At 39.4% G+C, this 72089-nt stretch overlaps 2 protein-coding genes across 4 annotated transcripts; one reads left to right on the forward strand and one right to left on the reverse strand.

Moving 5' to 3' along the window:
• Window positions 1–3404: 3404 nt before the first annotated feature.
• LOC107816858 (PTI1-like tyrosine-protein kinase 3) lies at window positions 3405–14487 on the forward strand. 2 transcript variants are annotated; one of them, XM_075231305.1, is made up of 8 exons: window positions 3405–3738; window positions 4920–5097; window positions 11377–11630; window positions 11714–11840; window positions 11934–12207; window positions 13599–13731; window positions 13856–13939; window positions 14120–14487. In XM_075231305.1, exons 2-8 carry the CDS (start codon window positions 5004–5006, stop codon window positions 14240–14242), a joined length of 1089 nt encoding a protein of 362 aa, XP_075087406.1. In that variant the 5' UTR covers window positions 3405–3738; window positions 4920–5003; the 3' UTR covers window positions 14243–14487. The 2 variants fall into 2 exon arrangements, with proteins under 2 accessions (XP_075087406.1, XP_075087405.1); XM_075231304.1 differs by lacking the exon at window positions 3405–3738 and adding an exon at window positions 3770–4078.
• Window positions 14488–27026: 12539 nt separating this feature from the next.
• Window positions 27027–51731, reverse strand: LOC107827682 (uncharacterized). Of its 2 annotated transcripts, none has more exons than XM_075231306.1 (17): window positions 51126–51731; window positions 49654–49748; window positions 42621–42740; window positions 41967–42056; window positions 41777–41892; window positions 41458–41557; window positions 39079–39150; window positions 38955–39002; window positions 38802–38879; window positions 38470–38589; window positions 36613–36718; window positions 33631–33794; window positions 33290–33424; window positions 29129–29259; window positions 28784–28846; window positions 28596–28674; window positions 27027–27458 (listed from the first exon to the last, which is right to left on the reverse strand). In XM_075231306.1, the coding sequence occupies exons 1-17, from the start codon at window positions 51436–51438 to the stop codon at window positions 27408–27410; spliced, it is 1881 nt and encodes a 626-aa protein (XP_075087407.1). In that variant the 5' UTR covers window positions 51439–51731; the 3' UTR covers window positions 27027–27407. The 2 variants fall into 2 exon arrangements, with proteins under 2 accessions (XP_075087407.1, XP_075087409.1); XM_075231308.1 differs by having other exon boundaries at window positions 51150–51685.
• Between the last annotated feature and the right edge of the window lie 20358 nt (window positions 51732–72089).

A 72089-nucleotide genomic window follows, 5' to 3' on the forward strand; every position in this document is an offset into this window, starting at 1 on the left:
ATGTCTTCTGAGGCCTTAGTGAGACTGGATAAGTTTACTAAGCTCTTTCTAGTTCACTTCAGTGGTACACCTTCTGAGGACCCACAGGACTATCTTGAACGCTGCCATGAGGTACTGCGGAACATGGGTATAGTTGAGACCAATGGGATTGATTTTGCTGTATTTCATATGATGAGTTCCGCCAAGAGGTGGTGGAGAGATTATACATTGACCAGACCAGTTGGATTGCCTGCATTGACCTGGGAAAAGTTCTCACGGCTATTTCTAGAGAAGTTTCTCCCTATCACATTGAGAGAGGATTACCGCAGGCAATTTGAGCGTCTACAGTAGGGCAATATGACTATTACTCAGTATGAATCCCGTTTTGTGGATTTAGCCTATCATGCTATCCTTTTACTACCTACTGAGGGAGAGAGAGTGAGGAGGTTTATTGAGGGACTCACTCACCCTATCAGGCTTCAGATGGCCAAGGAGGCCGGAAGTGAGATTTACTTTCAGGCGGCTGCTAATGTCACGAGGAGGATCGAGATAGTTCTTGCACAAGAGAGAGGGCAGAGGTCTGATAAGAGGCCTCGTCAGTTCGGTGGTTTCAGTGGTGCCTCGTCTGGAAGCAGGGGTAATTTTGGTAGGGGTCATCCTCCCAAACCATTTCATTCAGCACTTCAGGCATCTCCTGGTGCTTCAGGGAGTCACGGTCCTTTTATGCCTTACTCTGGGCAGCCAACATTTAATGCACATTCAGCTCCTATCAGTGCACCACCACTCCAGAGTCATTACAATGGTTATTCAGCTCGTTCGGGTCAGCAGTCACAACAGCCAAGGTCCTGTTATACTTGTGGTGATCCGAGGCACATTGCTAGATTCTGCCCCATGTCTCAGGGCAGCATGCAGCAGCAGGGTTCTCATGCTATGGTTCCAGCACCGGTTGCTTCACCGCCTACTCAGCCAGCTAAAGGCGGAGGTCAGACCGTTAGAGGTGGAGGCCAGCCAGTTAGAGGCTGCCCCAGGGATGTAGTTCAGAGTGGTGGGGCCCAACCCCGATTTTATGCTTTTCCAGCTAGGCCTGAGGTCGAATCATCCGATGTCGTGATTACAAGTATTGTTCCAGTTTTCCATAGAGATGCTTCAGTTCTATTTGATCCAGGATCTACTTATTCCTACATGTCCTCTTATTTTTGTTTCAAGTTACCTCTTGTACCTTATTCATTTTGAACTATTAATGGTTTCTAGTAAAAAAAAAAATTTAAAGCTACTCATTCTGAGCTTTTCACTTTAACAGTCAAAGCCATATTTTCTTGTTGGTCTTTTAATAAGATCGATATAAGTAATAAGCAGGGGTGATTCGTCCATAAAACAGGTAAAGCAATTACTTTAGGCCCACATTTGTGGAGGTTCCATTTTTTTTTTTACACCTAATAGGTTATATATAAATTTTAAAAAAAAGTTATGTGGTGAAAAAGTTTGATTTCTTTATTTAACAAATATAAAGATGAAGGATTTGCAACTGCTTTGATTTCTGCAAAGAAAATTGCATTTGAAATTAATATCGAACCTGAATTTCATAAGAAACTTGTAATATATAGGAAGAAACAATTTGAGGAGAATGTTAATAGTGAAATCTCAAAATCTCTCGAAAAGTCCTTTAGAGTTGATTACTTTTTATACATACTCCCTCTGGTCCATAATAAATTACTTTTTAACCTTTGTTGTGCCCCTTAAAAAATATTGACTCATAGAACAAAAATATATTTTGACTAAATTATCCTTAATTAAAATTTATATGTTGTTAACTTGACACATAGAGATATGTAAATAAGGGCAAAATTTGAAAAAATAAAGTTAATTCCTTCTCGATTATATAAAAGTACACTTATTTTGAACCAAAATGAAAGCCAAAAAAGTCATTTATTATGGATTGGAGAGAGTAGTAGACAAGGTTATTTTTTCACTTTAAAATAGATTTGAACAATTAGAGGCATATGAAAATATTTTTGGTTTTCTATTTAGCGGTAAAAACTGAAATTACTAGATGATGAAAATTTGAAGATAAATAGTACAATTAGAAGATAACAGTTTAATTGATATACTCAATCAAATAAAAAGATTTGATTATTTTTCAAATGTCTATATTACTTATAGAATAATGTTAATAACTCCTATTATTGTTGCTTCAGCGGAAAAAAGTGTTTCAAAATTAAAATTGATAAAACCTTACCTAAGATCAACAATGTCTTAAATATATTAAATGAATCAACTATATTGTTAATTGAGAAAGGTTTATTAGGAGAAATTAATTACAAAAATTAATAATAATTTTGCATCTAAAAAAGTTAGAAAAATAGAATTCAAATAAAAATAAAATATTTTTTATTAATAAAAAAGTTAAGGCCCTCATAAAATTTTGCTTTAGGCCACAAAATTGGTCGGGCCGCCCTGTTAATAAGATTCAAACTCAGTAAACTTTGAAGGCAAAGTGTCGTAGTGCATCTGTTAGCAAACAAGCAGACTAAAACCAATAACTTTTTTCAATGAAGTATTGTACTAATTCCACATACTGATTAATTCTTATTGCAAAACTACTGCTCAGGTAAACAAATATGATTACATGATGTTTATTCATTACTTATTACGAATAGACAAAAATAAAAATTAAATTATTCAATTATTTTTGACCACGGATCCATCATCAATTAAGTGGTATATTTTTCCATCAGGGTGCTCTAAGTGGGTGATGTCAAATTCATTGTCATACATAAAATTAGTTTTAGAGAATTTATTCTTTAGAGATGCTTGATAAAGCTCAACCAAATGTCTTGGTGTATGACAAATATTTGCCCAATGCACTTTTCCACCGCAACGATAACATTCAGTTTCTGATCATTTGCCTTTGGCTTCTCATCTTTTCCTTTCCACTTTTGATGGTTATTTTTTTTGGGGGGATGATTAACACCATGAAAATTTCTTCCTTGTCCACGACCACGACCACCAATAGGGCCACGATCTTTTCCACGCTTAGCATAATGGGAATACACCTCATCCACTTCAGGCAATGGTGTAGACCCAGTAGGTCGATTTTCGTGATTTCTCATGAGCAAGTCGTTGTTTCGCTCAGGCACAAGGAGAAGAGAAATCAACTAAGAGTACTTCTTAAACTTTTCTCTCGGTACTGCTGTTGCAAGACCATATTGGAGACATGAAACGTTGTGAACGTTTTTCAAGCATATCATAGTTAGTGATACTATCTCCACAGAGTTTCAATTTAGAAGTAATTCTGAACATCGCAGAATTGTATTCAGAAACAGACTTAAAGTCTTGGAGTCTCAGATGTACTGGGGGAAATGATATTGCCACGAAATAACAAAATCTCTAAAACATAAACATACTTACAATTCTATTCCTAGCAAAAATAATGATCTAAGAGTCATCTTCACGACAGCTAAATATACACAGATATTTCCTATATTCTCAATCATAACCCTCGGCCCCCTCGAACTCCCTTTCCTCGATCCTCATTCTCAACGCAACAAAACAGACAACAGACTAAAACAAATCATAACCTTCTCTCTCTCTCTCTCTCTCTCTCTCTCTCTCCCCTTGTTCTCTGTCATTACCTGTCTGCTTAACTGTTTCTTCACTTTATTTCCTCATTACCCCAAAAGAAAAAAGAAAAAAAAAGAATCCCACAAACCCCAGAAGAAGAAAGAGGCGGAAGAATTATTTTTCTTTATTATTTATCAGGTAAATGGAAAAAATAAAAATAACCCCTTTAATTTCGGTTGGTTTGTATGGCTATAATTATTCCTAATGAGTTGTTGTGTACCTCACCCTTTTGCCCTCTTTTCAATTCTCAGGGTTTTATTTTTTGTTTTTTTGAGGGATCAATTTGAATTTGACTAAATTTCATTTTATTTTTCCTCTCATTTTCAACTTTCCCAATTCATTTTTGGACCCTCTGGATCTAACCCTTGTCTGAGAAATTTTCAAGATTTGATTCTTTTTGTTCATTTGGTATTGTGAATTGTAATATTTGTTTAATTTGATTGCTATGGATGATAATTTTCACAGGCAAGGGCTAGTGGTAAGATTATATAAATTCCCTTTTTGGGTTTCTTGAAAATATGTGTTTATCTAATTTAATAAAGCTTCATGCTACAAAAGAGGAAATTTTTATTTTGTATTGGGATCGAGGCGATGTTGATTGATTGTGTGGTTGATCTCTGGCTATGTGTGAGTTTGCCTTGAAATGTGGATTGTATGTTTGGTTTGATGGAAATGGAATTAATTTCAAGATTCTATTTTTAGCGCTTTGATTTAATGATGGTTTTCTCTAGTTTTTTATTTTGTTCCCTTTTGCCCAATATGGAGGAATGTACTATTTAAGGGGATTCCTTAGAAGAATATGAAATTGGAATCATTAAATTGTGACGTATATTGTAGTCTTGCATCGATATCTTGTATCTTTTGATATTAACTTCTGTATCTTTTGCTATTAATTTCATAGTTTATTGGTGGAGAGAGGTAGTATTTCTGGTTTCTCTGCTTTTAGCTTGTTTTCCTTTTTTCGAATAGGAGCTTTTTAAGATATTCTTTGTTGGCAAGTCTAGACATTTTCCCTTTTTTTGCTTTTTGATAAATATCAATGGAGCTCCTCGTGCTTTATTTCGTTGAAATTGATTTTTGGTTCTGGAATCTCTGAGGGATGCACTCTTAGAGGCATCCAGCAGATTGTGTTATTGACGGGTTCAGTTGTCTAATATAATTTTTGTCATTTGGATTTCAAAAGTATTGCAAGTACCTTGTAAATTACCCTTCGAGCAAGGAGAGAGCTGTATGCTATTTCAATCAAATTATTTAGGAAATAAAGTGGTAGTATGTGTATAATGAAGTATGTTTATTCTTACATTTGAGTTACTGAACAGGCACATGCTCCTCCTCCTGGTCACTTTTCACGGTTGGAAAACAGACGGGCTGAAGACGATCTTTATTTGAGAAAGAGAGTGAGGATGAGAAGGTGGCTGTGCTGCACCTGTCAAGTAGAGGAGTCCTATCCATCAAATGAAACCGAGCACCTTAAAAACCCTGCAACTCATGCTGATGGTACATGCATTTTGTGCTTAAGCTATCTTTAATGAAAAACCAAATTGCTTATCTCCTTTGATTGTCTGAAGATGAGTCTTTGCCTCATCTGTGCCGTTTGATTTAGCTGATTGATGTGATCATTCGTCATTGCATCCCCGTCACACACTAGAGTACATATTTAGGATACTTTGGAAATTTAAAGAAGAAATTGAACTTCTCATGGTGATATCTGATTGGGCTCTCCCTTTACAAATCTTTTCCGAGGCATTATGTACCACCACACGTTTGCCTATTATATAAAAGGGTCGAAATCAATCTTAGTTCGGCTTCCAGAATTTTTGTATGCATTCATATTGAGTGAGTGGAGCTAATGAGCATCCTCTTAAATTCAAATTCAACTATGCTAGCGTAAAGGGTTCTGTGGATCATTGCTTCATTATTACTTAACTACTGCATATATAAAATATTCAACACCGCTTTCTATATTCATAAGTTTTGTCCCATGAGAGGAGTACAAAACTAATTGAGATTTGTTGAAATCAAGATCTACTCAAATTTTAATGAAAAAGGAATTGCAGAAGATTCTGACTACAGCTAAAATCCCAATGTTTCCTAGCAAGATTTAAAATTAGATCAGACCAGTGTTATCAAAGGCGAAAAGCGCAAAAAATCTCTAAGGTCCGTTGGGGCTTTAAGCGCAAAGCTCAAATAAAGTGTGGGCTTTAATGAAGAAAGGCGCAACGGGAGAAAAAGTAAAAATATGCATGTAGTCCAAGACTAATCATTATAAGCATGAATAACAAATATATGGACAAAGAAATTGAAAATAAAAATCACGATAAAGTGAAATATCAATTGTTTAAGGTTGCCTTTTCAGGATTACACATTGGCAAGGAAAAGTGTGCCTTAGAGCTTTGATGCGACACTAAAGCGCACACTTTAGGAGAAGCGCTAAACGTGTTTTGAGCCTCACTTCAGGGCTTAAGCGCGCTTTAAGCGCGCCTTTGACAACACTGGATCAGACCAGCTTTGATCCAACAACTCTTGTACAACAACAACAACAACCACCCAGTATAATCTCACAAGTGGGGTATGAGGAGGATATGATGTACGCAGCCTTACCCCTACCCTAGCAGGGCAGAAAGACTGTTTCCGATAGATCCTCGGCTAAAGAACATGAAATAAGCCCTGATAGCAAGTAATAGCAAGACAAATAATTATAAAACTAAATCGAAGATAGCAACAGAGAATATGAAAGAGGTACCGATAACAAGTAATAGCAAGACAATATATTTAGAAAACTAAATCCAAGGCAGCAAACGAGAATATGAACGAAGTACTGCCAACAAACTACGGAATTACTGATGACAAGTAATAACATAACAAGACATGCAAATATAGCACACTAAGGAAAAAAGGGTACCGTACTAGCATTAATACTATCGAACTATAGAAGTCAAAGAGAAACGCACGACTACCTACTAATCTTCTACCCTAATCTTCAACCTCCACACCCTTCTATCTAGGGTCATGTTCTCGGTTAGCTCAAGCTGCGCCATGTCCCACCTGATTACCTCTCCCCAAGACTTCTTTGGCCTACCTCTCCCCCTCATCTTACCTCCCAAGGCCAACCTCTCACATCTCCTGACTGGGGCATCTGTGCTTCTCCTCTTAACATGCCCGAAACATCTCAAACTCGCCTCACGCATCTTAGCCTCCACAGGGGTCACTCCCACCTTGTCCCGAATAACTTCGTTCCTAATTCTTTCCAACCTAGTATGCACACACATCTATCTCAACATCCCCATCTCAGCTACTTTCATATGCTGGACATGGGAGATTTTGGCTGGCCAACACTCTGCCCTATACAACATAGTCGGTCTAACCACTACCTTGTAGAGCTTATCCTTAAGTCTCAACATCACATTCTTATCACACAAGACACCGGAAGCGAGCCTCCACTTCATTCACCCTGCTCCGATACGGTGTGTGACATCCTCATCTATCTTCTCATCCTTCTGAATTATAGACCCCAGATACTTGAAACTCTCTCTTCTGGGAATGACTTGCGTATCGAGGCTCGCATCCCCGTTAGCCTCCTAGGTAACACCCATGAACTTGCACTCCAAGTATTTTGTCTTGGTCTTGCTCAACTTGAAACCCTTAGACTCCAGAGTATGTCTCCAGACCTCTAGCCTCTCGTTAACGCCACCTCGCGTCTTATCAATCAGGACTATGTCGTCCGCAAATAACAAGCACCAATGCACCTCCCCTTGAATGTGTCGTGTCAATGAATCCATCGCCAGGGAAAACAAAAACGGGCTAAGTGCTGATCCCTGATGCAACCCCATCACAACCGGAAAATATTCAGAGTCTCCTCCTGCTGTCCTAACCCGTGTCTTAGCTCCATCATACATGTCCTGAATCACTCTAATATACGCTACAGGCACTCCTTTAGCCTCCAAACATCTTCATAGAACCTCTCTCGGGACTTTGTCATAGGCTTTCTTCAGGTCAATGAACACCATATGCAAATCCTTCTTCATCGCCCTATTCTGCTCCACCAATCTTCTCACAATGTGAATGGCCTCAGTAGTCGACCGTCCCGGCATGAAACCAAACTAGTTCTCGGAAATGGACACACTCCTCCTCAACCTCCCTTCAATCACCATCTCCCACACTTTCATCATGTGGCTTAACAACTTGATACCCCTATAGTTGTTGCAGTTTTGGACATCCCCTTGTTCTTGTACAACGAAATCATCGTACTCTGCCTCCACTCTTCGGGGATTTCTTCGTCCTAAAAATGATGTTAAACAACCTAGCAAGCCATTCCATGCCCTCCTTACCCACGCTCTTCCAGAATTTCACCGGGATCTCGTCCGGCCCAGTCGCTCTACCCTTACTCATCCTGCGCATAGCCCTTACAACCTCCCCATTCGTATGCGTCTACAGTACCCAAAATCGCGATGTCGCTCCGAGTACTCTAACTCCCCCAGGCCCCAGCACAATGCTCATATCTCCCTCTACTAGCTTCAAATATGCCGCCTTCTTAGCTTTCACTTTCCCTTGAACCTCTTCGTTCCACCACCAGCCCCCTTTATGGCCACCAGAAAAACCCTTCGAAACCCCTAACACCTCTTTCGCCGCCTCCCTAATACAATTTGCTGTCATAGCCCACATACAACTCGCGTCCCCGCTACTCCTCCAAGCCCCCATAGCCAACAACTTCTCCCCCAACTCCTGGGCCTTGTCTTTGGTCAATGCACCCCACCTGACCCTAGGAAGCCAGACATAGCCCTCTTCTTCTTCGTCCACCTGAGCTCTAAGTCCATAACCAAAAGCATATGCTGGGTCGTAAGATTCTCGCTCGGGATGACCTTGCAATCCGTGCATAAACCTCTATCACATTTCCGGAGAAGTAGATAATCAATCTGGGTTTCGGCCACTGTACTCCGAAAAGTTATCAGGTGCTCTGCCTTCTTCGGGTAACACGAGTTAGCGATCACCAGCTCAAAAGCTTTAGCATACTCCAGCAGCGAAGTACCTCCTCCGCTTCTATCTCCAAAACCGAAGCCACCATGCACACCGTCATATCCCCCAGGCAACCTCCCAATGTGGCCGTTAAAATCACCTCCTATAATAAGCTTCTCGGTGGACGGTTAATGGTAGCCCGTGTGGTTTCTTTGGCAGCTCCAGGGGTCTCAGGCAAGGTGACCCCCTATTCCCCATGTTATTCATTCTAGTGATGGATGCTCTGAGCAAAATGATGGATCGTGCGGCGGGCGGAGGTTTCTTGAGAGGATTCTCAGCTCCGATTGGGGTGCTCAGTGCCCGAAGAGTCTCACATTTGCTTTTTGCGGATGACACACTGGTTTTCTGTGATGCCGATATGGATCAGTTGACCTACCTGAAGCAGGTCCTGCAGTGGTTTCAGTTAGTATCAGGACTCAAAATCAACATCGGCAAGTGTGAGATTTTCCCGGTAGGTGAGGTTACTAATATTGATGCCTTGTCTGGTGTTCTCGGATGCAAGGTGGGCTCCCTTCCCACTACTTACCTGGGCCTCCCTTTGGGCGCTTCATATAAGGATACTACGGTTTGGAATCCAGTGATCGAGCGGGTTGAAAAAAGATTAGCAGGGTGGCAGAAACGGTATTTGTCAAAAGGAGGTAAGGAAGTGCTTATCAAAAGCACTTTATCAAGTATGCCCACCTATTACTTATTGCTGTTGCAAGCACCGGTGAGCATCACAGAAAAACTGGAGCGACTTCAAAGGAACTTTCTGTGGGATGCGGCGGATGGAACTAGAAAGTTTCATCTAGTGAATTGGCAGACAGTCACTTCCCCAAAGAAGTGGGGTGGACTTGGAGTGAAAGATCTTAGGATATTTAACAGAGCTTTAATGGGAAAGTGGCTGTGGAGATTCGGGGTAGAAGAGCATGCTCTATGGAGGGAGGTCATAGTAGAAAAGTACGATTCAACGGGAGGGGGTTGGAGGACCAAGGCGATCACAACACCTTTCGGGTGTGGCATGTGGAGGAGTATCATGAAGAATTGGGAAGCATTCAGTGGCAACATCACTTACAGGGTGGGAGATGGAAGGAGAATCAGCTTTTGGAATCATAGGTGGTGTGGAGAGGATACTCTGAGGGTCTTCTTCCCCCACGTCTTCAGAGTTTCAAACCAGAAGGAACTGATGGTCCAACAGATTCGCAAGGAGCATGAAGGGGGTAGTATGGGACCTTTCATTCAGGAGGAACATGCAAGATTGGGAGATTGCGGAGCTTCAAGTCTTGTTGGCACTGCTATACGGGCAAGACATGCTCCAGCCATCCTGCGACTATTGGAGATGGGGCTTGCGTGGCGATGGTTTGTTCACCGTAAAGTCCTTTTACCAGAGTATGTTGGTGAGAGAGGAGACCACTTTTCCATACTCCTCGATCTGGATTCCTAGGGCGCCCACGAAGGTGTGCTTTTTTGCATGGCTAGCGGCAAGGGGAGTGATCTTGACTGCTGAAAATCTCCGAAAGAGGGGAATTACACTTGTTAGTTGGTGCTACATGTGTAAAAGCTCTGGGGAAGAAGTTGATCACCTTATGTTGCATTGCCCTGTGTCCTCGGCATTGTGGAGGTCAATCCTGAATCTTTTTGGTGTTCAATGGGTGATGCCAAGCACTGTAAAGGAAATGTTATATAGCTGGGGCGGTTTTCGTAGAAGAAGAAAGCAAAAGGCGTGGAAATTCGCCCCGTTAGCTCTCATGTGGGTAGTATGGGGGGAGAGAAATAGGAGAGCTTTTGAGGAGATTGAGTCTCCTTTTTCACATCTTAAGAATAGTCTTTTATCTTTGATCGCTTTTTGGTGCACTCATTTAGCCCCTACTTGTATAGAAGATTGGGCGTCTTTTGTAGAGAATCATGTTCTGATGTAAATTCTCTACGTCTTTGGTATACTTCGTGTACACGGGAGTTCTCTCCCTTTTGATTAATACAATTTACCTTATCAAAAAAAAAAGCTTCTCGGTGGATGGTATACCCCGCTTTGATCCAACTCTTGTAATTTCTCCAAAGTATAACCTTGTTAATTTATTTTATTGATATTCCAAATTGTGGCATCAGAACATTTGTTTGAGAATTGTTTAAAGTGGATATCAGTGGTAGGCCTCTTGATTTGCCTTTGTTAATCCCAGTCTCTCAGGAAGTCAGAGGGGATATGTTCGTAATGTAGAAGGAAGATTTCATCGCTTTCCTAAAAGATTTAATTTTTAAAAAAAATAAAATCTAAAGGACCTAGTGTCGACTTCAAATATGAAATTCGATTCTATGTGCGCGTCTGTTTTGAATTCTTTTGGTTATAAATGATAACCTTGAAAAGTGCTTCAAGCAAATCCATCTGCCAACTGTTCTATTTTAACTTTCTAGTTTATGGGTGACACAGAGTCCCAGATGAAACTTGTGATCATGAAAAGTAAAGTAAAGTAAAAAGCTCAATGAATATTCCTATTTTTGCTATATAACTAACTCGAAGTTTTTCTTTCACTTCTAATCTTTTGTAATGGACTATCAGATATTCAGTTAGAACAATCAAAAATAAGAGAAGTATGGCATATCTGCTTAAGTTGAGTACATATATGTTCATGCCACATTGAATCTATGTATCTGAATCATTTTTAGGACAGTATTACTTATGTCATGTTTGACAGTGCTAACTTTCTAGTGCTTCTTAGATAAGTCTTAGTTTTCCAATGAGCGAGATAGTTTTGGTTTTAATTAGTTTCCTTTGGTATCTGGTGCCAGGATATCAGAACGGGTCAAGAGTACCAGGTCCTGCCAAGGCTGAAGCAGAAAAAGCAATACCAACTATAGAGGTCCCAGCATTGTCTTTGGATGAACTGAAAGAAGAAACTGACAATTTTGGATCGAAAGCATTAATTGGTGAAGGTTCTTACGGGAGAGTATACTATGCTAATCTAAGCAATGAAAAAGCTGTTGCCGTGAAAAAGCTTGATGTTTCATCCGAGCCTGAGACTAATGTTGACTTCTTGACTCAGGTAAAGTGTATTTTCTTATGCAATTCTTTTTGACTGTGATACATGTAAATGCCTCTGATATCTTTTTCCTCTTTCACCTTAAGCTTGCTAGAGTTTCAAGATTGAAGCATGACAATCTTGTTGAGTTGCTTGGTTACTGTGTTGAAGGAAACATTCGTGTATTAGCGTATGAATTCGCAACGATGGGGTCCTTGCATGATATTTTGCACGGTATGAAAAAACTTCATGTCTTTGAATGCGAGAGAATTTATTAGTTTGATAGATAATATATTCTCTCTGTATTATGTATGTGCTTGCTTACAGGAAGGAAAGGAGTACAAGGGGCGCAGCCGGGGCCAACACTTGATTGGATGCAGCGGGTAAAGATTGCTGTTGATGCCGCAAGGGGACTCGAGTATTTGCATGAGAAGGTCCAACCTTCAATAATACACAGGGATATAAGATCAAGCAATGTACTCCTCTTCGAAGACTACAAAGCAAAGATTGCAGATTTTAACCTGTCAAATCAGGCTCCTGATATGGCTGCTCGCCTTCATTCTACTCGAGTTTTAGGAACATTTGGCTATCATGCACCGGAGTAATGTCTCCCACCTTTCTCTTCTTTGACTAACCTTTTATATTTGTTCTATCAGTACTCTGTTTCTTCTTTAAATGTTGTACACATGTTTTGTGCTTTTGAGTTTTTCTGAACTCCTCGCTTCCGGTAACGTATTGCTGAATCTTATTTTCTATCTAGCCACTAGATTAACTTCCTTTTTGGTTTGATACATTTCGAACTAGGAATATACAACTTAAGTGTAAAAGTGGGGAAATTGAAGCTACTAGGAATAGGTGTGATCTGCGGTAAAAGTTGGCAATAGGTTATGTAAAATGATTATATAGTAACATTGAATCTCTGATGCATCTAACTGATGTTAAAGCATATTTGGCAGAAATTATTGATGAGATTTAATGCTGTTGAAAGTTTTCTAGAATAAGGGCCTGATGAGACAAAGCATCAGTAAGAAAAAGTAAGTTTTAGCCACTGAAATAATATTTGTAGTTGCTAAATGACGCATATACCACGCCTCAACAGGCATAGGAAAATGGTAATGCAGCAGATTTTCCGGGTTTCTCCACTTTATGTGACCAAAGAGTCTACTGGGGGCTAAGCAAAGATTTAAATAAGTAAGGTGCTTCTTCCCTTCTGGGGTAAAAAGCTAAATACAACTCAAAAAGGCCAAAGATACTTTGAAACTAAGTTTTGAATATTACGGTGTAAAAGACAAAGAGGCTTTCTTGGAAATCCGAAAGCTCATCTTTGCTATTATGTTGGTTTCCCTTTTTTTATTGTGCATGTTATATTTGACATCTTTCAAGAGGTAATTTGCCACTGAAGTTAGCTTATTATGGGAAAGGAGCTTGGTTTTTGTGTTTGTGAAGACAACAGTGTAGCTGATATTTCGGAGTTTTTCAAATATAAAATACTTGTAATGGTGAATTTCATTTTCATGAATTATATCATCTTTTCTTCCCCGCCATACCTTTAGTAACATTTAGCTTTTGGATCTATTTGGACAGCAAAAACAACTAACCACTTTTGTATATGGGATGGAATGGTAGGATCTCTTGTTATAAAAATGTACAAAGTTTGCTGATTTGCTCCTTTACATACTTTCATTTATTGGTATAAATTATAGAACCATTTTTTCTACTCAAGGTTGTCTTCTCGCGAATGACCAAATGTTTAAGCTTTTGAGTGAAGGTAGTTTTGTTCTCTGTGAGTGGTTCTAGTTGATAATTAAGCTCTTTCTACAAAGTTAGATGACAAAGTTGTGAGATATTTGCTGGAGTTGTATCTCTGCTGGTTGTTTAACCCGTTGGAATCTCTGTCACCTGCTTTACTCCTTTATTGGTGAAAAATGCTCCAAAAAAGTTGTTTTGTTTCAGGAGTATTATCTAACCCAAGTATCGTAAAAATAATTACAGATATGCTATGACTGGACAACTGACACAGAAGAGTGATGTGTATAGCTTTGGGGTGGTCTTGCTTGAACTTTTGACCGGAAGAAAACCCGTAGACCATACAATGCCTCGAGGACAGCAGAGCCTGGTTACTTGGGTGAGCATAGCTTCACATTTTTTCATGCATTTTTATTCCTTCTGTGCTCTTCTAACTCCTCTATTTTCTCTGCTGTATGTTTAGATCCTATTCTTGATGTATAATTGCTTCTTTAAATTTGTAGGCTACCCCGAGACTGAGCGAAGATAAAGTCCAGCAATGTGTCGATCCAAAGCTGAAAGGATATCCTCAGAAAGCAGTGGCTAAGGTCTCTTCTTCTCCCTTTCTCCAATATCTGCTCCCCCCCCCCCCCCCCCCCAAAGCCCCCAACACAACCAAAAAAGAAGAAAAAACGTGACTAACTAGTCTTGATTGGAAAAAGGTGCTGTAAAAGTTACCTTGCAATTTCGGATTGGTGATGTTTTTTCTTATTTTCCGGCTCATTCAGATGGCAGCTGTGGCAGCGCTGTGCGTGCAATACGAGTCTGAGTTCCGTCCGAATATGAGTATTGTTGTCAAAGCTCTCCAACCACTGTTGAAAGCTCCTCCTGCACCTGCTCCAGAAATATAGGGAGCATATTGTCACTTCGATTGTTTTGGATTCTCTACTGATAATTTGCACTGTTTTGGTATATCATGCCAGGATTTCATTTGTAACATGACATAAAAATATGACTTCTTCAAAATTTTCCTCATATTTGAAAGTGGTGTGTATGATTGATTGCTTAACTTACATGGTGAGATTGTTGAGGATTTCCTGAGACTGAGGGATGTCTATAATTTTTTTATTATAAAAACCGTATTCTGTCCTGTCAATTTGTGTATTATATTTGTACTCAATGGTATTGTATTATATTTATAATGATATGATTTATACTATCCAGATTGGACTTCTAATTTTGGCACCTTATCATTGAGAAGACTGATATACATACCGTGTTGGCACACGTGTTTTTGTGTGCGCGCGCATACACAATTGCTGTTTAGAAATAACATTTTCTTATCGGCTCTCACATCTATGATTTGTTAAACTATACGGATACAAGAGCAAGAAAATGAATTAAACAACAAAAGTCTATGTTAAGAAAGGGGTTTGCTTTTCTAGTATGGTGTATCTGGTAAAGTAAAATATCATCATTTGGATGTTCATAATAAGAGATTAAGCCCTCTCTCTAAATTACTGCTTTATTTAATTCGACGAGAGTAGGATAATCCAAGATCTTGACTGCAATTACCAGACAAAATCACTTGACTTCTGCTCCAGAGTCCTAACGATAGATGAGTTTGCTCAATCATTATGTATACGGTCCAAATGGATAACCTTGGCATGTCCGGTACGGTTCGAAAGGTGGTATATCGAAGTAAGATCCCGAAAGGGGGCACGAACTAACCTAGAGCCCGGGGAGGCCGGTCCGTGTTGAGATCGATATCATAATCAAACTCGAACAAGAATCAAACCATGGCGCGGGTAGATCTATCGTGCTGATAATCCAAAAACCAACCTACATCGACTTGGAATCCATCCGAGGGCTCGAACCAGGATCGGGCTCGAACCAAGATCACGAGTTCGAGCCGAAATCAAGCTCGAACCAAAATCGAGGATTCTAAGCAAGATCGAGCTTGCAGACAAAAGCCGTTGTAATCCCACTAGAGGGAATTTTGGCAGAAATTATGGAAAAGCTGATTTATCATGGGTCTCCCACTGAATGTGTATTTTATTATACTTGTAGCCAAACCCCTTCACTATAAAAGGGCTTGTTTATCATTCTTGTAGGGCATCCTTTTTTGGGGACTTAGACTGTCAAAAACTGTATTATATCCTCTATAAGAAAGAGTGATCTTTCTAGTTTCTGAGATTGATTCTATTTTGTAAAATTCTAAATTCACTGTTCATAATTGATTTGCCTGGATTACGTTTTCTCCAACCTATATTCATCTTTTTATTTATCTTAGCGTTATGTATTAAGTTGTACCACATATCTTCGGAACTGCGTATAAATTCAACTCTATCCATTTATCGGGTAAACAGTTTGGCGCCCACCGTGGGGCCGAGGATAACAGTGGTCACTTATTTCCGGAAACACCTTCAATTCAGGTTCGGCTACGAATGGCCACCGACCGATTACGAAGCTGGCCTTCAAGATGAAACCAACAACTTGGCACTACCCGAGATTCGAGCCGAAATACCACTAGATGTCAATTCACAAATTGCTTTGGAAGCAAACCAGCGTTCCGAACCGGAAAGAAGCATTCAGGGCGGTGCTCGATCCGTAGCACAAAGACACCCAAAACCCAGAGGAGATCGGGGCCAGCTTACGCATGATCTTCGAGATGTTGCAAGCCCAGCAATTAGCGATAGCTCGGCTACAGAGCCAAACTCAAGCACAAAGCAGGCCGGTTTCCAATCCACTTCGAGAGGTCCGGCAGGGGTTACTTCGAGAGACCACCCCCAGAACAGAGCCTGCCATAGTAAAATCTAACGAGCAGGAATCGGGGACTACTCCCGAAATTACTAAATTGCTCGAGGAACTCACAAAACGAGTCGAAGCCAACGACAAGAGGGTGGAAACGTATAATGCCAGGGTCGATCAAATCCCGAGGGCTCCACCAATGGTAAAAGGGCTTGATTCAAAAAAATTCACACAAAAGCCTTTTCCATCGAGTGCGGTACCGAAGCCGATCTCCAAAAAGTTCCGTATGCCCGAAATTCCCAAATATAACGGTACGACCGATCCTAACGAACATGTCACCTCTTACACGTGTGCCATAAAAGGCAACGATTTGGAAGATGATGAGATCGAATCCATGCTATTGAAAAAGTTCGGGGAGACCCTCTCGAAAGGAGCTATGATTTGGTACCACAATTTACCACCAAATTACATCGATTATTTTGCCATGTTAGCAGATTTGTTCGTAAAAGCGCATGCTGGAGCCATAAAGGTTGCAACGAGAAAATCAGACCTCTTCAAAGTAAAGCAAAGGCAGGGAGAGATGCTGAGGGAATTCGTATCTCGATTTCAAATGGAACGCATGGAATTACCCCCGGTCACCGACGACTGGGCCGTACAAGCTTTCACCCAAGGGTTGAATGAGCTAAGTTCGACAACATCACATCGGCTGAAGCAAAATTTGATCGAGTATCCGGCGGTAACTTGGGCAGATGTGCACAACCGATATCAATCGAAAATTAGGATCGAGGATGATCAGTCGGGGACCCCGTACAGACCTGTTCATCAGAACAGGGCAGTTATTAATCAAAAGCAGAACGACAGAGAGCAAAGGTCAAATAGAGACCGATATCGACCGTACGTCACCGATCGAGTAAACAATGGTTCAACACGCAGCGCAGTTCAGAACAGTCAAAGAATTGATCGGGGACAATATTCTCGGGGGCTTATGAGTAAGAGCGGCTTCGACAAATATGCCGAGCCTATAGAAGCACCTCGACTATCAGAATATAACTTCAGCATTGGCGCATCCGCTCTCGTGTCGGCCATCGGACGCATCGAAGACACTAAATGGCCTCGACCAATGCAAACCAATCCTGCCCGGAGAAATCCTAATCAAACGTGCGAATATCATGGTACCCATGGCCACAGAACAGAAGATTGCAAGCAACTAAGAGAGGAAATAGCTCGCCTATTTAACAAAGGGCATCTTCGGGAGTTTCTGAGTGATAGGGCAAAGAGCCATTTTAGAAGTAGGGATTTCAGCAAGCAGAACGAGCAAGAAGATGCAGAGGGGGTCATCCAACCTCACAACGACGCACTGGTAATATCTGTACTCGTAAATAAAACTAAAATTAAGCGTGTGTTGATCAATCCAGGTAGCTCGGCCAATATCATCCGATTGAAGGTAGTAGAGCAGCTCGGCATGCAGGATCGGATCGTACCTGCAACTCTGGTCCTGAACGGGTTCAATATGGCATGCGAAACCACCAAAGGGGAGATAGCCTTACCAATAAACGTGGCCGGAACTGTCCAAGAAACAAAGTTTTACGTGAACGAAGACGATATGAGGTATAACGCCCTTTTCGGAAGGCCATGGATCCACAACATGAGAGCCGTGCCTTCGACCCTACACCAGGTCCTCAAATTTTCGGCATCGGGAGATGTCAAAACGGTATATGGAGAGCAACCAGCCACAAAAGAAATGTTCGCCGTCGACGAAGCCAAACCAATGTCCTCACTTTCGCCGATAAAAGGATCGGGCCCGGAAGGAGAACGGGACACCAAATAGCAATCACAGACAGCGACTTCAACCCAGCCAGACAATCAGAAAGTCGAAGAAGAGGGGGACCAAAGGGTCCCTCAATCTTTCGTAATTCCCGATGACTACGATGCCACAAAATCGACGATCGAGGAGCTAGAGCAAGTCATATTAATCGAGCGCTGGCCCGAGCAAAAGGTATACTTGGGTGAGCCCTGAACTCAGGAAGAAACTCGTTCAATTTTTTATCAATAACATCGATTGTTTCGCCTGGTCCCATTTAGATATAACAAGGATCCCGCAGGACATAATGATGCATCAGCTAAGTTTGGATCATAGGTTCAGACTGGTGAAGCAAAAAAGAAGACCCCAGTCCGATAGAAAGAACGCCTTCATAAAGGACGAGGTAACCAAACTTCTCAAAATAGGGTCCATTCGGGAGGTAAAATATCCCAAATGGTTAGCCAACGTAGTTGTAGTCCCTAAAAAAGGAGACAAACTTAGAATGTGCGTGGACTATAAAGATTTGAACAAAGCATGCCCCAAAGATTCTTTTCCGTTACCCAACATCGATCGCATGATCGATGCCACGGCCGGCCACGAGATCCTCACTTTTCTCGATACCTATTCCGGGTATAATCAAATACAGATGCCAGGAAAAAACCTCATTTGTCACCAAATATGGAACGTATTGTTATAATGTGATGCCCTTCGGGCTAAAAAATGCAGGGGCCACTTACCAACGCCTAGTGAATAAAATGTTCGAAGAACAAATAGGAAAATCAATGGAGGTTTATATTGATGACATGTTAGTCAAATCCCTGCGCGCAGAGGACCATTTAATTCATTTGCAGGAAACATTCGAGATTCTGAGGAAATACAAAATGAAGCTCAACCCTGAAAAATGTGCCTTCGGGGTCGGTTCAGGCAAGTTTCTCGGCTTCATGGTATCACATCGGGGAATAGAGATTAACCCTGATAAAATCAGGGATGTCGAAGACATCATTGTCGTAGACAGCGTGAAGGCCGTGCAAAGACTAACGGTTCGGATCGCCGCCCTAAGCCGATTCATATCGAGATCGCCCGATCGAAGTCATAATTTTTTTTTCTCTACTAAAAAAGAAGAACGATTTTTCATGGACCCCGGAGTGCCAACAAGCATTAGAAGGACTAAAACGATATCTATCAAGTGCACCAGTGCTTCACACTCCAAAAATCGATGAGAAACTTTGTTTGTACTTGGCAGTATCGGAAGTCGCCGTAAGCGGTGTCCTAGTTCGGGAAGAGCAAGGTACGCAATTCCCAGTTTATTATACAAGTCGAACCTTAGGAGAGGCGGAAACTAGATATTCGTTCCTAGAAAGGTTGGCGCTTGCACTGATAAGCGCCTCAAGGAAGTTAAGGCCATACTTCCAATGTCACCCCATATGCGTATTGTCTACTTACACGCTTCGTAATATTTTGCACAAACCCGAGTTATCAGGCCGACTGGCCAAATGGGCCGTCGAACTCAGTGGGTACGATATAGAATATCGACCCCGCACGGCCATCAAGTCTCAAGTCCTAGTAGACTTCGTGGCCGATTTCACACCAGCCCTCGTACCCAAAGCCGAAAAAGAACTGTTGAAATCAGTTATATCATCGGGGGTATGGATCCTTTTTATGGATGGGGCTTCAAACGTAAAGGGGTCCGGGCTGGGCATAGTTTTGAAACCACCCACGGGTGGCATTATTAGACAATCTATTAAAACTATCAGGTTGACTAACAACGAGGCCGAGTACGAAGCCATGATTGCAGGTCTCGAGCTAGCTAGAAATTTAGGAGCAGAAATCATTGAAGCCAACTGCGACTCCTTGCTGGTGGTAAATCAAGTAAATAAAAATTTTGAAGTTCGAGAAGGTAGAATGCAGAGGTATTTAGATAAACTGCTTATCACTTTGCGCCATTTCAAACAATGGACTTTACGACATGTGCCACGGGAACAGAATAATGAGGCCGACGCACTGGCGAATTTGGGGTCATCGGTCGAGGTAGATGATGCGGGTTCGGGGAATGTAGTTCAACTTTCGAGATCAGTAATCGAAGAAGGACACGCCGAAATAAATTCTACAAGCTTAACCTGGGATTGGAGAAACAAGTATATCGAATATTTGAAAAACGAAAAACTCCCATTGGACCCTAAAGACTCCAGAACCCTGCGGACCAAGGCTGCTCGATTCACTCTGGCTTCAGATGGAACACTGTACCGAAGAACGTTTGACGGACCATTGGCGGTATGCTTGGGTCCGGGGGATGTCGATTATGTCCTACGGGAAGTGCATGAGGGTACTTGCGGGAATCACTCTGGAGCCGACACATTAGCCCAAAAAATAATCAGAGTAGGGTATTATTGGATCGATATGGGCAAAGATACGAAGGAATTCGTTCGTAAATTTGATAAATGTCAAAGGTTCGCACCAATGATCCACCAGCCCGGAGAACAACTCCACTCGGTCCTATCCCCATGGCCTTTCATGAAATGGGGAATGGATATCGTCAGCCCTCTGCCCTCAACCCCAGGTAAAGCCAAATTCATTTTATTTATGACTGACTATTTTTCTAAATGGGTTGAAGCACAGGCGTTCGAGAAAATAAGAGAGAAAGAAGTTATAAACTTTATTTGGGATCATATCATATGCCGGTTCGGGATACCCGCCGAAATAGTATGTGACAATGGAAAGCAATTCATCGGCGGCAAAGTAACAAGATTCCTTGAAGACCACAAGATAAGAAGGATATTGTCGACGCCGTACCACCCCAGTGGGAACGGGCAGGCTGAATCAACGAATAAGACTGTCATTCAAAACTTAAAGAAGAGATTGAACGATGCTAAAGGGAGATGGAGAGAAATCCTACTCGAAGTTCTTTGGGCATATAGGACAACATTAAAATCCAGTACGGGGGCGACCCCGTTCTCCTTAGTATATGGATCCGAAGCATTGATACCAGTCAAGGTTGGTGAACCCAGTGCTAGATTTCAATTCTCGACGGAAGAACCTCAACATCACAATTGCAATACTGGCTAGGGGTGTTCAAAACCGAACCGAAACCGAAAACCGAACCGAAACCGAAGCTTAATGACTTATTGGTATCGGTTTAACGGACGGGGAACGGATTGAAATTTTTTTATTAACGGCTTATCGATTTGGGGGCGGATTATTCAATTTTCTTAACGGATAATCCGTTAACCCGTTAAGAATATATATATATATATAAATAATCAAAAACCATTCTTCCACTTCCAGTACTCTATCTCTGTTCTCTATTACTAATTTACTATTAGACATTTAGTTATAATTTACTATTCCATTTAGTTACTATTAGATAATTTTACGTACTATGCATCAGAAGATCCCAGGTTTGGCTTAGCTTAGCTTATTCTCCCACCCTACAACAAGATTGTTTAAGTTGATGTCTATGGTTCACCTCTGCTTTTATTTTTTAAAACTAATGCATGTTGTCTATGTTTAATAGAAGAACAACAGTGTTGTGCCACATCTTTTTTCACTCTACAACACATGACACACTACATCATTCTTATGTAGGCGTTAACAGATATGTATGTCTGGACTCAACGTATAATTTCCTATTTTGAATTTGTATGCTAGGCGGTTAGCAAACAATTAATACACGCAATATAGATTGAATTAGGCCGATAAACCGCCCAATAACTGCCCGATAAGAGCTAAACCGATACCAATCCACCCGATATCTTATCGGGTGGCTAGCGGATTGATACATTTAAAAGTCGATAACCGTTAAGCCAAACCGTTAAGAGTAATTAACCGCCCAATCCGCCCGATAAGCAGCCCTAATGAACACAAGCCTCGAACTAACGGACGAAAGGCGAGAAACTGCCCTCGTCCGAATGGCTGCCCAAAAGCAGCGAATCGAAAGGTATTATAATCGAAGAACCAAGCTCCGCCATTTCAAGCCTGGGGACTTAGTGTTGAGAAAAATTACCATCAATACCCGAAATTCGAATGAAGGGAAGCTAGGACCGAATTGGGAAGGACCATATCAGGTACTCGAGGACATCGGAAAGGGGTCGTACAGGATCGGCGTTATAAACGGCAAACAGTTATCAAGCAACTGGAATGTATCACATCTAAAATGGTACTACTGTTAAGGTACAACCTTTCCATATTCGTTTATATCTCAAAACTAACCCCCGCAGAAGTCCGAACAAGGGACGAATCTCTCATCAGAAAGCACGCGTTGCACTCTTTTTTCCTTGTACCGATTTTATCCCAAATGGGTTTTCGGCAAGGTTTTTAATGAGGCAACCACTGGTCGTGCAGCATTTATAATGATATCCGAGGCCCCGTACGAGAGTTACTTCACAGCAACAGGGTCCCGATAGGAAAACTGTAAAGAGCCAAATGGTCGAAGCGAGCCATGCTCGTATAAATTGGCCCGAACCCGGGCGTGTAATAACATGTGAAGAATTAAGATATAATGCGACCATTAAGCCTACGGGCTATTTTCTTATTTCGAGTTCGAGCAAACACTCACTCGGCCAATTAAGCCTACGGGCTGCATCAATTCGAGTTCGAATCATTCACTCGACCAGGCCTACGGGCTATTTTTTCATTTCGAGTTCGAGCAAACACTCACTCGACCAAATAGCCTACGGGCTACATCAATTCGAGTTCGAATCGTTCACTCGACCAGGCCTACGGGCTATTTCTCATTTCGAGTTCGAGCAAACACTCACTCGACCAAATAGCCTACGGGATGCATCAATTCGAGTTCGAATCATTCACTCGACTAGGCCTACGGGATATTCTTCATTTCGAGTTCGAGTAAACACTCACTCGACCAAATAGCCTACGGGCTGCATCAATTCGAGTTCGAATCATTCACTCGACCAGGCCTACGTGCTATTTTTCATTTCAAGTTCGAGCAAACACTCATCGACCAAATAGCCTACGGGCTGCATTAATTCGAGTTCGAATCATTCACTCGATCAAGCCTACGGTCTATTTTTTATTTCGATTTCGAGCAAACTCTCATTTCGACCAAATAGCCTACGGGCCACATCAATTCGAGCACAAGCAAACACTCGCTCGACCGTCACGCCCACGGGCTATATTCTCTTCAAAATCGAATCGTTGACAATTAATAAGTCTAAAGGGCTACATCGCCCCAAGTTTGAATAAACCCTCGCTCGGTTGCAGAGACCATGAGTTTCAAGTTTGATTAAGTGGTTTAATACATAGAGATATGCCTATACACAAAATTTATCTACATAGGTGGCTACAGCAAAAAAAAAAAAAATATTAAACGGGAGCGGTCTCTTCTTTATCAGGTTCCCCCCCATTCTCGGATCCGCTTTTACTCCCATCGTCGTCGTCATCATCATCGGAAACCAGAGCTTCAGCATCAGCTTCGAGTTCTTTTGCCCTTTTTATCTCTTCCGTGAGATCGAAGCCACGAGCATGAATCTCCTCGAGAGTTTCTCTCCTGGATCGGTACTTAGCAAGTTCGGCGACCAAATGAGCCCGACCATTGGCAGATTCGGCTGCCTCTCTTGCCTGAACTTGGGCAGCTTCAGCATCAGCCCGATAGACGGCCACGAGCGCATCCGCATAAGTCTTTGCCGTTTCAGCATCGGATTCGGCCTTGGCGAGTACTGAGGCCAACCGAGCCTCGAGCTCCTCAATTTTTCTTGCTTGAACCAGGCCTTTTTCCTTCATTTTCTGAAGTTGGGTTTCAGACGATGATAATTGGGCTCGAGCAGTCTCTTTTTCTGCAGCAAAGCGGTCCATACCTTCTTTCCACCGCAAGGATTCCATCCTTATCACATCGACCTCCTCACGCAGCTTCCCTATCATCTCGATTTTTTGCTGCAGCTGTGAGACCGAAATGTTAGCTACCATTCTGGTATCGAACCCATAGGTTTTCAAAAGCATCATTACCTGCTCAGACAAATCATCCTAGTCTCGATAAGCCTTGGCCAGCTCGGCCCGGAGATCTTTTATTTCCTCCTCTCTCTGCCCTAAGGAAAGTTTGAGAGAGTTTCTCTCATCGGTAGCACGTTTCAGGTCGGCCGCGTATCGATGCAGCTCATTCTGGGAACGAGAACATTGTTCTCGATGGACCGCCGCAGCCTACGAAGGAACAAGAAGCGAAGATAACGAAAGACGAACATAAAGGCAATACCAACAAAAAGATTTTTAAAAGACTCACCTGGTTCAAAGCCTGCCGCAAACAGTGAAAAAGATCCGATTCATCACTGGCACCGGCAACATCCTCGATACCAGTAAACAGGTCATGAAACGGATCCTCTTCATCGTGAGGCCTACCTAGATCGAGGGCCCCCAGAGCTTGAGCTTCCTTAATCACCCCTGCGTAAAAAGCGGGAAAGGTAGGCGAGTCCTCGATCGCTGCTGCCCCAAGTGACTCGCTCGGAGCATTCCCCTCGGCTTGGAGGGGTTCGAAGGGCTCTTCGAGTTTAACCCCTGTCGGTTGATTCCGATGAGAGGCGTCTTCGACATCCGATAGTTCGGGGACTCTACCATGGCCTCTCTCCGGTATATTTTCAGTTCGAGACGAAGCCTCATAGGGCATCATCGATCCAGCCGGCGTTGAAGCATCGGTGGCTCTCTTCGTCCGGACCGCCAGCGTGGACTCATTATCCTCTTCCTCTTCTTCTTCTTCATCCCTTAGGTGCAAAAACGATTCTACGGTCAAAGGAATAACATTCTTGTTCGGCTTACGAGCCGTCCTCTTCTTCGGTTTTGGATAGTCAGGCAACGAAGCTCTCTTCCTTTTATTTTCCTTCACCGGCTTTGGAACGAAGGTCGAGACATCCTCCTCATTAGACAGAGGTCTCAAGACTGCGTCCTTACCCAAACCTGCATATGGGAAACCTTATAAAAAATATCGATAAATGCCTCGTCAGAGTCCGAGAAATGAGCTTACCGTGATTTTTGGCCTCCCACCAACCCTTAGACAAATCACGCCATGAGCGTTCTGCGTATGTGGAAGTCGAAACAAGATCCCGTACCCAATTCTTGAGGTCGGGAACCGCTCTGGGCATCCAGTGAATCGCTACATCACGAAAAGAGGAGTGTCGATAAGAGAACAAATGAAAGAACAAAATAGAAACAACAGCAAAATCACACTTACGTTTCAAATTTCACTCCTCGGGAAAGGGCATCTTTTCAGTCGGGATCAGGTCCGAAGTCCTTACTCGAACGAACCTGCTCATCCAACCCCGGTCCCTGTCCTCGTCAATACTCGCGAACAAAGCCTTGGTAGCCCGACGCTGAAGTTTTATTAACCCTCCCCGAAAAAGTCGGGGACGGTACAGCCGGATAAGATGATCGGGGGTGAACGACATCCCCTCGATTTTGCTCACGAAATATCGGATCAGAATAACGATCCGCCACAAAGAATGATGGACCTGGCCTAAGGTTACCTGATACTGTCGACAGAAGTCGATAACGACGGAATCGAGGGGACCCAAAGTGAAAGGGTAAGTATATACGTTCAAAAACCCTTTCACGTGAAAAGTGATGTCTTCGTCAGGGGTAGGTATTATCACTTCTTTCTTTCCCCAATTGCAGTCCTTCTTTAACAGATCGAGGTGCTTCTCAGTAATCGAACACATGTATCTCGATACCGGCTCACACCGGCCAGGGACCGATGAACCTTTATCAACTTTAAAATCTGAAGTAAGGACGCATGCCTCGGGGACACACTCCTCTGGCCGTGGCTCCGCCGGTGTCTCATCGGCGACACAATGTGAAGATGAAGCTTTCTCTTTCTGAGGAATGGTTTGCGATGTTTTCGCCATTTTTGAATTCAAAAATAAGGAGTAGAAGAAAGTGATAGAGATTTGGTAGAATTGAGGGGTCTTTTCGGAAAGAAATCACAGCTTTTTTGGTAGGCTGGAGAGTATAAAGAAGAAATTGAGAAATTTTAGAAGATAGAAGATGCAAAATGGTAAAAGGTAAAGGTGAGAATTATTATAGGTTCAAAGCGATAGCGGTTCATTATCAGCAGTGGCCGACCACCGCCTGACATGCATTAAATGCCTTGAAAGACTAAACCAACAGGACAACTATCATGTGCGTCATGGTCGAACTTGATGGAATCGACAAGATATAATCCGATCGAGCCGTTGAAAATCATATCGTTTCTCGTCATATTTCTTTCTGAGAAACGAGGGGACTATCTGTATACGGTCGAAATGGATTTCAGCCTTGGCATGTCCAGTACGGTTCGAAGGGTGGTATATCGAAGTAAGATCCCGAGGGGGAGGGCACGAACTAACCTAGAGCCCGGGGAGGCCGGTCTGTGTTGAGATCGATATCATAATCAAACTCGAACAAGAATCAAACCATGGCGCGGGTAGATCCATCGTGCTGATAATCCAAAAACCAACCTACGTCGACCTGGAATCCATCCGAGGGCTCGAACCAAGATCACGAGTTCGAGCCGAAATCAAGCTCGAACCAAAATTGAGGATTCTAAGCAAGATCGAGCTCGCAGACAAAAGCCGTTGTAATCCCACTAGAGGGAATCTTGGCAGAAATTATGGAAAAACTGATTTATCATGAGTCTCCCACTGAATGTGTATTTTATTATACTTGTAGCCAAACCCCTTCACTATAAAAGGGCTTGTTTATCATTCTTGTAGGGCATCCTTTTTTGGGGACTTAGACTGTAAAAAAACTGTATTATATCCTCTATAAGAAAAGAGTGATCTTTCTAGTTTCTGAGATTGATTCTATTTTGTAAAATCCTAAATTCACTGTTCATAATTGATTTGCCTGGATTACATTTTCTCCAACCTATATTCATCCTTTTATTTATCTTAGCGTTCTGTATTAAGTTGTACAGATAACACAATTAATCCTGTTGTATAAGATACTACAACTCATTTAAACTCTCTTGTGAACAGAAAGGATCTGTGGCTCTGACCAGTATGAATATAACCTAGGGAGATATACTGCTGTACATCTTGGATGCCTATCAAAGGCTGGCTCATTGCATCTGAAATTAAGCAGAGTAAAACCTCCATGACTAATTTAACAGAAAAAAGGTGCCCGTGGGGGGGGGGGGGGGGGGGCATAACTCCGTGCTGCTCCACATCAACCAACAAAGTCGCCATTGATATCAATATAAAATCTGGCAAGTTCTCAAATCCAAAAAGTCTTCTGAATAGTAAAAACAGATGCAGTGAGAATGTCAAAGAGAGCTACATTTCACTAAAACATAAGTCAATATGATGAACTGGCAAGACGGCTTTGATGAATTAGGTTTTTCTAGTGATTATTATGACTGTCTCAGTTGTTCACTTGTACAATTACATAGCTATGCCATTCGATAGCTGATACTGGATTCCTGCAACAGCAAGTTGAAGCAGGTGTGGGGTTGGAGTACAAGGGTGGAGGAGAGCCGATGACAAATTTAGCATCTAATATACAACAATGAGAACTAGCCATAGAGCTACAATGAGACTTCGCCACTCCTGTTAATTATCACGCCGTAGATGGTCAAATGTGTATGAATCATGGGCGAGATTCTGCATGAAGAAAGGAGTACATTAGAAAGAGAGAAAATGTTGGTCCAAATGTTAAGAGACTACAGTGATTAGCAGAGACTACTAAATCCGAACTGTAACCACAAGCTCACCGTCCAACAAACAAGAAAAGAATGAAAAGAATAAGCTACTAAATGGAGCTAGAGCTGCCAGAAATGGAAGGGGCATTTAAATTTACAGAGCAATATTAGTGCAGCTCGATGAAATAGTCCAGCCATTATCCCAAGGGATTGGTTTGTTCCAGAACTAGCTATGTTGCAGGCATTATATTACACCAGAACTTCAAAAGGGTTATTCTATTTTTTTAATTGGTAAAGCAAAGAGCTTACCTTCAAAGAGAGTAATTTAATCCATCAAAAAATAAATTCTGTAACTTATTGGTGGGTCTATCATTATATCAAAGAAAAGAAAACACATCTCAAAAAGTAATAACTATCCAAACTTTCCGGGTGACAAGACGTAGAGAAACAGGAAATGCACAGTGTCATACAAGTGAGCCTTTACTATAGTGACCACTAGAAGGCCAAGGTTTTGTTGGACAACTCTGGATTACCCCTGGATCAAATCTTCTGAGGCATGACCAAGAATTGGAAATAGATAAACACAACCAGCCAACTACATGTAAGCATTTTGAAAGCAAACTTGGACTTGATATAAGGGGCAACCACTTATTATTTAAAATACAGATTTCCTAGCATGAATGAGACGTGCTCTAAGAAAGCAGAAAATATTTCACCTCAAACACAACTTTTTTGTGGGGTGGGAGGTGTGTGTGTGTGTGTTTGGGGGGGGGGGGGGGCAGAGAAACATCGAGGGCTAGTGGTGCACGGTTTTCAAAACTCGAAAGATAATGGGTCAGTCCCTCTATCATACACCTTTTTACCACTAGACCATACCTCAAGCCCAATTTTAGTACTAAAATTTTGCCAACACTGACCTTCACTATTCCCGAAGATGGAATGGTTTCAAATATTCATGAACATTCCAAAATGGAAGGAGTGTCGTATTAATTCGGGCCGGAGGGAGTAAAAGGTTTAAAAAATAAATCAATCTTGCTTGATGTTATTTACTAGAGAGCACTCATAATTTCATGCACAGTTACCAGCAAACCTTGAATACCTGTTCTTGAGCACGGAAATACATGAAAGGTGTATAGTGGAGGAAGTTTGAAACTCTGGAGGTATAAATATCAGCATATCTGCAGTTTCAAGTTAAAAAGATGTAAAAACAGTCCAGATACTTACAAAAATCTTTTACCATCAATTAATAGGGGAAGTGACATAAATTTTCACAACACATTGACATACTTCTCAATTTGACGCATCAAGTGGCTTTTATCCCACAGACCTGCACGCGAAAGATAACCCCACCTGAAAGGGAAAATAAGGCAGATAGATTACCCTCAAGTCCAAATTCGTCAATTGAAAAAGAAACCATTCCTGTGAGCTCATCTGAGAAAACATGCAGATATGCAAGTAAAGATTCCTTCAACCTTTATACGTTAAACTTGGTCGAGGTGATGTTGAGTGTTGACTCACTCTGAACATTAAAATCTCAACTAAGAGCTAGTGATACCATAAATAAAACTACTATAAGAAATCTGAGCTGAATTGAAGAGACAGGTAACTCCAAAAGAAAAATCTTCAAATCACCTTTTGTTGAAAAGCTCTCCGTCCTCATCCAACATTGGACCAATTTTCTGGTCTAGCCTCTGCATAACGACAAGTAGCTTTTGCATGCTTTCTGTGAGTTCATTATCTTCCATGTGTGTGGCAGCAAGGGTCTGATGCATAATAAGATAATACATCTTTAAATTGGTTACCTCAAGTAACAAAATGATAGGACAAAGTAACCTACATAATCAAGTAACAAAATGATAGGACAAAGTAACCTACACAAGTCACTAAGACATTGCAAAATAGACTTGTTAGAGAGCCAGACCTTTTTCTTCCTCTTTTATGTTTTTCCAGATACTGGTTAAAGACTATAGCAAAACAGAACTATAACAACAACATACCCAGTATATTCCCACACAACCTACATCCAGTTCAATATGTTCCCCCCTAAGAATAATCCACCGGAAAAGTGAGAAAGAACTATAGAAGGGAAATTCTCAAACAAACTGCTTATGATCTGACAGAGACGGACCGGTAGGGGAAGGGCCCAAGGTGTCTTTCTGGGAGGAACTGGCCAATATTATGGGGGAATGGGACATTCCATGGGTTCTAGGGGGAGACTTTAACACTATTAGATTCCCAGAGGAGAGATTAGGGTGTAATCTGATTTCGAGGGCCATGGGGGAGTTTTCTGATTTCATCAATGATCACTTTCTCATTGATCTTCCTCTGTCAGGGGAAAGGTTTACTTGGACCAGGGCGGAGGATTCCAACTCAAGGTCTAGACTTGATAGATTTCTGATATCGCCCTCCTGGGATGAGCTGGTGCCGAATGTGCTGCAGATTCCCTTACCTAGGCTGACTTCGGATCATTTGCTTATCTTGCTAGATGGATGCAGAGTGAGGGGTGTGCGTGCTCCCTTCCGATTCGAGAACATATGGTTGAAAGTGCCAGGATTTGGTGACAAAGTGAAAGAATGGTGGACAAGCTACGGGGTATCAGGGTCACCTTCATTCCGTCTGTCGAAGAAACTCAAATTGCTCAAGGGAGATATTATTAGGTGGAATAAGGAGGTCTTCGGGAAGGTAGAGGTCAAAATGAGGGAGCTTATGCATGAATTGGGGGAATTAGAGAGAGGGGAAGGGGCGAGGGAACTAGATGAATATGAGAAAGCGAGATTGGGGGAGGTTAAGAGGGAAATAGTCGAGTTAGCAATAGCTCAGGAGACTAGTTGGCAGCAAAAATCAAGGGCGCTCTGACTAAAGGAGGGGGATTCGAATACCAAGTTTTTCCACAGGGTTGCGGTTGCAAATCGAAGGAGAAACTTCATAGAGTCCTTAGTTGTGGATGGGGTGAGGATTGAGGGAGAGGAGGAGGTAAAAGGGGGCGATAGTGGAGTTTTATGAGAACTTATACAAAGAGGAAGTTAGTTGGAGGCCTACTTTGGGGGAATAGAGTTCAACCACATAGGGGAGGGAGACAGTGAGTGGCTAGAAAGATCTTTCAAGGAGGAGGAGGTGCACGATGCTGTTTCGAGTTGTGCTGGTGATAAGGCCCCCGGGCCTGATGGTTTCTCCTTGGCCTTCTTCCAGCTCTGTTGGGACACCATTAAGGTGGAATTGATGGAAGCCATTGAATACTTCCACGTGAATGGTGCTTTCGAGAGAAGTATCAATACTTCTTTTATTACTATTGTGCCTAAAAAAGAAAGCGCATCTTGTATCAGAAACTACAGGCCTATCAGTCTTATGGGGAGCATTTACAAGATTATTTCTAAAGTGCTCTCCAACAGACTCAAGAAGGTTCTTGACGTGTCTGTTTCGTCCTCCCAGAATACGTTTGTGGAAGGCAGGCAGATCCTGGATACTGCTCTGGTGGCAAATGAACTTGTAGACTCCAGAAGAAAAAATAGAGAATCCGGCTTACTGTGCAAGTTGGACCTTGAGAAGGCTTTCAACCATGTCAATTGGGAGTTCCTGGACTTCATTATGAAGCGGATGGGGTTTGGGGAAAGATGGAGGGGATGGATCAAGTTCTGCATTTCCTCAGTCAGATTCTCTGTCCTGATTAATGGTAGCCCGTGTGGTTTCTTTGGCAGCTCCAGGGGTCTCAGGCAAGGTAACCCCCTATCCCCCATGCTATTCATTTTAGTGATGGATGATCTGAGTAAAATGATGGATCGTGCGGCGAGTGGAGGCTACTTGAGAGGATTCTCAGCTCCGATCGGGGTGCTCAGTGCCCGAAGAGTCTCTCATTTGCTTTTTGCGGATGACACACTGGTTTTCTGCGATGCCGATATGGATCAATTGACCTGCCTGAAGCAGGTACTGCAGTGGTTTCGGATAGTATCATGACTCAAAATCAACCTCGGCAAGTGTGAGATTTTCCCCATGGGTGAGGTTGCTAACATTGGTGCTTTGTCTCATGTTCTCGGATTCAAGTTGGGCTCTCTTCCCACTACTTACCTGGGTCTACCATTGGGCGCTTTGCATAAGGATACTGCGGTTTGGAATCCAGTCATTGAAAGGGTTGAAAAAAGATTAGCAGGCTGGCATAAACGGTACTTGTCAAAAGGCGGTAAGGAAGTGCTTATCAAAAGCACTTTGTCGAGTATCCCTACCTATTACCTGTTGCAAGCTCCTGTGAGCATCACAGAAAAACTGGAGCGGCTTCAAAGGAATTTTTTTTGGGAAGCGGCGGATGGAACTAGAAAGTTTCATCTAGTGAATTGGCAGACAGTCACTTCCCCAAAGAAGTGGGGTGGACTTGGAATAAAAGATCTTCGGGTATTCAACAGAGCTTTGCTGGGGAAGTGGCTGTGGAGATTCGGGGTAGAAAAGCATGCTCTATGGAGGGAGATCATAGAAGAAAAGTACGATTCCACGGGAGGGGGTTGAAGGACCAAGGCAATCACAGCACCGTTCGGGTGTGGCATGTGGAGGAACATCATGAAGAACTGGGAAGCTTTCTATGGCAACATCACTTACAAGGTGGGAGATGGAAGGAGAATCAGCTTTTGGAATCACAAGTGGTGTGGAGAGGATACTTTGAGGGTCTCTTTCCCCCACGTCTTCAGAGTTTCAAACCAGAAGGAATTGATGGTCCAACAGATTCGCAAGGAACATGAAGGGAGGGGTAGTATGGGACCTCTTTTTTAGAAGGAACATGCAAGATTGGGAGATTTCGGAACTCCAAAATTTGTTGGCACTGCTATACGGGCAAGATAGGCCCCATCCATCTTGCGATTCTTGGAGATGGGGGTTGTGTGGCGATGGTTTGTTCACCGTATAGTCATTTTACCAGAGTATGTTGGCGAGAGAGGAGGCCATTTTTCCATACTCATCGATCTGGATTCCCAAGGCGCCCACGAAGGTGTGCTTTTTTGCATGGCTAGCAGCGAAGGGAGTGATCTTGACAGCTGAAAATCTGGGAAAGAGAGGAATTACACTTGTTAGTTGGTGCTACATGTGTAAAAGCTCAGGGGAAGAAGTTGATCATCTTCAATGGGTGATGCCAAACACTGTAAAGGAAATGCTATATAGCTGGGCCGGTTTCCGTAAAAGAAGCAAGCAAAAGGCGTGGAAGTTCGCCCCGTTAGCTCTCATGTGGATAGTCTGGGGAGAGAGAAATAGGAGAGTTTTTGATGGGATTGAGTCTCCGTTTTCACATCTTAAGAATAGTCTTTTATCTTTGATCGCTTTTTGGTGCACACATATAGCCCCTACTTGTGTAGAAGATTGGGCGTCTTTTGTAGAGAATCATGTTCTGATGTAAATTCTTTACTTTTTGGTATACTTCTTGTATGCGGGAGTTTTTTCTCCCTTTTGATTACATCAATTTACCTTATCAAAAAAAAGAAAATGATCTGACAGAGTGTTGTACTCTGTTCCAAAGCTACATTGTAATACAATTTGCAGACATCCATTTTCCTTTCAATGGTTTCCAGAAAAAAAAGGATTAACTCTTTCTACCAACTAGTAATCCTGTAGGTTCAGCTTGCCATTGCAGTAAACACCTTCAATAAGATATGTAATACAATATCAAGCAACATGTCAATAACTACTTATTAGGGTACTTGGTGAATATCAGATTGAACGTTGAAGACACTACTTGCAAACATGAAACAGGAGGAAGAATATTTAAGGTTAATCTACAAAAAAGCAAGAATATATATATGGTAGATATAGCAAACTTACCTGTGCAGGACGTCCCATGGTTCTCCTCTGAAGAGCAAGCCTAAGTTGGTTAAAAAGATCACCTAGAACCTCCTTTTGATTGATAAGATCTATCAAAGTAGCTCGATGTTGTTGACTATGAATTAAGGCATTATACTGCAGAATAAGAATTCAAAGCATGATATGCAGAAGTCTTACCGGACAAAATCATAAACAGAGATGAAAAGAAGAACTAGATAACACCGAAATAGAAAGCAAGATACTAAACTCCAAAAGATTCCACCAAATGGAACCCCCAAATCCAACTAATGGAGCCAAAAGGAAAAGATCCAATCCCAAAGATCTAACGAAGATTAACTAACCTCCTCTTCTAGTTCTCGACAAATCAAAGCAGTTCTCCACCGGAGATGGACCTTGGATACGCTTACATCTGTATATATATGATCACCAACATACAAGATTTCATCTCCATGGACATTGAGCGAACTCTCAATCATCTGAGCGCTTCCTCCAGAGTACAATCCACCTATAAGAAAATTATTAACTCCAGCAAATTAGCTGCGGCTTGTAGGAAGGACAAGTCCTGTCCATGTTCAATAGCAACTATGAAATATTATCAATGGCCAAATGTTATGGTGATCGCCGGAGAAAACTCCTGACAAGTGAAAACTCAAAGAAGCCTAACACCTACAAAATTCAGATCCTAAATCAAAAGCAAGAAACTTTTTAGAGGTATTTCAAGCACAAAGAGAATCCTACATCCAGAAATAACATCATTTTTGCATGACGAGATCGGAGGATAATCAATTTCTATTTTCTTCCTACCCTTTTTTCTGGGTCTAAATACATTGTTAGGGTCATGCTGTTGGGCTACTGTGCCAGTTCTTAGGGGCCCTACGCAGTCCTTTAGTAGTTTTAATGACAGCCCATTATCGAAAACTCGGTCAGCTGTCACCATGCTTCTCCCACAACAGGATAACTACGCCAGGAACATAGCTTAATCTCCAAGCGAATCTTTTAGCAGCAGAATTTCTCTAACTCAAAGTTTCCCAAGGCAATTAACTTTCCGTCATCTGCAAGCTGCTTTATTTCATCGGCGTAAAAGCAGTATGTACTCCTCAGGTATAAACAGATAAATATGAAGAATAATTTCAACAATGAGATTATCCGTTCCCCTTTCGGCCTTTCCTTCTCTAAATATCCATCTTCTCTTTCTCTTTTAATATATGTAACAATTACATTTAAGCATTGTTAAAATTAGCTACCACCCCATTAATCAGTTAGCTTGTTTCATCCTTCTTTTTCTTTCAGTTTCGGATACTTACTCCTTGAAAAGCCTGAAGCCCTGAACTAAGCTAAGATGTTTGTAGGCTCTACTGGAACTTAAGAAACTAAATTTGACAAGTCTAATCCAATTATTCAAGTCTTACAAGTCTAATCCAATTATTCAAGTCTTACTCCATGGTATGCCATCCCAGGATATGGTGACCTTTAAAGTCCAACTACTTTCACAATTGAAATGTCTCAAGAAGAAGCAAATTTTATTGAGAAATAAAACAAAAGTTACACATTAAGCCAACCATATACTACAACAACAACAACAAACTTAATCCCACAAGTGGAGTCTGGGGAGGATAATGTGTACGCGGACCTTACCCCTACCTTGTGAAAGTAGAGAGGCGGTTTCCGATAGTCCATCGGCTCAAGGAATAGTGAAAAGGAAGCAACCATAGCAACAACAAGGTAATAAGATAACGGAAGCAAACGACACGAGTAATAATAAAGATCTAAGGATAAGAAAATACAAAAATAGTATTAATACTACAGGCAAGACTAGGAGAAACTCTTGATTACCTGTCAACCTGCAACCCTAATACTCGATCATTACACCTTCCTATCGAGGGTCATGTCCTCGGTAAGCAGAAGCAATGTCATGTCATGTCTAATCACCTATCCCAAGTACTCCTTCGGCCCTACCTCTACCTATCTCTAGCACCTCCTAACCGGGGCATCTACGTCTCGCCTTTTCACATGCCCGAACCATCTCACCCTCAATTCCCGCAAATTTGTCCTCCACAGGTGCCACTCTCACCTGGTCCCTAATAACTTCATTCTTAATCCTATCTTTCCTTGCATGCCACACATCCATCTCAACATCCTCATTTCTGCTACTTTCATCTTCTGGATATGGGATTTCTTGATTGGCCAATGCTCAGCCCCATACAACATGGTCGGTCTAACCACCACTCTGTAGAACTTTCCTTAAGTCTTGGTGGTACGTTCTTATCACACAAAACACCAGAAGCGAGCCTCCATTCCATCCACCCCATTCCAATACAATGTGTAACATACTCGTCAATCTCCCAGTTGCCTTGGAATACAGACCCAAGATATTTGAAACTCTCTCTTGGGGATGAGTGTGTATCAAGCTTCACTTCCACTCCGGCTTGATGCATCCCATCACTGAACTTGCACTCCAAGTACTATGTTTTCGTCCTACTCAACTTGAAACCTTTAGACTCCAGAGTGTGTCTACAAACCTTCAGCCTAGCGTTAACCCCGCCTTGCGTCTCGTTAATCAGCATTTTTTATCAGCAAATAGTATACACCACGACACCTCCCCTTGAAAGTGTCGCGTCAGCACATCCATCGCCAGGGCAAATAAAAATGGGCTAAGAGCGGATCCCCGATGCAACCCCATCACCACTGGAAAATGTTCAGAGTCTCCTCCCACAGTCCACACCCGAGTCTTAGCTCCATCGTACATGTCCTTAATCACCCTAGCATACGCTACCGGAACACCGCTAACCTCCAAATATCTCCATAGAACCTCCCTCGGGACTTTTTCGTAAGTTCTTTCTAGGTCAATGAATACCATATGCATGTTCTTCTTCCTCATAGTGCTCCACCAATCCTCTCACAAGATGAATGGCTTATGTAGTGGACCGCCCCGGCAACACACTCCTCACCCTCCTCTCCACCACCCTCTCCCAAATTTTCATAGTATGACTCGGCAGCTTGATACCCCTATAGTTGTTACAATTCTGGACTTCACCTTTGCTCTTGTACAACGGAATCATCAAGTTCCACCTCATTCTTCGGGCATCCTCTTTGTTCTAAAAATGATATTAAACAATCCAGTAAGCCACTCCAAGCCTGCTCCGGCCGCGTCCTTCGAAAATTTCACTGGGATCTCGTCTGTCCCATTTGCCAACCATATACAAAATGGCGAATAATGTTGGAAAAAGAAATTGTGCTAGAATGAGACATGAGGAGAAGATGATTTCATTTACTTATCAAAATAAGGGATGATTTTTGTATCATTAGTTAGAAGAATTAATCACCTGGGCGAGCCTTAAAACAAGGGCGCATTAGACCTTCACCAGTCACTACTTCATACATTGGGTGGGACATTTGGAAGAATTCTGGCTTCCTAGATGAGACTATAACCTGCAAATGATAAAGAAGGAAAATAGATTTAGTTACAAAACCATTTAACATTTCAATAAATTAACCATTGGACAGAGAAAACAAGACCTCATAAATGCAATATTACCATACTAGAAAAAATTCTTACTAATAAAAGGATTTCAAATAAAGACTAGCTCCAACCCCACACAATGTTTTTGACATTTTTCCCTTCTAGAGTTTCTTTCAGTTATAACAATCATTCTGCTAATTGTCCTCAAGAATCAATCCATAAGGACCATCCAACTTGTGTACTGTCATTTTCTACGCAAACAAATATCTAGGCCTCCCAGTGTTAATTAAAAACAATTTGTTCATCACTTAAAGTGATGAAACAATGTGAAGCGAGGGGTTATCGGCTTATCGCTTCATTGGTGAAGCCATGCGCTTCAGAGAAGTGTGTCCGCCAAACAATAATGCGAAACGTGATCCAAACGAGATTGTTTGGTTCTTTTCGTTGAATCTCAATGTTACGAGGCTGGTTTAATATCACCATTATTGTATATTAGATAATAAAGTTAGCTATTTTAATTGCAAGGTCCTTGGACGTTGACACGAAGAGCGAGAATTGAAGAGCATGATTCTTTGAAGTGAAGCGGACAATTAACAAAAAATTGAGAAATATCAAACATATATGAATTTAGCAAGGAAACCAAACCACCACCACCACCACCCCCCTCCCCAAAAAAGGAAAAAGGAAAGGCAGTTAAGAAAGTATTTTCTATGACTTATTATAGAGATGAAGGGGGAACAAAAAAGAAACTTTTGCCAAATTGTTAAGTGTCCCATATAGGCTAAGCGAATGAGTTATTGTTTCCTTACATACTATTGGACAATCCTCGTTTCATGAACTAGTTTTGTGGATGAGTTAGACCAGGTCCAAAATAATAGCTACTAAGAAATATTTTGTACTTGCCTATCGCCTAAGAAAAAATTATTGAAAACAAAAATAAAAATACAAATAAACATGATCGTTCTCTCCTTTATGTTAGAGGTACATGGTTTCCTTTTTTTGTTCTTTCTTTCTCTTTTCTTGCAAGTTGCAACACCATTCTTTCCAAGTAGGATATGTTAAGAGTTATTAATAATCATTTAGTTTATGTCATCCAATTTAACTGTTGAGTATCCCAAATCCAATGAGGTAAACAGGCTGTTGTCTCCTTATGGTCTTAGACAATCCTTACCTTGAGGTTGGCTTATGCCCCTGCTACATTTTCATAACGTGGTATCAGAGCCAGACCTATCCTTATTCTTGATGTATGAAATGCTGGGGCCCTATGTCATGTTGTCCACGCTTTGGATTGTCAACACTAGGCGTGCGTGGTATTGGAGTGGCCTATGTTGGTTGAAGGAATGGATTGTTGTTTTCTTATATGGGGTGATCCTCATATCATGAGCTAACTTTTGAGTTGGGTTGGACTAAAGTTCTTTTTTTTTAAATTAACAACATAAGAGGAGCTCAACAGCAAGAAGAACTTATGCATTGATTGTCCCGAACTCAATATGAGTAGAACAAAAAAGGAAATGGAAAGAGGACTTTAATTTGTAGCACGCAATAAAGGAGTCAAAATAGTTAGCCCTCAAATTCTAACTATGACATTTGGCAAGACAAAATTATCTTTTATATAATCTTCTCTTCAAATGCATTAATACTATGAGATCAAGACTTAAGTGGCTAATTGTTGGAGATAAAGTAAATTCGCTATTATCATGATCTTGTTTTACTTACTCACCATCTCAAATAGATCTCGCCAGTTCATATCATTGGGAAGATACCGATTGAACGAATGCTGCATCATTTTGTCTGTGTAATGATAATCTGAATTTGTAATCAGCAATAGCCTCTTCCCAGCCTGATGAAACATGAAATGTTAGATGCTAAATCGACCATCTTTTTTTGTTAGGAGCTTAAATAAATATTAATATGAAATTGGACAACTTAATCTCACCCTTGATTGTCTTATTGTACCTTTACAGACTTGCTAGGCTAAAATCATTAAGTTTATTCATTCAAGGCTCTAAAATAGAGCATTGATATTTAATTCAAATGGATAGAGTTACATACCTCCTTTTGATCCAATAATGCCAAAGGTAGCTCAGGATCAGGCTCTACAAATAGTTCAGGTTTGGACATTATCTCGCTCTGCATGTGTGACACAGACTAGAGTGATATTTGCAGCTCCCAACATGTGAAGCTATGGATCAACGAAACACATACCTTCAGTTGACCTTCTACATGTGCTCTGAAGAGTGCCTTACCAACAGCCTAAATAGAATACAAAAGAGTTGGCAAACTCAAGGTTCAGATCACAATCCATTCACGCACAGCATCCAAATCATACCTTGTAAAGCCCTTTATAATCAAGTGGACAGAGATCTGGTCCTATAACTCCTTCATCCAGCCTATCTACCATCTGCAAAAGAGATGTGTCTAGGACATAGGGCTAAAGTGCTGAAGAAGCAATACTTAGAGCTAGATACATTCTTCTTTGTTAAAACCCCTGATGTTCAAGAAATTTATGCAATTCGAATATAACATCGTTAAGGAGAAACAAGCAACTGGATGAAACTTTACCCAAATATAGTTTAGCAAAATATCAGCCTCTACCGAAAGGAGTAGTACTACGACTATCATAGAATTTGTTTATCAAAAGAGAGAACCACTTCAGTAAACATCTACTTATGAGACTGATCTCATCTTTTGCAGGTTCAGCAACAAATTAACTGAATGTGGAACAAAAACTTAAAATGAAGATTTAAAGCAACCATTTGCGAACAATCAAACTTCAGCATACATATCTAGCATCTTATGGAGCAAAACTCAGCAAGATTCCTTCCAGCTTGTGTATAACTTGTTTAACAAAGGAAAAAATTCTTTCTGTAGAAAAGGGGATGAGAAATGAATAATTTCTGAAGACGGAGTTCGCTTCTTTGATCAATTTGGGCAATGGCAAAGACCAAAAGCTTTTGCAAACTATATTAAGGCACCTCTAAGAGACTACAATTGACCTTCTCTTCACCTCTGCATAAGTTGCCCTCTCGAGCCTGAGAAGCTTATAAGTAGGATGAGTAATAGTTTAGGTTAAAGAAAGATTTTTATCCTCTTACCATAGTTTGTGGAGACGTCCTTTCTATCTAGGTATCAATCTCTTTTGGCAAATACGTGGTAGATGAGTATATTTCATTTCTATAACATAAAAAAGGAAAATATAACTACGGAAAGGATAAACCATCTTTTAGGAGAAGTTCTCCTCTATGAAAGGATTAAAAACAATTAGCTTAGTTAACAAAGCTAGAAAAATACTTTACAAATGACATATGAATAAACCAATAAATTATCAATATCCATACCCTATGCTGCCCCCAAGGCTTTGGTCTAACGGTAAGAGCGCAACATGTGATGTGTTGATTAGGCGTACGGCACGGGTTCGAACCTTACCGCAGACAAAAGCCCAGTATTTTAGTGGAGAAGGATAAAGGGACGAGCCCATCATCCTCTGAGTTTCGGACTGTGCGACACTAGCCCTCGAGAGTTATCGGAAAAAAATATCCATGCCATACCAAAGTAAGCACCGCAATCTGACGCCAAAGTCGAGAGATCATCTAAAGTAAGCACCTACTTAAGGAAGATGCTTCCACAATACCTAAATCAGCCTCCAGCTCAACCAGGCACCTATAGTCCACAAGCCCACGGTTGTGCTTATTCCAACAATCATTTTCCTAGGATTGCAAGCCTGAGGGGACAAGCTAGGCATGGAATTAAGACTATCTTATGTCCTTTCCTTAATATTTCCCCCTCATCAATCGCATTACAACTTTTCAGACTAAACATTCTCTGAACCATGTCCCTACATAGTATTGCCAACATTAGCCTACAGCTTTACAGGCTTCTACTCTGCCAGAAATGCATTATGCACTACTCTTGGAAAAAGAATAAAGAGCTTTATTATACAAAATCGCTATCGTATCTTCTTCCTAATAACTAATCCACCCACTTTCACCATATTTTACTATAATTCACCACCATACTTAGCTACCGCTCCCTTACGAAGCTTTGTCTTGACATCCCTCATCTTTCAATCTTTTTTTAAAATCAAGAAATCTCATAAATCTTTGCTTGATTCAGAAGTTTCTAAGACAGGGGAATGACAGAAATACCTTCAAGAAGAATTGGTTTAAGAAATTCCTAAAAAGAACTCAAGGATCAATGACACTTTCATTAATAAGTTGTTGGAACAGAGCTAGCTGGAATCCTCTGTGGAGAAGGAAACGTAAAACAGAGAGCAGTAACGAAGCGACCTTTCAGGAGTGAAGAGTACCCAATCCCCTTCATGGTCAAGCGTTTATAGAGGACACCAAGATATAAACAAGGGCAATAAAACAGGCCATAAAACCTCTGATCCTAGCAAACTAGGACCCTAAATTATTATCAATCAATAAATGGCTTAAGAAGAAACCAAACTCAAGAAGATCCCTAAAACAATTACAAAATAGATAATCAAAACGCAAGAAACATAACAAATAAAACAATGATTAATGAAAACCCTCAACCTACAATGATCTTTTTTAAAAAGGAAAGTAACTGCATAAAGAACAGATGGAAGTCATAGAAATCCTTTCACAATAAAAAACCTAACAAATGTATACGACAAACATGAAAAAATAAAGTCATTTAGTATGGAATCATGGCATGGTATATTGAGGGAGGCCAAGTGATCTACCTGCATATAAGCCACTGCTTCTGAAACTGAGAATAGTGTATTGAGGAACTCCCATCTGCTCTCCTTACGCAGATCAACCAGTTCTCTCCCGTAAATCTCACTTCCATACATAGAAAATATGAGATGCTACCCAAAATGTTACCCAATTTTCCACAGAGCACATAAAAATGTGGAACATTCATTCAGATTTTCAAGGAGCAAATAGATTTGAAACTTTCCCAATTTGCAAAACAACATTTGTGGACCATCTTTGCTATAAAAATGGATATATGGATCAATATTTGGAACTGATTAATAGGCACAAAAGCCCAAGCCATACCTCACTTCTCGAGTTGAGAGCATTCTCGTTCCATGCATTGCCCTCTTAATATACCCAAATCTATCTGCTTTAACTAGGTTACCTTTCTCTTTGTCTATTACAAGACCTCTAATCACCTGTTTTCCAATGAAATGTCCTCAAATGGGTATTAAAGACAAACCATTAACATGATCACATGGTCAGACTATACCAGTTCAGGGTCAAATGCAAGCCCATCCACAGGGAAACCCACACTTCTCAGATTTTCCATGCAGTAATCATAAGCCCTTCCTTCCCAGGCCTGTAAATTATGGACTTAGTCACACTATACCAGTAACCACAAGGCAATTTAAAGCTCCTCAAGGGACAAAAAGGAAAAAAAGAATATACATGACAGCAATGTATTAATAATTTTATAGTCTAAATGCTAATCAATGGCACTTCCAACAACAACCTAAGAGCATAAAATTGAAAAAAAGTGCAACTCAAACAAGCAACATCAATGAAATTAGGGCAAATAGAGCACTTTTTCTTTTTTTGATAACACACATAAAGCATTTTTTCTTATCATCAGAATTCAATAGCCTCTAACACCTAAAAGAAGTACAAACCTCATAAGGCACCAAAAGATAAAAGAATTAGTAACAGATAAAACAGATATATGGATAAACACTGCCTATGATGCCTTATAGGATTAGTTCCCTGCATAGCATCGGCATATCATTGTCCTATGCAAGTCAGAAATCAAGAAAATAACAGATGCGGGTGGTAAATAAAAGAAATAAATGTACATGCAACGAACCATTTGCCTGCATTTGTAAAAAGGAAACCACAAACTAATATGTCACACGAAACAAGAACTTACCATCACGTTATAGTGCATCAGTGTATAGTCCATATCGTAACCAATTACACTTATTGATCGTAGATTTAATGTGCGTGTGCAGAATATGCCACGGGGGGAATGTCGAGCAGAATGCGGAACCTGCACATTTCATGAGTCAGATATTGCAAAGATCAACATGCCAATGCTACAGCTGCTTCCAAAATAAGAGGTGACAAATCTTCAGTGGATTTAAACATCAGAGATGTCACGTAAACACTGCAAGCAGTTAGCAAAATAAGATGCTAAGTGATGTTTGGCATATTTCGATATGTGTTGATGTTACTTTACCCATGTTTTAACCGCTTCTTGATGTTATTTGATCTTTAAAATGCCCAACATGGTTTAATTATTGGTTTTATGACTAATTGAGTTGTGTGTGGTGAATTAGGGTGTTTGGAGTGCAAAAATATGAAGAAAAGGTGCTCTAGGTAGAGGAAGAGAGATTGGATGCGTCGCATCCATCTAGAAAAAGATCAGTTCGCGCACCCTTAGCAGTGAAGTCAGCCCATAGCATCCGCCATAGCATCCGCACCTGGGCAAAGCTGAGATGGAGGAACTAGGGGTGGATGCGTCGCATCCACCCTCGCATGCAAAGCTGAGAAATAGAGGACAAGGTGGATGCGTCGCATCCACCTTCGCAGGCAAAATTGAAATGGAGGACGAGGTGGATGCGTCGCATCCACCTTAGCATCAATCCCTGAAGCCGATTTGGACTAGGAATAGGAGAGCTTTGGCCCACGACTTTTGTACGCAATATATAAGCCAAAAACGCCTCCTTTAGGTTATATAACATAGTGGGAAGGGGGAAAAAGCCACGACAAAGCTGTGGAGGCCGGAATTCATCAAGTTTCATCTTTCTCCCACCAAACTTAGTAATCTTTATGTTTCTTTGTATGATTTGTTGTTTGGCTACCATGTCTATATGGAGCTAAACTTCACGTTCTAGGGTTGTGGTTCTTTCATGACTATTGTTATTCGGATATTGATTTTGACTTCTTGATTTATCATATTAGTTTATTTATTCAATCTTGCACTTAATTATTTAATTGCTTGATCACCAATTGAATATTATCTACGAATCTAGAATTGAACTCGAAAGTGGGAATTCTATATTGCATATAGGATTGAGTAGGGCAAGTTCTTGAACTCGGGCATCGGGGAACGGATTCGTGGTTAGGATAGACATATACCTAATTGCCTTGCTTGGTTGATTTACATGAATTATAAATGCGTTCTTGTTGATTCTAGCTCCATAGACATATAGGCGTTAGGTTAGCTTGAATAGGCGAGTAAGAACTCGACAGATTCTTATGAGCAATATTAACCCTGTCAACCAATAAGCTAGATAAATTAGTCGGTCAATTCAATTGAAGAATACAATAGGATTGTTAGATAGCCCATAACCCTAGATCGTTTTCATTACATTGATATCATTAAAATCTGCTCTCTCTCTGTTCAAAGTTTATTATTTATATTTTTCTTATTTAATTAGTTTAGAATAAAATATTTTTAGATTTAATTCTTGTTTAGATAATTAGGATAGTCTAATTTAGTTAATAGTTAATCATAAGTCCTCGTGGGTTCGACATCCGACTTTTAGTCACTTTATTACTCGACGACCGCGTATACTTGCGTGAGTGTGTTTGGTCGCAACAAGTTTTTGGCGCCGTTGCCGGGGACTTAGAAATTTGCTATTTTTCTAGATTAGACATTTTTTTATCTATTCATGTTTTTTTTTATTTTTTTATTTTAGTTAGTATTTTTTATTTATTTTAGCATGGCATCTTGGAATAAAAATTGTTCGAATGATGGTTATTCTTATTTTGATGATCCTTGTCCATATTGTGGAGGACCCCACTGGTGGAAAAATTGTCAGAATGTTCCCAGGAGCGAGTTGTGCGCACAATCTCAATCCTTTGAGTGGAATATTTGTAATATGTGTGGTGGTCAAGATGGCCATTGGGATGGTTGTCCTAATTTTGTTCATCCTTCTCTGAGCCCTTATTATGATCTTTCTAATGATATTTCTGAGTTTGATAGGGGCAATGAAGTGCAGGATATGGAGCCTGATGCATATATTAGGGATATTCTGAGGCAAGTAGCAGAGCAACAGGATGAACTCAAAAAAGATATGAAAAGAATGAGGGCAGCAATCACAAGAATGAAGGCCAATATGGAAGAATTGAATGAAGAGAGCGAGTACCAGCAAGAGAAAATTTTTGAAAAAGAGGAGATTTTGAGCCAAACTTGGCTGGCTGAACAGGCTGAAAAGTTAGAAATATATGAAGCTCAACATGAGGAACTTACTGATGGGATGAGACACTTTATAGAGGGAAGATCTAAACTGGGACAAGGGATCTATAAATTTGTCACTACTATTCACGACTTGCAAGATAAATTAAATGCAAAGGTTGTTGCGTCTATCGCCCAACAAAATAGTAATGAGTTGTCAGAAGCTGAAAAGGAGCTTATACGCCAAATTGAGGAGCTAAAAGTGGAGAGCCAATCATTCGAGCATATTTCTGTTGATGATGCCCATGTTGAGAAAAGTACACTAGAGCCATGCGAGGTAGCAGATAATGTTATATTTGAAGACTCTAATGTGTGCACATATGAGGATATAAATAGTAATACAATTCTAAAGTTGGGGCGTGTTGGTCCTCATTCTAAACATTTTTCGACATTGTATTTGGATGATGACATGGAAATCGAGTCATCTAAGCCTTTGGAGGAGTCAATGGAAGAGGAACATGATGCCTATATTTTTGAATTTGTCATGCCAAAAAGCAAAAAATACATTCCTCATCTAAAGGCCGAGAAGTGTAGAGTGAAAAATTTATTACTTGGCCTGGTTATCTTTGTAGCCCCACCACTGGAGCATAGCCGCAAACTGGATGCCATGTTAGGGGCTCAATTCATAAGTTCGAGGTGGAGGCAAAAAGTGATTCACGTCGTGCCGCTACGTTAAATCAGGCGCTTGTTGGGAGGCAACCCAGCGTTACTGCTTTCTTTTATTTTTGTTTACTTTTTATTTTATTTTATTTTTATTATTTTGTAGTATTTATTTTTGTTTTGTAGGATTATGAGCATAGGAAGCAAAGCCATTAGAAGAGTGCAAAAGCGAGCTAGATGGTGAGGACTAAGTGTGGGGTGCCCACACAAAGGACGATGCCTGGGGAAGTCTGAGTACCTCGTGAGCCGCTATTGCTTCGGCCTTTGGCCTACCAGGGAGTCTCGTTTACCCTCTTATTATTTATAATGTGCATTGAGGACATTGCAAAATTTTAAGTGTGGGGTGAGGAGATCGTTTGGATGAGTTTCTGTGCTATTTTAGCTTAGTTGTAGTACTCATTCTTAAGTGTAGTAGCTTTTGTGAAAGAAAAAAGAAAAAAAAGAAATTAAAAAAAAAATGAAAAATTAGAAAAATTGGACTTTTCCCGACGATTGATCTCCTAGATAGTTTTCTTGAGGGATTAAAGTCTAAACAAAAATCCAAAAATATGTCTTTTAGCTTTCTTTAGGTAGTAATAATCCCCTGTGGTTTTTCTTTGTGCCTCGGTTCTTTTCCATGGGATGTAGTTTGAACCGGGTAGCTTTTTTCGTTCCGAGTAGATTAGGAATTTAGGGAATAAAAGGAGCAAGAATGATGAACCTAGGCGCCCTTGACTTGTTTGATAGTAACATATTTATGCTTTGGCATGTGTAGTATCTTCTGTATGATTTGAATTTATTGATGATGCCTTGTTAAATTGGATAGCATGTTTTGTGGCGCCTATGTCTCGTTTACATGACTTATGTTCACCTTGTGTTTAATACTTAATATCTCGTTGCTCCGTGAATACTTGCATTGTTTGAGAGTCGGAATGTGACCGTCCTTAATGAGTCATGTGCCATGTGTGGTAAGGTTTTTGTGTAGTCCATGTAGTGTCTAGAACTTGCCCAGTATGTGAGTTGAAGCGAAATTTTAGGTGATGCTCGGTTTGAAAAATGATTTTAGGCTTTCTTTGATCTTTTTGAGCTTATTGCTTATCACAAATAAAATCTATCCCTAGTTAACCCTTTTGAGCCTGTAGACCTTTTATTTGGTACCCACATTACAAGCCTATACCCTTTTTATTCTTAATTGACATTGTTTTAATCCTTTTACCTCTTAAAGCACTTTAATTGTTAGATGAGCGCTAAAAGAAGTAAGAAGGGAATAAGTGTGGGGTGACTTTTGAGTGGAACCAATGAAAGAAAGAAGGGTGCACTTATTTTGTAAAATAATACACCACTAGCGGAAATTAAAAAAAATAAAAAAAAGAGAAAAATCTGGAAAAAAAAGAAAGAAAAATATAAATGAATAAATTGTTATCTTGTTCTTGCTAGTGGGTATGAACTAAAGTAGTGCTTAAAGAAAAAGGGACTGTTTTGGGGGTGATATTGTTTGTGAAATTGAAGTGGGGTTGAAGAAAAAAAATGCTTAAAGTAATTTTGTGATGTATTAAAGTGCTTAGGAGGGTGAATCACTATTCCTTAAATATATCCTACCCGTCCCTTAGCCCACATTACAACCATGAAAAAGTCCTAATTGATTTTAGATCGAGCGAGCTTACATTAGTAGAGATTTACATTAAGGGCAAGCCTATGGTACCAACTACATGCATGTGACTTCTTTTGTGAGAGTGAGCGATTTTCTTTGTGAGCATGAGATTCGAATGTGTGGATTGATTCTACTCTCTCTGCTTTTGTTGTGAGGGCACATGGTTTCACTAGGAATAGGTAACGTTATTAGATTTCTCTATGATGTTGGTTGTTCAAGCCATGAGTGCATTGTGACATTGAGTCGGTTTTTGAGGTTAGGATTGTTGTGAGCATGTTGTCTTTGTTCGAATATGTTTAAAGAAGGGCATAAGAAAAGGGAAGTGTGTTGATGCATAGTCTAGAGCCTAATTGTAGCAAATAACCATGGTCATAGATGTAGTGTGCTTTGAATGATAAGAGCTTAATTTTATTTTGTTTACTATAGTGATGGTTTGTTCGAGGACGAACAAAGGTTTAAGTGTGGGGTAGTGATGTTTGGCATATTTCGATATGTGTAGATGTTACTTTACCCATGTTTTAACCGCTTCTTGATGTTATTTGATCTTTAAAATGCCCAACATGATTTAATTATTGGTTTTATGACTAATTGAGTTGTGTGTGGTGAATTAGGGTGTTTGGAGTGCAAAAATATGAAGAAAAGGTGCTCTAGGTAGAGGAAGAGAGATTGGATGCGTCGCATCCATCTAGAAAAAGATCAGTTCGCGCACCCTTAGCAGTGAAGTCAGCCCATAGCATCCGCCATAGCATCCGCACCTGGGCAAAGCTGAGATGGAGGAACTAGGGGTGGATGCGTCGCATCCACCCTCGCATGCAAAGCTGAGAAATAGAGGACAAGGTGGATGCGTCGCATCCACCTTCGCAGGCAAAATTGAAATGGAGGACGAGGTGGATGCGTCGCATCCACCTTAGCATCAATCCCTGAAGCCGATTTGGACTAGGAATAGGAGAGCTTTGGCCCACGACTTTTGTACGCAATATATAAGCCAAAAACGCCTCCTTTAGGTTATATAACATATTGGGGAGAGGGAAAAAGCCACGAAAAAGCTGTGGAGGCTGGAATTCATCAAGTTTCATCTTTCTCCCACCAAACTTAATAATCTTTATGTTTCTTTGTATGATTTGTTGTTTGGCTACCATGTCTATATGGAGCTAAACTTCACGTTCTAGGGTTGTGGTTCTTTCATGACTATTGTTATTCGGATATTGATTTTGACTTCTTGATTTATTATATTAGTTTATTTATTCAATCTTGCACTTAATTATTTAATTGCTTGATCACCAATTGAATATTATCTACGAATCTAGAATTGAACTCGAAAGTGGGAATTCTATATTGCATATAGGATTGAGTAGGGCAAGTTCTTGAACTCGGGCATCGGGGAACGGATTCGTGGTTAGGATAGACATATACCTAATTGCCTTGCTTGGTTGATTTACATGAATTATAAATGCGTTCTTGTTGATTCTAGCTCCATAGACATATAGGCGTTAGGTTAGCTTGAATAGGCGAGTAAGAACTCGACAGATTCTTATGAGCAATATTAACCCTGTCAACCAATAAGCTAGATAAATTAGTCGGTCAATTCAATTGAAGAATACAATAGGATTGTTAGATAGCCCATAACCCTAGATCGTTTTCATTACATTGATATCATTAAAATCTGCTCTCTCTCTGTTCAAAGTTTATTATTTATATTTTTCTTATTTAATTAGTTTAGAATAAAATATTTTTAGATTTAATTCTTGTTTAGATAATTAGGATAGTCTAATTTAGTTAATAGTTAATCATAAGTCCTCGTGGGTTCGACATCCGACTTTTAGTCACTTTATTACTCGACGACCGCGTATACTTGCGTGAGTGTGTTTGGTCGCAACACTAAGATACCATGCCTTTTCTTAGTTCATGCTGTAAAAGCATTTCAACGAGTATAACATGCAGAAAATCCCGCAAGAATCACATGTCCCTCTCTCAACACTGAGATATACATAAGTCATAAGCTTAATTTTTCCCCAGTTGAGAGGGGGAAAGCCAAATCTCATATTTAACGATAAGATAAGAAACATAAGAATCTACTACTATAGCTTCATCCAATTAAGAGACTAAATCGGTCAATCACTCAAAAAAACTTCAAGTAATTATATGATTACCACAAGATGAAGCTTTGTACATAATCATTATACAAGATCATTTACATAAAAAAATTTATTAGCATATAAATTTTGAGTGCAGTTAGATGGACCATTGTCTAGTTGCAATTTCACATCCAATTGACATCCAAAAAAAGAACGGTACTGTTCAATACAAACAGTAAGCACATGACACGGAGCAAAAGTGTTTACTCATTGTAAGAGATTTCAGCAAGTGATACGCATAACAAAATGCTAACTTGATAAATGCAATACAAAGACAAGGTCAGTATTACAGCACCGGAATGCCCAAGTGTTGAAGCAGGTTCTCTGCTTCTTGAGCTTCCATTTTTGCCACCTCCTCAATAGGGCCTTGTAGTGCCTGGCCATCAATTCCTGCATCATTCGAAGGTAAAATGATAAGGAACTGCCATGTTTAAATCATAATAGTTAACCAACACCCTACTATATACACCAAAAGTTGTATCTTCTTTACTTTTGCTTTTCTATTTAAAGCTCTGTTTAATTTAGATAATCAATTTCATTAATTATAATTAAAACTTCAGTTATCATCACAAAGCCACCTTTTATTATCATTATTGTCAAATGCAAGTGATCAATAAAACTTTTATTTTTCCGATGCAGGCCACTGCAAAATCTTCCATTTTATGATGTTTTTGCCTCGACACAAAGTTTGGACTATTAATTTGGCGTGCGTATTATATAAGTATGTAGTGAAATAGTGGTTAAAACATTAGTTTGATCAAGAAAACCGAAATCAAATTTAGAATTTGAATAGTTAATTGAAGTTAAATTCTTGAAAGTCATCTTTATTATAATTAGAGGAAACCAAAATACCAAGAGTATCATATAAACTGGAACAAAGAGCTAAAGGAGTATTTGAATAACCATAATCAATTTAAAAGCTACGGCATTGTTTTTGTTGTTGTGAATTAAGCGATTAGTAGAAGGGGAACCTTGGCGCAACACTTGTTGTGTGTGTGAACAAAGTCCCACATGGAAAGTAGCAAAGAAAAATGATCTACTTATAAGGAGTTGGATACTCTTAACGGTGTAAGGCCATTTGGGGAAAACCGCATGGACTTAGCCCAAAACGGATTGTATCACACCATGGGCCGTTTAGTTCAACAACTAGTATCAGATTCAGAGCCAACGGTTTGGCGGGACTATGGAGATGGCGTAGTGTTGAATGTGACCCGACTTAGTGCCTTTGCCCGTCTACGAGGTTTACGACTTTGACAATGCATACACAACCTTTGGGCTTCGGTGACCGTAAATACCATGTAGGTGACACACAGTTACTTTCCAAATTAGGCCATGAATGATGATGGGTCATGTGAAACTTACTTCAAGGGGACGATTGTTGGGTGTGTGAACAAAGTCCCAAAGTAGAAAAGAAAAATGATCTCCTTATAAGTAGTTGAATAATCTTAATGGTGTGAGACCTTTAGGGGAAAATCGTGCAGGTTTGGCCCAAAACGGACAATATTAACACCATGTTAAGAGTATCTTTGGACCGTTTTAGTCCAAGACTAACGGTAATACTAACAGTTGCTGCCGTGTTACTTTTCAAGCCGTGGAAACAGTCATTTTGCAAGGTAAGGTTGCATACATGACCCAATGTATGGTCCAATCCCCCAAATGGGGAATGGACCATACTGGCTTCTTTAAGCAATTAGCAACACATAATATCAGAATCAATTCAAAAGCTCAACCAAAGAGGCCAAAATCCTCTTCTTTTTTTGAGCTTACTTGGAGAGATGTATGGAGTAGTACCAAAATTGAGGTTCAAATCGCCTTTGGTGCTTTGACCAAGGTAATCCACTTCAGACTTTGTTTTAGAAGTAACAACTGAGAACACATCTTCGCCAGGTGGCACCGACGTAGTGGCGCAGCGGCAAGAGAACCCATTTACATGAACATACGAACTAGGCGAGCGTAACACCAATCCACCGTTAGAGAATTTAACAGGTTTTGGCAGAAGATAAGGACTTCCAGTAGTACTATTTGGTATATTCATGCAGCTTGCTACAGATTGGCAAACTGTCGAACACCTCATGTGCATAAATTTGAGGCTGAATTCTAACACACAGAACCGAAAAAAGAGGTGTTCGATTGGGTGCAGTTAGGATTTGGAAGTCGCGGCAACTTCAACAATGGAGAGTGACGTTTATACTTTACTAATTTCGTAGTGCCAACGCTACGACCAATGATCGTGAAAGTTGGGACCTTTTCCCCCTTTCTCTAACTTTTTTAAGGAAGTTGAATCTATTTTTAAATATATTTAAAGAAAAAAAGGTAAACCAAAGCCAAATATCACTTAGGGTTTGATTTTGATTTTATATTATTTCATGGGATAATAGCATTTTGGGTCCCTGGATTATTGGTAAATTATAATTGAGGTCCTTATGACATATGACTCAACAAATTTAACCTTCAATTAATTGAAAAGTGTGGTTCTGCTCTCTTTATACAGGAAATATGTATTTGAACTATTTTTATAAGTATAATAATATCCTCAAATGGAAAATAACAGTATAAGCTTAACGTAACACATAGATAATTAAATGGTTACGGACTTACGGTTAATAATTCTGGACAAGAAATCAAAAGTGCACAAGACAAGTAATTAAGGGTTATATATGCTTAGTCAGATATCAGAAGCACTAAACTCAAAATATACTAATAATTGAAGGACAAAAGCTGCTATTAGCTTTTACTTGATTAAATGGGTTGTTTCGTTTATGGAATAAGTATAATAACATCGGGATAAACTATAAAATCATTTAATCTTGTGTTTTGTTGGATTTTATTTTCAATATAAAATCTCATGAGTCATGATTAGTTATAACATAAATTTGATATTATTTTATATACGGTCAATGTAGGGATAATAATTCATGAGATAAAATAACCAAATGACTAAAGTGCTATTCTCTAAAACACTTCTTCTGAAGTCCTTTAATAAGACTGCGGTTAAAATTAAAAATAAAATTTATCCAAGTTTATTTTTTATAAAATCAAACGCATTTTTTAAATTATACTGCATATATCTCATTTTTAATCTAATGAATCAAACATTTATCAAAACATATATCCACTAAATAATCTCGTTTTCATTAATCTCCATATTATATTCCCGATTTAATTTAATTTGTTTGTGGAACAAACAACCCCTAGAGTTTATAGTAGTACCTTTACTTGCAAATAACAACTAGGCAGCAATCCAGTTAAACGGGTTGATACAGCTAAACGGGGAATGTAGAATTCTCCTTTCACTAAGGTTTATATAATAGAACAAGTACTTACTGAAATGAAGCTGTAATTAGTCTAGTTCAACAAAAATAACTTATGTCCTTGAAACGAAATATATAGATTTGATGGAAATCATGTATTATGTCTAACTATTATTCTTCTCTATTCTCGCTTCAACTTTTGTAATCTTTTTCTTTCGTGTTCTTTCTTTTTTAAGTACTAAGAAACATAAATTAACGACGGACAAATTATGTAATTAAACAATAAAATTTGTGCTAATCCTACTTAACAATAAATTAGCAAACTATTATCAAAAATTCTTTTAGCTACGAGCGTTTTTGCATCAAATTAGTGACGAAGTTTGTAGCTAATCATTTTTTTTAATTAGTGTTTGCATGAGATTGAAGGGGAGTATTGGCGTAACTGGTTAAGTTGTTGTCATGTAACCGGGAGGTCACGGGTTCGAGCTATGGAAATAGCTTCTTGTAAAAATGTAGGGTAAGATTGCGTACAATAAACATTTGTGGCCCGGTTATTCCCCGGATCCCGCGTATAGCGGAAGCTAAGTGCATCGTGCGGCTTGTTTGCATGAGATTCCATGATAAACTTACTTTAATTGATTGCAATTTTGTCCGGGGCCATTCTTTGGTACTTATAGCTTGTTTGCCCAAACTTCTAAAATCAGCTTATTTTGAGAAGTGATTTTGGAGAGAAACTATTTTTTTCTACTTTTCCAAAACTGTTTATGCTTCTTCTCAAAAGTATTTTTTTTTTCCTTCTAAAAGCTTGGCCAAACACTTTAATTTTTTAAAAAAACACTTTCGATCCCCAAAAAAACTTGGCCAAAGAGGCTATGAGACTATGTAATTAGCCTACTTGCATATGTGAAAGTAAATCATGCATAGCTTGTTCACAGCGAATATAAAGTAGAAAAGTACCTTTAGCCATTGTTTTTCAAGTCAGAGTTGAAAATCACCAGAAAAATTAAGAGCCTTCTAATCTATGCTTATTGTTAAAGGAAAGAGATTGTGGGCATTTATATATGTGAGTTAGTGACTTTTAGCAAAAACTTTAACTTTAGGGACTTGCTACTAAAAAACGTCTGGACTCCTATTAAATATGTTTCCATCCATCAAAGGAAATTACTAAATATTTTGCATAACTACAAAATATTATTTGATTCATTACTTAATTGAGAGACAAAATAATTATTTAATTACCAATTATGCAAACCAAATTAGAAGTTCCCAAAATGTTCATTTCCAAAATGCTGTGATTAGAAGGAATCTATCTTGCGTAGCTTTATTTAGAAGATAAAGTGGCTGTATCTAATTACAAAAAGATGATAAAGAACAGAGTTTTAAGATTCTTGAAATCCTTATAAAGATCAAATCATACCAATATATGTTATGATGAGTAGGGAAATTCGAATTCCCTCGCCGAGAATGCACAATGTATACAAGGCCAACTTTTCTTGAAGGCCCGTTCAACTTGATTTCATTTTTTATTTTGACATTTTATCTCAACCTTGTTCCATTTTGGCTCTTCAACTCTATTTTTTATGTTTCATTTTAACACAAAAGCTGAAACCAGTGTAAAAAAATATAGCGCGTGTGTATATACAAATCTGAGGTGTAATAAATATCCAATTAAATGTTGTCACCTGATTTTTTCATCCTTTATTTCATATAAGCTTGAAGTTTGAAGTGAATCCATGTCTGAAAGAAAATTATTTTTTCATAATGGAATGGATATTTGTTCTTGTGGATTTCAAGTTGAACTGAAAGAATCATAGACACCAAGAAATCTGGGTCGGGTATTTTAGTATTGATCTGTTTGACAAGGATGAGCAACATTTAATTGGATATTTATTACACCTCAGATTTGTGTATACACACGCGCTATATTTTTTGCACTGGTTTCAGCTTTTGTGTTAAAATGAAACTTAAGAAATAGAGTTGGAGGGCCAAAATGGAACAAGGTTGAGATAGAGTGCCAAAATAAAAAATGGAGTCAAGTTGAATGGGTTATATATGGGTTTGGCCTTTCTTAAATGTATATATAGTAAACGATGAATCCCCTTCTTCGTCATTATATGTTATGAATTTAGTGATTCTATGGTATAATCACCTCCAAAATAGAATTATATAAATTTAAATTAGTTTTTAAGAATAAAGGGCAGAAAATAACAGTCCGGTGCACAAAGCATCTCGCGTTCACGCAGAATTCGAAGAAGGGTTGCACCTCAATGGGTGTAATGTAGACAACCTACAATGATGCAAGTATCAATGGTTGATTACACAGCTCGAATCCGTAACCTATTGGTTATACGGAAATAACTTAACCGTTGCTCCAATGCTTCCCTAATTTAAGAATCAAATTAATATTTGAAATAATGGAGCTCAATTTCTTGTTGTTGCTAGAGAGGGAATGATGGTTTTTGTAAATTCTGAAATGTGACGTTATATAAATGTTACGGAGCTGAACAACATGAAGAGATGTTCCGCTAATTTACCCTCAAAGCTTTACTCCAAATTCCATTTCAACAAGTATGTTAATAGCTGTAATAAATATAACAATTTATAATAGTAGAAATAGTTTCAAACATTATGTATTGATTTTTCATTCACTCTCATTGGAGTAACTTATAAAATGTTACTGAACAATTTGGAAATGGAAATATCGCAATTTCATTAAGTATAAAGATTGATGAAAATATACTAGTATTTGCTAATTATAGCTGTTAAAATAAGCCATAGCAAATGGAAAGACCCTTGGCAGGAAACGTTTTCCTTTTTAATAGGTCATATGCGACATAAATTTCGATTAATCGGGGCAGTGGTTAACAAATATGAGATAGCTATACAAGCAAACTTAAGCTCATTAGTGCACATACACCTCCCTTTTTAGACTCTTGATTTAGTAGATAATTATAATATGGAATACTATGTTGGGAGATTATCATTAATAAAATCAGTTATTGGGACATTTTTTTTCTATAGTAAACAATATATCAGAAGTGAAGAGCAAAAGAAGTCAATGATATATATGGCATTTGTATTCACCAAAAAATAAACAAATTTACTTAAAATTTATTACTTATATATAGAATTGTGGATGTTGATGACAATTCTGTTTGACCCAAAATATAGATCTGGGTTCAACCAATTAGATTTAAGAAAAATAGAGTCAATCTTAGCTAATAATAATATCCAAAAGATAAAGTTATCGGTTTTATGACAGGTAAGATGTATGTTTGATCAAATAGTAATGAAGCAATAATAATAGTATTCAATGATCCAAAAATATGAAACATAACATTAAATAATAATAAATAGCAATGAATTACATTTAAGTAAATAAAAATGTTACACCTTGTACGTCCCAAGGTGACGTATAATGAATATGAAATTTGTTAATCATGATTTAAATGAGTTTAAAGTCATAATATGACTATATATGATGTTTGGATAAAACACATAAAGTTTGGGGAAAATCGGATTAAAGTTGCGGAAAAATCAAGTAAGAATTTTTCCTATAACAGAGCTTTTTGAAAAATAAATTTCGTGTGCTATATGAGGTCTTTTTGGGACATATTATATACCAATTAGAAGGTCTTGGAATGTAGTTTCCAACGCTCTTAATCGTTTATTCATACGATATCCGGATAAAAATATATAAGCGTCGGAAAATGAGCGAATCAAAGAGTGCCAAGCTAGCACCTTTTGACTTTTCAAAAGTTGATATATTTTCTTTAACTCGTCTCTCTCTCTCTCTCTCTCTCTCTCTCTCTCTCTCTCTCTCTCTCTCTCTCTTTCTCTCTCTCTCTTCCTTCTTTACATAACATATGACCAGAGGACACCATAAACGGTCCTTGAGCTCTCTAATATTGCTTCAAACAATACTATCATCTCGGACACGAAATCAAGAAGCGATAACATTAAAATGATCCCTACAACGTAAGTATCGCTATATCGCCTCTTCTTCTTTTTTTGTACTTTGAGTTTTGGAATGTATTTAATAGTTAATAAAAAATTCTAATTTCTGTATTTAAGCTTTAAAATATCAAGAAAAATTGATAAATTCATTTTCCAATAGTTAGACCTCACGGGACGGTGATCGAAAGCCGTGAGTTCGAGTTATTTGATTTGTAGTGGACTATTTTGTGGGCTGTTTTGTGTTGCTTTTGGGATGTCTATTGTGCTGCTGAATTATGGAGTTTGGAAGGATAAAAATGGCGTGGAGAAATGCCACATGTGGTAGGGTAGTAGGTTGGTCGCTCGTCGTTGTAGTTGCAGGCTAATTGATAATTTGTTGATTGGATGTATTATGGTATATTTGGGGGGTTTGCTGTATTGAAGGTCCCAGATTGTAATTAGGTTGGTTTTGAGTTGCTGATTGTATTATGTTTATATCTCGCCTATAGTAGGCTTGAGGGAGCAGTAAAATCAAGGGAAATGCTGCCCGTTTTATTTTAAAATCGAGTTATCGTTTGAGATACGTAATATACTATCGCCATCTAAATTGTACACGTATTTCTTTGCTATAGGGTTGGCGCGCTAGTTGTCATAAGCTTGTTGTTGAGTTGCATTGACGACTTGAGGTATGTTAAGGCTATCCTTTTTTCTTTTGGCATGATCCAAATGATACAAACGAAACGAGCAAAACATGCAACGTTCATAAATGACTCTATTCATAGAAATACTAGAGATGTCTATATTACTGATTCCCCATGTGAATTATTATTATATCCTCTGTTCATGGATCTCAGAAAAATACGTATTTGATAAAGTTTGTCCGAAAGGCATATTGATTTTATGATATTCGAGAAATCCTATTAACGTATTTGTTATGCATTTCATGCATTTATACATGTACATTGACCCATGACTAGAAGGCATTATATACGTATATATATATATGGGATATGGAAAAAGGTTAAGGCGTTATATACGCACCACCACCTGATCAACTGGTATATGTTGATGATTTTGTACACAGTGGCCGAGATGATATGATGGGATGCCCTCAGAGGCTTGATAATGTTATGTACACCTATACCTATGTATGATACGACATTTACACGCACGTGCATGATATTATAAATGTTTCAGGATTCACAAAGTTATTTAGACTCACAGGTGGAATTCTTTACCCCACGTTTCATCTATGTCTTTTATGTACTGATTTTCATGTTTTACATACTCAGTATATTATTCATACTGACGTCCCTTTTTTCTTGGGGACACTGCGTTTCATGTCCACAGGTGCAGGTAGACAGGCTGACGGCCCCCCTTCTTAGGATCCTTGATCAGCGAGAGTTGGTGTGCTCCATTTATCCGGAGCTGCTTTGAGTTTTGGTACGATGTGTTTACATATATATAGGTATGATGGGGCCCAGACCCGTCCTTTATATAATTATACACTCTAATAGAGGTCTGTAGACAGTCATGTAAAGTTAAATAGTATGTGGCCTTGTCGGCTAGCCCTACCGTATTCCATATATATGTATATGTATATGTATATATATATGTCTTTTAGACATGTTTTCTCGCGTAGGATGTTCATATGAATTAGTAGTTTATTTCCAAACTTTATGCATGACCTACACTTATTTCATATTTATATATTAGACGAATGCTTAGGGGTATTCGATAGGTAGAACTCGGGAACTCGTCACGACCCATCGGTTTGGGTCGTGACAAAAAATATGTGAGTCGCCCGAAAAGGGGTGGGATCTATGAATATTCTTTCTGACAATGATAAATAATTGATGAGTCTTTGAACACTCAAGTTGTTCTTGGATCAAGTGAAAAAGTTAGACAAGAATCTTAATAAGAATGTTGTTTTCGTATGCTTGTAATATGGACAAATTCTCTCTATAAAGTCAATGTTTTCTTTACAAATGAATATCTCATGTCCTCTATCATTGTGTCTTTTTCTACTTATAGGGAATATATTCCTAAAAACCCTAATAGTACATGTACAGAGAATATTCACTTTTGTGTCATATCCTAAAACTAGCCGTTATAACCCTGTCTAGAATGCTCTACCTCAACCTTGATCTAAGTCGACTTCTCGACCTTGATCCTTGCTGACTCTTTGACCGCGACCTTTATTACTTCTGGAACCACTTCGGCCATGGGCGGGTCATTATTGAAGTCGTACTGATAACACATGACAGTATGCTAATGCCTCCTTAATGTTAACATGATTTGATCATATTAGACACAATCTTTGACCCATACAGTTAGTCTCTCCCCTTATTGAGGTCGTTCTCATAAGTGAGCTTAATGAGCGAATAATGTCATTTTCAGTCGAACGTATCGAGTAAGATGCAAGAGTCATAAACGTCGTATCGAACAGGCTACATGGCCCTCTATGGGCCGCATATTTCAAATACCTCAAGTTTTCCGGGCGATTTGTTGGAGCTATCATGTCCCGGGATTAGAATGACGTCATCACATCGGGCGTCATTATGACGCATATTCCCGATACACTGCCTCGATTCGTGCATCCATTTCGATTTCGAGGCCAATTATGACGAGTCATTTTTGGGTTTAGTGCCATGATCTCTATAAATAGAGGTTTTTGGACTCGAGTTTGAAGTTTGTTTCTTCTAACTTTCAAAGAACCATCCTTCTTCTTGACATTTTCATCTCTAAATTTCCTTTTCTCACTCTGTTGCTCTACTTCATCCCGTTCTTTCTTGCTTGTTATTTTTCTGTTAATACTTTGCATCATGTCTAACTCACCATCAAATGCTGGTGAAGGTAGCCGCATTGCTTATTTGGCAGTTGTGTTTCCTTCTCATGGAAGGGGGGGTGCTTCCGCCATTGTTGATGATAAAGCATTCCCGTCCGTGGAGGAAATAATCATCCGCAATCCCGACGTTAGTTCTAACCTCACTAAATCACCGGACGTCACGCCTGAGATTTTCTTATTGACGATGACGTCTAAAGAATTGGCGTAACTCAAGGCCATGTTCGGCTTTCCAAACCATATCGAACTGATCACGGTTGGTGAGGACGTGGTGCAGGTTCATCACCCCAAATACTGCACTCCATACGCTTATCCATTCCTCATATGCTATTCTTTCCCCTCCTTCCGTTGGTAGAGGAATTTTACCGTCACTACGGCGTCTGCCATGCTCAGCTTGCGCCATACGTCTACAAAATTATTAGAATGTTGACCAAATTTGCCGAGTTGGCCGGGGTCGACCTGACCCTGCAGGATTTTGTTCATCTCTTCATCCCTAGCTTCTATAGGGGAACAATATTGAATCTTCGCCATTATGGAGGCAAATATTTGGTGGTTAAGACGTACGATAAGGCCAGTTGCCAGTTTTGGCTCAATTGTTTCTACGTCAAGACCGAGGATGTGGTGGCTAACGTCGATGCCTTTCCCGAAGCGTGAAAATTACACACGTAAGTACTCGTTTTGTTTGCGTTCTTTTACTTGCTCGGAATTAATTGAAGTAATTTTCCTTCCCTTGTAGCCAACAATCAACCTCCCATATTGGTCATGTGTATTTCTGACGAGCAAATCCTCCCCCACATCATAGGGATCCGCGACTAGCGAGCTTCATTAAGAAGTTCATACCGGATCTTCATTCGATAGGTAACTTTTTATATTTACTTGTGGTCATTTCATTTTTGTGGTGGCTAACTCCCTTGAAATTATTAGACTTTTTAACGAGCATGATGAAAACAGATATAAAACCCTATTTAATTATCTCTATATATGACTCGTTCAAGTCGTTGTTAAGCCTCTCTTTAGAAAAGGTTTAGATATTCCTATTTATGTCCTCCTTAGAGATGATCGTCTTCTTAACTTCGACGATTCCCTCTTAGGTGTCCTTCAAAGTAACCTCGCCGATGGCCCGGTATACTTTAATTGCTATCCTAATTTCTCGGTCTATATTAATGATCCCAACGTTATGGATGGCTTGACACTTAATGTTAAAACCAAGAATATAAATAGTAAAGCCAATACTTGAGAGATAGCCATTATCTATAAAGTATATTATAGGCTTATGTCAACTACTCTGACCCCTAAAGCAAGAATCGAAAGTGAAAAAAGAGTAACTATGCTTATGGAAGCAAACCATGAGCACAGTACGATCTTCGTACCTAGACTCCTCAGTTGGAACGACATACTTTCCAGTAATGATTGGCACTATGATGCCATAACTCAACCTCTTCGATCTAGTTCTGAGAGTTCTTAGATCGAAAGGGTAATCTAATTCCTTGACGGTTCAATCGACCTTAAATTCCTTGAAAATTTGATGAGTCAAACCTCTTATCTTAGAAGAACATTCTCAGCGCGACCTACGTCAGCTAGACCCCCTTCTTCTTCAAAAATCCTAGAGGAGAATAATCACATTGAGAATGACAAAGGAAAAATCAGAGGAGTTGATTTATCCAATAAAATTCCCAAAGTCTACTATTAAGACCTTTCCACTAGCCCAACTCCTAGTGAGATGAATCCTCCATATGATATACCTAGTTTCGTTAAGATGATTAAGTCAGGAGATCCTTTCACTCCAAACCCCGAGATTCTTAAAAATCTATGGACTCATCCTAACAATCAAACCAAAAGAAATTGTTATGTTGCCACATACTCTCTTCAGCAAAGAGAAAACTTCAGAGACTGTTGGATTGCAGACATGAAAAGAATTAGATGTGAAATTAACTTCTTTAAGTGGTTCGAAGTATCCGGCAAACTCGATAATCAAAACGATTCTCTTCAAGTTCTCATCAACAAGTGGTATACAACCACTAATAAAATTATCGAATCAGTGACTCCTCCCCTTGAAAGGATCAACATACTAGTTTCCAATATCGTTATTCCCGTTTCTCCTTTTAAAACCAACTTGCTCCGACGTCGATCGAATCATAGAGAAAAATAATTACACCAATCAACATCTTCATGTTGTCTCTAGGCATATAGGCGATTCTAAAGATAAGTCCTTATTCAGTGGAAAAACCACTCTCTCGAAACCTAGCACTAGTCAAAATATTAAACCCTTCTATGAATGGAAGCTCAATCATATGCTTTTTTATTTCCCAAAAATCGTTAGAAAAATCATAGAATATTTCTTTTTCAAAACGTTTATGAAGATCGACTATTTTAGTGACTATCTCCGGAGTTTTTACAATCTGCTCGATTTTCTTGACCTTAATTTCATCGTTTAAAAAGGTGATATGCTGAGAAAGTTTGTTGATTCTAAAAACCGTATTTTTTCTAATAAAATTGCTTTCATCTTGTGAAAGAGTTTTTATAAAAGGAAAGTGTAGATATTTTCTTAGGATGGTGGTAGTTATACCTTCTAAATCAGTGATCAAAGGTTTTATCTGAGTAAGAAAAGGAATTCCTAAGATGATATCTTCGTTTATATCTTCAGTAATAACAAAATCATTTGTCAAGCAAATACTATTGTTGCAAATATGAGCTTTAGACAGTTTATAATTAATGCGTAATTATTTTACTGTAGCGGAATAAGGCCTGGAAGTACCCTTTTCTAAATATTTAATAGGAATAATACCTTTAAATATACAATTACGGTCAGCACCGTTGTCAAGTAAAGCGATTTTGTTAATCATGAAACTTTTATTTACGACTTTCCTTATGAGGATATGATGGCTTTGAGGTTTAATAGAAGTGATAACCGTAATACCGGGAGTTTCGAGGGTTGATGCTCCTCTACCCATGAGGCTTAAGTCACTTGATTCAGCTAAATGATTATTATTGGAGGGGGGCTTCTTATTTTAGAGAAAGTTCGTCGTCTGACTTATGATCATATGAATTAGCATGCTTGAGGACTTGGTCTGTAAAAGCATCAAGTTCGACTTTTTCAAGTCTAGATTTTATGTCTTTGATTTCTCCTTTAAGTTCTGCAACCTCATGTCTTAGATCAGATATTGAAGGCTCAGAAGGTTTATCAAAACAAGACATAATTTGTTTCATGCTAAAAGGTTCAATGATGAGCTTAGTTTTGGGCTTATCTTCTTGACAAGTAAGGATAAGATTTTTGAGTTCTAGAAGATAACGTCGTCTGGATTCTTCATCATTAATGTGCTGAATGACATCGAAGAGAGCTTATTTTGAGTCATTAATTAAAACTATGACTTTAGATGAGTTATCGCAAGTGCAGAAGACTTCAGTGCAATTGCATTCACCACCAGATTGACTAGAATCTGAATCATAGGTGACATTGATATTTTCTTCGTCACTATATTCGTCCGAGGAATGATGGGGTGAGGAATCAGAATAAGATTCTTCAAGGATAGATTAAAAGCCCATTCTTTGAATCATCGCTCATTTCAAGAAGATTGATTTTCTTTTTCTTCTTGCCTAATTTAAATTCATTGGCTCGATGACCAGTTTTTCCACAGTTCCAACACATATCATTGTTAGAATTCTTAGAAGGTCTGCGAAACTTGGATTTTCTTTTGAGGGTTTTTTCGGAATTAACGGTTCTCTCGTAACCTCTATGAGATCTTCTACGATGAGTTTTCTTATAGGATTTAGATTTTTTGTCCCTTTTGGAAGAATGGGTAGAAGGGGAAGATATGGAGGTAAATTCAAAGTCTTGGCAACAACTAACTCTCGTCCAGTGGAGGATCGTTCCTATTTTAGCTGATGTTTCAGCTTGATGTCAGTGCAGAGTTCTAAGCCTACAACATTGATTACACTGATGAGGTCACCATAAGTCAATTGATAATATGGAATTTTACCATCACAACGATCTTGGATTTTGAATCTGACCTTATCAGCGAAAAGAGGAGAAAGTCTGCTGATGAAGCGGTCTTCCCAAAAATCAAGATGACAATCAGGTCTAATCATGACCTTGCTAATGAATTGGTTTTTGTACCAGGTGAAGTCGTCTAAGGTTGGGCAAGAAAGATTGTTGAGAATTTTTAAACTTCTATCTTGGAAGAGTTTAACTTCTCCAATGAAGTTTTTTGCAATATGGTAGAGAAGGGTAGCACAAACGTCTGCTTTGGTTACCTGAGAGGAAGTCTCAGTGGTTCCTTCAGTCTTAATGACTGTTTAAACTGCGGTAGAGGTATAGATGATTTGTTTGACATCTTTTGTGAAATAATTAACACACTAATGTCTTAACATGCATGTGAAGCCTACGACGATCATTGAGGTTGCTTCTTTATCAGAAGATCCTTTGATCTTATAAGTTGTGATGGAAACACCCATTTCATGGAGTTTTTTGTATATATGATATTTGGCTAAGCCATCGATATTCCATTCAGTGATACTTCTTCCTTCGTGAGAGGATGTAGAAATGAACGCATTTTCTTCGTATTGACGGTCAGGAAAGGAAGGACATTTGTGATAATTTTTTCGGTTATGATACCAATCATTGGAAAGTTTTTTGAGAAGGATATCTTTCTCCTGAATAGTGGAAACGTTCTTTTTGTTTTAAGTCATTCTTTTAAGAGATATTGAAATTAGCAAGTTTTTCATTGACTAGGCTATGACTAAGCCATCTATATTCAATTGTTACTTATAATCACATTCTATTATTGCTATTGCCGGTAGTGTGAGGTATTCATTTTTCTCTAAGTGGGTGAGGTAGTCGAGTAATACCCGGTTGAGTCCAACCTTTAATCTGTATCTCTTTGGATAAATATTTAATTATGTCAAAATCTGTCTTGAAAAAATTCCAAGTTATGATATAAGAAATTCTTTTCTTTATAAAAAATTTACACATTTTATAATGTATTGGGAGAGTGGAGATTCCTTCCGTTTTCTGGAAGTCTTCAAATTTATTTGCAAATTGTTGTGGTAAGATTTGTCTGGTTTTGCCAAACCTTTCCCACCATTCCTAGAACCATATCGGGATGACTGATTGAACCATCTCTGGACAGTATTTGACAAACCAAGTATGCCCCGATCGTAGATATATGAAATTAAACCACGTGTCCTTATAGTCAAACCAATTATAAGTTTGAGGCCTATGCACCATTGATAGTGTAATTGGGGTGTGTGGATGGTCTGTGAACCATTCAAATCGAGTTAAGATTCTTTTAATGGTGAATTTAGAATAACTAATAACTTTAGGGTTATCTGAATCAATTGAATGTTCCATTATGATAGAATCTGTGTCTACAAGTATGGCCTCGAAATATCTTCTGTTTTTAAGTAGATTTTTAGTATCCACGAAGTTCGAATCCATGAAGCAAGGTTTGGTAAGATCATCTATCCTATGGCCTTCGTAATTTTTATCCAATGGCAGTATTGGTAATACTTGAGAAGTGGTGAATTCAAATTTTTCTTCCTTGGGAGAAGGTCTAGGATTTTGAGTTTCTTTAACAGAAATTGCTGGATCGACTACTTGAGCAAAGGTTTCTGGTACTTTCATGGCGTAGTTTTCCTTAGTCTGGGCAGAGGAGCTAGAGGTACTTCCTTTTTCAAAGGGAGTTATAGTTATGAGCTTTATTGGAAGTCGTGGAGAGGATGGGGGCAGATGAGGGAATTCTGCCAGTGTTGTATACCTATTAAACATTTCAGGTCTCCTGGGAGTTAATTACTGGAGGGGATTCGACCTCTGTAGGGCTGGAGATGAAGGGGGGACTGAGGCGAAAGGCCTAGTCATATTTGTTTTTTCACTGGGGTTGCTCCCTTTAAGGGAGATTTGGTCGATCTCATTTTTACCTTGTAAAAATTCTCGAGTTTGAAAATCGGGAAGGGAGTTTTGTTATCCTTTAATAAAATTAATTTTAAAATCAAAGCTCGATAGTAGAGCTTGCCATCTAGCAAATATTTATTTTGAACCAAAATTTTTAACATCCTTTTGAAGAATTTCTTTTGCTGATTTACAGTCAACTCTAAGTAAAAGCTCTTTATTAATAAAATCGCCTTGAAACTTAGTGATACACAATACTATAGATAAGACTTCTTTCTTAACAATAGTTTTTTGCGGAATTCCAGATTCTGGAAGTACAATGAACAAGCTGTTCAGGAGACTCTAAGGTCACTCTTTGTTTCAGGATTCCTCCATAGCCTATGTGTGAAGCATATGTTTCAACAATCATAAAGTCTTCAGGGTTAGGATTACCTAAGCAAGGGAGGTTTTGAACTAAACCTTTAATTTGGATGACCGACCGAGTTTGTTCAAGGTTCCATGGGACACGGTTCTTCCTAAGTCTTTTATATAAAGGTTCACATACTTGTCTAGTATTGGGAATAAAATATGCTACATAGTTAAGAGTTCTTAAAAATCTCTGAAGCTGATTCTTATCAGTAATTTCGTTTGGGAACTTTGAGGAGAACTCTATGGCTCTACAGATAGGTTTGTAAGAACCTTGGTAAAGTTCATGGCCCAAAAATCTAATAGAAGTTTGGAAGAGCTTAATCTTCTTAGCACTGACTACTAGACCATTTCTCTTAACCACTTTAAAGAAGGTGTAGAGATGCTTAAAATGGGAATCAATATCTTCAGAAAAATAAGAACACCATCTATGTAAACAATAGGCATATGACTATAATCATTAAAGATAGAGTTCATGATATTTTAAAATTCTGATGGGGCATTCTTTAGCCTCAAAGGCATAACATTCCATTCATATTGTCCAAATGAAATATTAAAAGTTATTTTGTACCTATCGTTCTCGGCTATTTGAATTTGCCAAAATTCAGATTTCATATCAAACTTGCTATAAACATTAGGCTTAAAAGTTCTTTTTAGAAGATCTCTTTTGTTAGGTATCGGGTACCTGATCCATTTTAAAATAACGTTTAAAGGTTTGTAGTTGATAACTAGTCTTGGTACTCCTCTTTCCTTTTTTGCATTGTTATTAACATAAAATACAAAGCAACTCCATGGAGATTTAGAAGGACAAATAATATTATTATTTAAAATATTTAAAATCTCATTTTGTAAATTTTCATCATTTCATGATTCATTTGGATAGGTTTTACCTTAGTAGAAATGACATGTTCATTGAATCTTTCTATGGTTGGATTTACTGGGCGTGGATGGTGAAGTCTAGAAGTCTTAGAAAATTGGGTAATTTTCTGATATTTTTTTATGGAAAAATTGGGTAATAATATTATTGTCAGTGTGATTATTCTCCTCTAGGATTTTAGAAGAAGAAGGGGGTCTAGCTAACGAAGGTCGCATTGAGGATGTTCTTCTAAGAGAAGAGGTTCGACTCATCGAATTTTCAAGGAACTTAAAATCGATTGAACCTTCAGGGAATTGGATTACCTTTTCGATCTAATAGTTCTCAGAATGATATCGAAGAGGTTGAGTTATGGCATCGAAGTGCCAATCATTACTAGAAAGTATGTCGTTCCAGTTGAGGGGTATAGGTACAAAGATCGTACTGTTCTCGTGGTTTTCTTCCATAAGCATAGTTACTTTTTTTTCATTTTCGATTCTTGCTTTAGGGCCAAAGTAGTTGACATAAGCCTATAATATACTCTGTAGATAACGGTTATCTCTCGAGTATTGGCTTTGCTATTCATATTCTTGGTTTTGATTTATTTGGATTATGGATCAAATCACATTAAAGGATAAATGGATCTAAAATGGGTATGACACATATTAGCTTATGTGACATTTATTTTTGAATTTTTATCATAAAATTTAATGCCATGCCATATTTATGGTAGATGTTTGAGGCAAAATGACTTTTAAGTGACAATGATAAAATTTAGTTACTTTTAAGTGACAAAAAATAGTTATATGACTTTAGTGAAATTGAAAGATAGTTCAATGATCAACAGTGAAATTATATTGGCAATTAAAAAATTTACATTATTAGTATTATATTTTAACATCTTGCAGCATGTAACTTAAACTTATTTTTTTCATGTTACTAATCTATTTATTATGGATAATTGTGTGTAGTTATCTTTTATGCAGTCTGATAATAAAATATTCGTTTAAAGTATCCGTGTATAAATTAAACTCTAATGTTTTATACTTATTTCAGGTGTGGCTTTGCAAGAAGTGGCATAATATCGCGGCTCTCCGAATATAAATTATCCGCTCTTGATTTTTACGCCAAACTAATATTATGGTTCTTTTGCTATTGTTATTATTAGCCATAACTTAATTAATATGTATTTTTGTTGTATTCATTACTTAATCGTACTATATTAATATGTTTTGGAATATGTATATAACAATTTTTCGGGACCACTTGGCTTTCGAAATCGTATCACAAGTTTATTATATGAGCTAAAAAGAAAGTATAAACAAGAAAAAGAGGCTTAACCACTCCATTACTAATATTGAGGTACAGTTGACGGAATTGAGCCACTAAAAGACTTTAGGAATCTTATTTGTAAAAATTCAAAATAGTAACTGAAAAAAAATAAATTAGAATCCTCAGCTTAACCTAGTAAAATCAGAGCTACAGACAAGTAACACATCTTTTTTTGTAAAATTAATTTAGAGGAACAGAGTGGTGGAATGTTGGATTTGTATGGTCAAAAATTATCTCTAATATAATCAAATCGTGTTAACATTAAGGAGGCATTCGCAGACTGTCATGTGTTATCAGTACGACTTCAATAAAGACCCGCCCAAGGTCGAAGTGGTTCAAGAAGCAACGAAGGTTGCGGTCGAAGAGTCAGCAAGGATCAAGATCGAGAAGTCGACGTGGATCAAAGTCGAGCATCCTAGACAGGGTTGTAATAAATGCTAGTTTTAGGATATGGCACAAAAAAGAATATTCTAGTGGATATTCTTTGTACTTGTACTATTAGGGTTTTTAAAAATATAATCCCTATAACTAGAAAAAGACACAATGATAGGGGACACAATGATAGCGCGAGAGGTTGCCTCCCTCCCATTGTAGCATAACAAAACCAAATGGAAAAGGGGCTTCCACGTCCATAGGAGAGGGTACCGGCCATGAAAAAACTTCTCGAGGAGTGGCTGACCGATATGTTAGTAAGTGTGCTCAACAACCTGCTCCATGAACAACCATAGAGACCGCAAGAGCCCACACAGTGCAACGAGCAGACAAGCAGGACGACCAACCAATACCAGGTATAACTCACAATATTACTAACAGTGCAGGTGACAACATCCCCGTCGTCTTTCTAAAGAGGATGAAAGAAATAGAGAATGAAAACAAAACGTTCAGAGATCAAATGAAAGAAAAACCAATAACGAGTCGATAAGATACCGGGCGCCCCTAAGCTACTGCCAAAGAGGGAGACCGGTAAATTTATAGAACAACCATATAGCGAGGAAGCAGCCTCATATGCCATACCAAAGACCTTTAAAATGCTGTCATACCTCAGGATATACGACAGAACTACTGACCCCGAAGATCACGTGACTCATTACGTCATCGCTGTGAAGGGTAACGACCCCACCAAGGAACAAGTGTCATTTGTTTTGCTAAAGAAATTTGGGGAAACCTTCATGGGAGGAGTATTAACGTGGTATTCACGGCTACCATCCTGTTCCATAGAAAACCTTCAAAGAAATGGCCGATAAAGTTCTTAACGGCGCATGTTGGGGCCAAGAAGGCCAAAACAAGAGTACACGACATCTTCGCCATCAAGCAGTCCTTGGGAGAGTGACTTCCTCGCCTGATTCAACAGGATAAGTATGACCCTACCAATTGTGTCCCAAGGGATGGCAATTGCGGCCTTTCAGAACGAGTTAAGTAGAGAGGGTTCAAGAGCGACCAGAAAATTGCTGAGTCAGTTGATGAAGTACCCTCCAACCACTTGGGTTGAAATCCACAATGCTTACTGTGCCGAAGTCCAAGCATATGATGACAACCTTAACGGACCAACTCAATGGCTCGTCTCGGTGCCGATCCCAGGAAAGAACGAAGAGACAACATAAGGAGGGATCACCTAGACTCACGACCAAATAGGGAACGACATCAGCCATATGTCAGGGGGGCCGCCCCATCTTCCTTCTGTTATGATGAAGGCCCATCTAGGCCGAGGACAGGGACTCACTAGAACGAGAGAGGTATTCCCCCTTATTGTCTGCTCACAATTTTTGTGTCACCTACAGAAATAGTCTATACCATAGAGAGACTCGGAATGAAGGTGAAATAGCTGCCAAAGATGAGGTCTAACCCGATCACCAGAAAATCCGACTCCCTATACGAATTCCACCATGAATACGGACAGAATACTGCATCGCCCTCATGCAAGAGGTTGTGAACATGTTACAGCACAGACACCTGAAAGAGTTGCTGAGCGACAAGGGGAGAAATAACATCGCCAGAGGTCGTGAACGTCAAGGCCCGCCGAAACCGTCATCGTCGGTTCGTACTATCAACACGATCATCGGCAGAAGCAACAATTCTTCCATTAATGATGTCAAATTCACTGCCACTCATAAGCTCAAAAGGTCTATCACGCACGAACGGTATGACAGACTCGAAGAAAGTATCATCTTCAACGAGTCAGATATCGGTTTGACTTTCCCTCACAACGATTCTCTCGTCATTACTTTACAAATTTTAGATACTGATGTCAAACATATTATGGTGGAAAATAGGAGTAGAGCGTGTATTATCCATCCCCGAGTCCTCACCATATGAGACTGGAGGATAAGATAGTGCCACGCTGCATCACACTAATCGGTTTCAATAATGCAGTTGAACGGACATCGGGCAAAATTGCACTCCCCGTCTTAGCTGGCGGCATAACTTTGGAGACAACTTTCCAAATCATGGACCAAGCCACCGCATACAATGCCATAGTAGGACGACCATGGATACATCCCATGAGAGTCGTCTCATCCAACTTATATCAAGTAATCAAATTCACAACGCCTTGAGGGATATTCAACATACGGGGAGAACATCATACGTACCAGGAATGTTACCGCATCGCCTTAGACAACACAACCACTTAACAAAAGAAAGACAAGGAAAAAAAAGCATAACTATCAACATGGTCGATCACAAGAAGATACCAAGGACGCCATGGACCCTAAAACGGTTGAAGTTGTAGACTCAACCATAGAGGACCTCGACCCCATTCAATTAGACCCAGTGACTCCAGCAAAAAAGGCCTACATCGGCTGTAAACTCCAAGAATCGGATAAATTTAGTCAGTTTTTAATAACTAATGCAAATTCGTTTGCCTTCAGCCATGCAGATATGTTGGGTATCCCTAAGGATATTACCACAGACAAATCAAGCGTCGATCTATTCTACCCCCGGTAAGGCAGGTCAGACAAAAAATCAACTCTGCCATTAACGATGTCGTCCACGAAGAAGTGGAGAAGCTGCTAGAAAATGGTTCCATCAGGGAGTCGAAATACCCCAAGTGGATCGCCAATGTAGTGATGGTCAAAAAGAAAAACGAAAAATAGAGGATGTGTGTAGACTTCACGGACTTGAACAAAGCATGCCCGAAGGATTTGTTCCTATTACGACATATCGACCAACTCATCGACGCGACAGAAGTACACGAGCTGTTAAGTTTTTTGGATACATATTCAAGCTATAACCATATACTTATGTAAGAAGAGTACCAGGAGAAAACCATCTTAACACATTGTTATAGGGTTATGCCATTCGGGCTGAAAAATGTATGAGCAACCTATCAAAGATTGGTCACTAAAATGTTCAAAAATCAGCTCGACAAGACCATGGAGGTATATATCGACGACATGTTGGTCAAGTCCATAAAGGCGGAGGACCACATCGACCATTTGAAGGAAGCTTTCAACATATTGAGATGACACATAATGAAACTAAACCTAGAGAAATGTGTGTTTGGCGTAGCCTTGGGGAAGTTCTTGGCCCTCTTAGTGTCACAACGGGGGATCGAAGTCAAACCAGACCAAATCAAAGCTATAGAAGGGATACCGGAGCTCCTGACTACCAAGAAGAAAGTCCAAAGTTTGATTGGCCGAATCTCCGCCCTATCGTGATTCATCTCGAGGTCATCTGAAATATGTCACAAGTTGTTCGGTGTACTCAAAAAGGATAACGGCCTCGAGTGGACACCCGAGTGCGTATAAGCTCTACGAGAATTGAAGGCGTATATGTCATCACCACTTATGCTTTCAAAGACCGAACCCGAGGAACATTTCTTGGACTACCTAGCCGTCTCTGAAGTGGCAGTAAGTGCAGTCATGATCTGAGAAAGTAAAGGTACACAATCTCTAATTTATTACATTACAAAAACACTCGTCGATGCCGAGACGAGGTACCCACACCTCAAGAAACTGGCCCTGACACTTGTCATAGCTTCACGAAAGCTTAGACCATATTTCCAGTGCCACCCTCTCCTGTCATTACCACTTTTCCTCTATGAGACATTTTACATAAACCTGAATTATTGGGGAGGCAGGCCAAGTGGGCCATCAAGCTAAGCGATAATGGTATCACATATCAGCCGCGAATAACGATAAAGTCGCAAGTGCTCCCCGACTTTGCCGCAGACTTCAGCGCAAACAAAATGCCTGAGGTCGAGAAGAAAGTCTCCAAGCTTCTCACC

This window comes from Nicotiana tabacum, chromosome 15 (assembly GCF_000715075.1).
Source record: "Nicotiana tabacum cultivar K326 chromosome 15, ASM71507v2, whole genome shotgun sequence".
Classification (NCBI taxonomy): domain Eukaryota; kingdom Viridiplantae; phylum Streptophyta; class Magnoliopsida; order Solanales; family Solanaceae; genus Nicotiana; species Nicotiana tabacum.

Coding starts and splice junctions, on each gene's coding strand:
- LOC107816858 (XM_075231304.1), top strand. CDS start 4,046: ATGGATGATAATTTTCACAGGCAAGGGCTAGTG. Junction 5,098..11,376: donor CCCTGCAACTCATGCTGATG/GTACATGCATTT, acceptor ATCTGGTGCCAG/GATATCAGAACGGGTCAAGA. Junction 12,208..13,598: donor TTTGGCTATCATGCACCGGA/GTAATGTCTCCC, acceptor AAATAATTACAG/ATATGCTATGACTGGACAAC.
- LOC107827682 (XM_075231306.1), bottom strand. CDS start 51,438: ATGCACATGAGGTGTTCGACAGTTTGCCAATCTGTAGCAAGCTGCATG. Junction 42,741..49,653: donor TTCAACACTTGGGCATTCCG/GTGCTGTAATAC, acceptor TGAAATGTGCAG/GTTCCGCATTCTGCTCGACA. Junction 39,003..39,078: donor ATTATAAAGGGCTTTACAAG/GTATGATTTGGA, acceptor TATTCTATTTAG/GCTGTTGGTAAGGCACTCTT.